Genomic DNA, 72,089 nt, shown 5'->3' with positions numbered 1-72,089 from the left:
AGGATTATAATTATAAATTGGCATTACTATTAGAACACTGCTCGGTCGAACTCGTAAGCGTTGTTATCTCAAGCTTGTTTGTCAAGTTTAGTGATCAAAACTATAAGTCTTTATTTCTAGTCTACTTATAATAATGTCTCGTACTAGGACAGATTGTGTAGTTGAGCTTTAGACTTCACGGCGTTCATCGATTCAAGACGAAGAAATACTAAAGAGAGCTTGTGGAACTTCATCAACAAAAGGTATGTGGAAACTGAAACTCATCTATCACTCAGAAAGTTTATTTCTACTCTATCTCCCTTCTTGAGACAAAAGTGGTATTACTATATAGTATTTGATTATACACATTTGATATTTCGAGCTGAGTTTAATCGCTTACATATTTCTCGAAATATGTGTTGGTAAGCTTTTGCTTTAACCAAGTTCATCTTATATTCTTGACGAAAGTTAAAAGATGATCATATGAAAATCGCCTGGTAACATCTTACATGATTTGTGTGATACAATCATTTGATGTAGACTCAGAATATTTCGTGTTGATTATTTCAATATCTTGAAAATCACTTTGATGCTAATAGTTAGTGAAAACAACTACTGTCATCCTCTAAGAAAGTTTCAATGATTGAAATAGAGTTTAGAACACTTAACCATAAAGTTCCAAAATTTATACGATTACTTCGGTCATTGTTAGTAGATAAATCTAAGGACCTGACAAAGGAGTTTATTGAGATAAACGGAAGAGCCTTTTATCAAACTCATATCACGTTGTTTGAAAAGAGTTGTTACCGAACAAATTTGTTGTTCCTTTACTACGAGCCAAAGGAATTGTTCCAAGTGTGTGACTTATTGCAAGTTGGAGGCGCAGGGATACAGACGGAACTAGGTGAACTATAGGTTTAGTTGCTTGGTCTCAACTATACGAAGTTGGTTTTGATTTTGTATAGCGGCTTAATCCTGAGAGTATTCAATTTTGGACAAGGTCCCGGTTTTTTTTTTGCATTTGCGGTTTGCTCATTAACAAAATCTTGTTGTGTCATTTACTTTTATTTTCCGCAATTGTAATTGTTGTTATTATAATTTAAAGTAAATTACACAAACGTTAATTCCTATTTACTTGATAGAAATCCTATTGTGTTTGATTAAGTCCGAACCTTTTATCAAGTAAACATACTTTCTATGTTGTATTGTCTTGATCTTGTATGCATAGTCAATCACACAAGTTATCTTGCTGTCATATTTTCCCGTATCCATAGACAATCACTTTCGGAGAAAAGACTTATATGTGTAAAAGTTTTAGATTGAGGTATATTTGGGTACCCTCGTCTTTTCAACGGCGTTCATCGATTAAAGACGAAGAAATACTAAGGAGATCTTGTGGAACTTCATCAACAAAAGGTATGTGGAGACTGAAACTCATCTATAACTCAGAAAGTCTATTTCTACTATAACTCCCTTCTTAGGACAAAATTCGTATTACTATATAGTATTCTATTATACACATTTGATATTTCGAGATGAGTTTAACTCCCTTACATATTTACCGAAATATGTGTTGGTAATCTTTCGCTTTAACTAAGTTCATCTTATATTCTTGACGAAAGTCAAAAGATGATCATATGAAAATCTCCTGGTAACATCTTACATGATTTGTGTGATACGGACATTTGATGTAGACTCGGAATGTTTTGTATTGATTATTTCAATATCTTGAAAATCGCTTTGATGCTAATAATTAGTGAAAATAACTATTGTCATCCTTTAAGAAAGTTTCAATGATTGAAATAGAGTTTAGAACACTTCACCATAATTGGATTATAGACATAGTATGCGTACTTGCATATATGTTGATCCAAGACCGGTATAGTATGCATACTCGTATGCGTACTGGGAAGGTCAGGTAAAGTCCGGGAGCCTTGGTATGCGTACCCGTACGCGAACTGGAGAATTCAGTTGAAGTCCTGGAACTTTTGTATGCGTACCCGTACTCGTACTAATTCAACTGTTGTTTTGGATGTGTGATAGTATGCGTACCCATTCGTATACTGTCGGACACAGTCCAAGTCCGCTACTTAAGTATGCGTACCCGTTTGCATACTTGAGTGGGTTAAGTTCTAGAATCGGTTTGTTTATGAACGAATACATTTATACAATAAGGTATGCAATCTTTTGCAAACCATGGCTATAATGTTCATGACTAGATTCGAGCGAATCAAAATCGATTTTGCTTCAATTGTGTCTTGTATACTTCTACGAGAATATAAAAAATTGAACAACTTAATAACTACTTTAATTTGAGTCATTTGAACTAGTTTTGATTAAGATGAATAAGTTGATATGAAAGTGATCATATGTCTAACTTAGGTTAACTATTGTTGAGCCAAAAAGGTGCACATCTAAATGAAGTCACTTTTCATTTGTGTGTAATAATCCAAGTTCGATCTAACGGTTGAAAGATATTAGCTTGAATCTAATCAGGTTTTCATCTAACGGTGAATATTGAATGCTTTGTTACCAAGGTAGCATTGATTGCAAATCCTGATTTTGAAGACTATATAAAGGAGAACTCTAGTAACTGGGAAACCTAATCCTCACACCTCATATGTGATATTGGTTACGACTAGAGTCGATTCTCCTTTAACCTTAGGTTTTTCACGAAACCCTGTAGGTTAACGACTTGAATACTTCATTGGGATTGTGAAGCCAGACCCAACTATTTTCTCTGTAGTTGCGTGTTATGATCTTGACCTGTTATATCTTATTGAGTACTATCTTCTCTAATATTTGCTCGAGATTGATTCTCCGAAAGACAAGATAAAAATTAGTCACAAACATCTTCGTCTTATCGTTTGTGATTCCACAGTATCTTGTTTCGCTACCATACAATTAAGATTATTCTGAGGTGATTGATATTTCTAGGTTGTTCTTCAGGAATATAAGTCTGGTATATCAAGTGGTTCTTGTTCACCTTGATTTATCAAAAGATGAAAAAAAACTGATAGGTTTATCTATGGGAGACAGATTTATTTATTTTATAGACTTTTATATGTGAGACAGATTGGTTTATCAAGTCTTCGACTTTGGGTCTTAGCAACTCTTAGTTGTGGGTGAGATCAGCTAAGGGAATCAAGTGCGCAGAGTTCTGCTGGGATTCATAGGCGCAAGGAACGCGACTGTACCTTGATCAGTGTGAGATTGGTTAGGGCTCAACTACATTCCAGTCTGAAGTTAACTTGGAGTAGGCTAGTGTCTGTAGCGGCTTAATACAGTATGGTGTTCAAATCTGGACTAGGTCCCGGGGTTTTTCTGCATTTGCGGTTTCCTCGTTAACAAAACTTCTGGTGTCTGTGTTATTTCTTTTCCGCATTATATTTTGTTATATAATAGAAATATCACAGGTTGTGCGTTAAATTCAATCAGTTCTTAAACCGGCCTTTGGGTTGTACATTGAATTGATTGACACTTTTATATTGGTTTGTGATACCGTCCAAGTTATTTCTCTTATTCAACTGGGCTCGCAAATTCCTATTCGTTTGATTGCGGATTGAATTGAGAAATCGATATGCAAACTCTTGGATATATTTCCATTTATTGAGTCTAACTGTCTAGTTGATTCTCTTGGAATCATATTGGAGCTGTCCATACATATTTCTAAGAGAAATATTGGGTATAGTTTTTAGACGCCCGCTTTTTTCAATTGGTATTAGAGCACGCAAACACGTTTAAGACCTCATAAGTCTGTGTTTATGATAGGACTCGGCCACAAACGTGACCAAGGATGGATTATTAGAGTTAGCGCGCATTACCAGTCCATCTGCTTGGTTCATGTGTTTGGTTATTTGTTTTTATTTATTATCCTAGTCATGTAATAACTTTGTCCTGGAGTGTCTTGTAAAAAATTTATATACCCAGTTAGGGTATTGGTCTTGATATCGAATAGTTGAATCTGAGGTTTATCCTTTATTTTCTGGTATATCTGTCCCTTCCGGTAAGAACCCTGGCTAGGTTCTTATCAGTTTATAGCAATCTGACTCTATGGACAGTAGTGTTATCTCTGACAATTGGTTAAAAGTCTTGAGTCCGCTAAGAAATCTCTTATACCTTCTTCATTGACTGAAACTGTGTTCGACTGGGAAAAATGCCTGGATGCACATTTGGATGATCTTTCAGCTGAAAGTGATTCTAAATAGGGACAAGATCTTGATGAGGAATTCTCACAATATATCAAGCTTTTTGACTATCTCATAAAGGAAAATAAGTCAACAACTTGTTTGGCTGAATATATGTCTCCTCTCTGGCCGGAAAACATGAAATTGAGAAAATTCTTTAAGGAATATGATTGCGGTTACAAACTCTTACAATTTATTCTTAAAGATCGTGAAGAAGATGTGCGTTCAAAGAATTCTGAATGTGATAATCTTCGTTGAAATCTCTTTGTGTTGAAAGAAAGACTTGCAGAAACTGATGCAAGATATGACTCTCAACAAAAATGTTTCAACGACAAAGAAATCAGTCTTCTCGATAGAGAAAAAAATTGGAGACTGATCTTGCTGCTGCTCTTGATAAAGTCTGGAAGAGAATTTCAAAAGATTCAATACTAGGTCTACAAAATTATCCACTATGCCGGGAGCATGTAAAGAACATCGTGATACACGTCGTCTGGGATATAAAGGAATAGACGCTCCAAGCACTAGTAAGATCAATTTTGTCAGTGCTAATGAAAAATCCTAAGTGAAAAACTTCCTTCAGCAGCTAATGTTCCTATGAACAAAGATTGTCCACCTTTGAAGACAGCTCATATGAGAACAGTCAAAAAAATTCTCTACAACTGTTATTATTGCGGGAACAAAGGTCACCTTGAAAGGAGATGTTGTTTTCGACTGTATAATGAAAAACTTCATAACATTCTTTTATGGATGTCTAAAGAAACCTGCGTCTCATTTTTCTGAAGTAAAATGTCTTGTCCGCAATCAAGAAAAGTGTTATGATGAGCCAAATCTTAATTGTAAATATGACACTAAACCTGGTTACAATTTTAATGGTAAGAATGTCATATGGACAACTGACTCTTCAAATTACTCTGCAAAGAGAAAAAGCCATCGAACGAAGAAGAAAAGCTCAAACGCTCTTCCTTTCTCGAAAGAAAGTCTTGAATATGAAATAACTGCTCCAGATTACATTCATATCAATAATCATGTATCGGAGCTCAAGACAAGTATAAATAGACTCAAAAGCAGCATTCAGAAGGCAAGGAAGACGTCAATTTCAGGTACCTCTTGCCCTCCTCTTGTTAACTCTCCTTTGACTAACCCTTTTGTTTCTTCTGAAAACCTTCACGATAGTAAAAGGGAAAATTTCAATGTCCTTGATGAGCAGTATTCTCATCAAAATACATCTTGGCTACCAAAAAGGGAGCATCCTCGTTGAAACCTTGTGAGGATGCTCATAATTCTCAAGAAGGTCCTTGTCTTGAGAATGTGGTCTTTGTTGTATTTATGTTGTTATTTTTATATAAAATGATCATCTTACTGTTGACCCCTGCTCCAGTATATTATTACATAATGTAATATTGTTGATCAATAACTCTTGAGAATGTTCTCTTTATTGCCTACCTTGAAAACTCGTGTTGTCTTCCCTTTGACGGGTGAATTGTTGTTATCAACAATTATATTATGTTCTTTTGAGCTAATATTGTCTGCCAACATGTTTAGAAGATGTCTTTGACTTCTAAATTTGTTTCTATTACTCTATTGGTTTTGAACCTGGGTCACAACCGTGATAGTACGTGCGTCTGTCCCTTACCAAACGTGTATGAGTAACCCTAGGGTTTCCCTATGATGCACTCATATATATATGTGTCATGATTTTTCTTTCCAGATACATACACGTTCCGTAACGTCATAAGTTCTCTTGAATTTTTGTGGTGTGCACAATGGATAGATGAAAAATGGAAGGCAAAGTTGAAAAGGGCAAGACTATTGAGTTTCACGAGAACCATGTTTTCATATCTTGCTATCATGTTGTTGATCATGAAAACAAACTTCCAGTTCAGATATCATCTCAACTGGCAAGAAATCTTCTTCCATATTTAAGGTCGTACGTGAACAACTCGGTATTGCAACAAAGAATTTTGAATTTCTGAAAAACGAACTGAAGAAAGCAACTGATGAACTTGTCTTTGTTCAATCTCTGGTTGCTGGTCATATCTGACGGCTCTCGGGTTCGTTCTTCCTTGAAGTTATTTTTTGTCTAGGAAACTTTTATGAGAATTTATTCTTGTGTTTGGAATAGCCATTATTGTGAGTACACATAGTTATTTCCAGCGATTTTCATCTTGCATTGTTTTTAGATTTATTTATTTAAGTTCTAAAGTTTATTTGGAAGATGATTTTGCAGTATTAATTTTTATGGTTTCATATATTGCAACTTGTTATGGGATATGTGTGTTTGCGTCCGTGAACTATGATTGTCCCATACATGTCAAAAGTTAAGTCTTTCATATGTCATTATGAAAATATTGATAAAAAAGATTGAATGAACTTTTGACAAACAAAAGTTAAGCCTATTATGTCATTGTGCAAATATTGATGGAAGATAGGATGAACTTTTTTTTACAAAGATTAAGTCTATTATATGTCTCTATGCAAATATTGATGAAAAATAAAATGAATCTATGAATATTCAGCAGTATTGGTCTTTCCCTGATCCACATTTTTGTGTAAATAATGTGTGGCTCCGTAAGTCTTCTTATATGAGCATTTCCGATTAAATTAATCATGGGTTCTCTTGTGGTTAATTTAATTGATAATTTTGGATACAAATTCATGTTTCATGTAATTTGTTAATTACCAAAGAAATCCTTATTTTCTTGTGAAAGTAAGGTCGCTCTTGTTGTTCTTTCGGGAATGACATTTTATGGGGAGAGTTCTTAATTGAATTTGTGCTTAATTTCCAAATCTTTATGGGGAGTGCGGCTTTGTAATATTGTAGGAGTTATCTTGTATCTTTATAAACTCCTTGATGAATGCATTTAGTTTCGGCTATATGATTGCATATAAACAAAGTTGATATGTTGTTCTCTTTTGGTCATGAAGTATCTCTATGGAAATTTCATTAGGATCCCACTATTTTTCGTACCTTTGCCAATTTTATTGACAAAAAGGGGGAGAATTAATGTATAGTTCACACTACAAATACATATGGTTTACGGATCATTATGTAAGGGGGAGTGGTTTTCATGTGAGATGAAGTATTGACTAAGGGGGAGTGGTACATATCACCATAGTATTGTTTTCAAAGTTGTGATACAATTGGACTTTGATGCTGTGTAATAATACTATGACATTGTATATCAATGATTGAGAGCAATTGTTTTCTCATTGTTATAGCTACGGATTTTCAACAACTATGATGCTGAGTTGAACACCTTTAGAATCATGGAGTACTTGGAAGTGACGAAGATTTCGAGTAATGTTGAAGAACCAAGGAGATCAAGCATTTGGATGAGAAGTTACAAAGTCTATTTATTTTGTAATCCATATGTATTCACTACAAAAATAAGTCCTATTAGTGAGGGTTTTTTTTCTTGGGGCGTCACAAATAGTGATTATTTGTGAGGGTGTTTTGACCAACCGTAGGAAATAGTTGGGTTAGTCAAATAAGTTATTTTTTTTGGTCAGTTCTAGAATTCCGAATGAGTAAATGACTCTTCACCAAAAAAATTTAATAATTCTTTTTTTTTATTCACTTCTCAACCTTATCTTCTCTAAAAACAGATCTGGTTTTCATTTCTTTTTCACTTGCCTTCTGTTTTCCCCGCTGAAGAACTGAGAGGTTTGGTCTCGTCCCTCTTTTATATGTTATCCTCTTTTCTTTGAATCTTCTTCTTTCTTCTTCTTCTTCTTCTTCTTCTTCTTCTTCTTCTTCTTCTTCTCTTTCTTTCTGTTTCTTTTCTTCTTCTCATTCAATTCGTTTTGCGGATAATTTGTGAAACGAAGTTTTTTTTTGAATCTCTGAGAATTGATTGTTGGTGGTGTCGATGTTGATTGATTATAAGAAGAAGAAAAAGAGATGTCGAGGCTGTTGTGAATTGAAGTTAGGATTTTTGGAGTTAGGGTTTGTCTAGAATTGAGAGGTGATTTAGGTTGCTTCTTGATGAAGAATATAAGGGTTTTAATTGAATTGGATGTTTGAAGTTGATTCAGTGGTGATTCGTTGATGAGGTGTTATTAGGGTTTCAGTAGAGTTTCAGAAGAGAATTCGAAGATGAAATTGATACTCTAGAAGATCAATTGAAGATGGGTTTTATATGTTGAACTTAAAGGAGAAGATTTAATATCTTATTTTCGATTCAGAGAGAAGAATTGAAGAATTAGGGTTCATGTGTTCTTCCCCAAATTGAGAAGAATTCAGTGGAGATTGTGATGGGTTGCTCGAGTAGAATCATTTAGAGGTAATTGTTCACCTTAGTTAACTTTGTAATGTTATTTATATTATTGAATTTATGTTCATATGCAACTTCAAAACCAACCCGCACTTCGGATTCTCTCTGTTATTTTCATTTACAAATTTATTTTGAGAAAATTGTTGATATTATTTGATAGACTTTTTTCTTAATGATTGATATTCCTTTGATTCAGAAAAAAGTGTGTTGCATACCTCTCATTTCCTGTATTAATGCTTGGTTTTGTGAAATTTCAATTTGGTATTCTTTTCAAATAAATCAGAGTTCTTGAGAAATTGATGAGATGGGTTTGTAGTAAACATCATGAATTTCTTTTCTATGGGTTTGATTTGCATAAACTCAGTTCGTTCTGCTGATGTGCACGTTGTTCTCTTCTGAATGATCCTTGTTTGGTATTGCAGGTGTGGACAAGATCGTTGGTATGGATTTTAGTTATAGTCAGATGCACAGAACTGGTATTAATTATCAAAGACTTAAACTTGACATTCTTCAAGTACCTCAAAGTACAGGCTTTTTTCTCATAGGATGGGTTCTGAGCATCTAGGAAAGATGCTATCAAAGTTAAAATTTCTTCTTATTTTGGATTAGAAGGAATATAGTTATCACTTATTGTTCTTTTTATGTTGCTCGACTCTTATTAAAATTTTGGTTAGTCATTTATGAGCTTTGGTTATTTCGTACCAAAATTGATGCATAATGATTGCTTTTGCAACACTTAGAAACTGTATTCAAGTTTCGTATCCCAGGCTCAACTATGACTAGAAATCAAGCAGTTGAAGTACTATGGACCAACACCGCTCAGACTCAGGTAATTCACAAGAGTCCTTGTTATCATTTTAGGTGTTATTAGTTTCTCTAATTCTTACTATAAGTCGTTTTAAGTTTTAAAGTTATTATTTGACTTTCAGTGGGTCTGCGAAACATACAATAGAAGTAGTAGTGAAGTAGTAAGGTGCCGTAAGGTTTAATTTTTAAGTTAAAGGACTAACTGTGCAGAGAACAACCGTGATTGTTCACCACTCTTCTCGTATGCTAGTAACTTCGTATAATCTGTCTTTCTCCGGCGAGCTTTAGCTATCCCGATTTTACTATATTTTAATTTTTGTAATCGTCGTCTTATCTTCATCATGATATGGCGCCCAAATACTCCCAAATACTCATCATAGTTTTGTCTTTAACAAGTTAGCAGCGAGATACATCGCACATGAAGCCACGTCAGTAATTTAAAGTAATAGGTACCTGTAGGTTTGCTGTAAATCCATTGGTTCTTTTTCCTCTGTTTTGTTGGTGTTGGTGCATGGTGGTTTTCCTATAGACTGACTCACTATCATTTTTGTTTCCTTTTCAGGTGGTTCGGATTTGAAGCAAGTAGACAAAGTAACACGTCGGTCTTTGGTTTGTGAGGTGGCTTCATCGAAGAAAGATGAATTAAAAGCCAAGATATCTCGTCATGCAGAGAAAAGACAGGTATACAAATGCCTTGTTCTGTAGTCTATAAGGTTCATGCTTTTAAACCATTCACATAATTTCCCACCAATTGTTACTTTTTAAAAATCGGAACTGCATTGCATTTTGGTTATTGACTTATCTTACAGGTGCATTTTGTTTATTGACTTATCTCAAAGAAGTTAGCTTTGTTCACGAACTCTGCTTCACTTCCAAGCATCCTGCAAAACATACTTATATTTCTCTCCTTTCATAAAAGATAAAACTCCGCAAAATAACATGTGTGCGTGCATCCTTGGATTCGTATTGATAAACTTCTCTTTGTTCTTCTCTTTCATTAGATTTCAATGACATGAAGATAATTTAATAGGTGCTAACATGGTACTTTTTGCATTGCATCCTGGTATAACAAGTATCTGGACATGTCCTCGTAAGGAAGGGAGAAGCAGAGTCGCAGGATGATAAATGAATGTCATCTTGGAACTTGGACAAGAACCACTAGATGCACAGATGATCCATTTTTTGTTCTTATTTTTGTTTTCATGCCATCAGGTGTGTTCTTATCATGTGCCAAACTTTCACGGGCATTTTTGGATGTTTTGTCACTAAAATTGACAAAGGGGGAGATTGATAGAGCACTGCTCGGTCGAACGCGCAAGCGTTGCTATCTCAAGCTTGTTTGTCAAGTTTGGTGATCAAAACTATAAGTCTTGATTTCTAGTCTACTTATGGTAATGTCTCGTACTAGGATAGATTGTGTAGTTGAGCTTTAGACTTCACGATTGTTAGAGCATAGCTCAGCTGAACTCACCAAGCGTTGGTACGTCAAGTTTGGTTGTCATATTTTAGTGAACCAAAACCCATTTAAAGAGTCGCCTGATTATGTACTTGAGTCAACTTCGTATAGGTTAGCTTGAAAGTATTCGGATATGAGACATTACAAGTATGGCGAAGACTTGAAGAAGTGAAGAAGTAAGGAGCTACAATGACAACATCATCCTTCCACTTGAGGTTAGTGATAATTGACTTGAACTGTTTCATTCCCTAAAGTATCTTTAAAGTCGTGCATATTGAAAACATAACTGCGAAGCATGAATGATTACACTCTAGTTAGACGTAGTATTAAGGAATACAATATGAAGTATAATGCTTATATTTTGAACTTCGTATATAAGACATCGACATAATCGTTTGAATGCTATTATGATTATGTATGGGTATGAGGTGAAGATTTCATCCTAGGAAACAATGTTTTACATTAGTTTAAAGGAATTAAATTCATGAACTTGTTTCGTGAATCGAAAGAGAAATCACTAGGCTTATTGGTATTGTTATTCATTGCATATCTTTTGAACTACCAATATGTGTAATTAGTATAACCGATCATGACTTGTTTATGTTCTTGGTAAAACTATTCACAAGACCTGACTTTTGTATTGGTTTTATTAGTGAAACTGATCTTAAGTAATCACCTGAGATGGTATGATCGATTTAGTGTTATTGGTATGACCAACTCTATACAAAGGGGAACCGATCACAAAAGGGGAATCGATCCTTGTAAGAGGTGCAACAGGTTTTTAGTAGATGGGGGAACCGATCCTATGAACATGTGCAACAAGTTTTTAGTGAAAGGGGAACCGATCCTATGGACATGTGAAGAAAATACAAGTATTTACCATAAGTATGTGGGGAACCGATCCTAGTACCTAGTCAACCGAATTTTGCAATGCTAGTGTGACTATGCACAGTACTCACATGGAGGTAGAACCGAAACTTGTTTTGGTAGAACCATAAAACCCATGATTTGTGACTGAGTGTTCTTAATCAATCACATAGTTCTTTAAAGTCAGATGAACCAATTCTAAACTTGTTTAGAAGTGTGGCAAATCGGTTTCAAGATTGTAAGTATGAAAGAGGACTTAGAAAGTAAAGATGTCGACATACTTTGAACATGTGCAGTAGCGCCTATCTTTTATTGTTCAAAGATATTCCTTAATAGCTAAAGGAAAAAATCCCGGATCGAAAAATAAGTTGAGAATCCTTTAATTAAGGTTTTTAATTTTATTTTCGGAAATTGAAAACTGGTAATGTGCATTTACTAATTGGAGATTTTCTAAGAGATTTTAGGTCAATGTTTGGACAAAGCATTTCCAGGAATTATGGAAACCGAATATGGAATATATTGCATATCTTGAGAATATTTTTGGCTTTGGAAATTCCTTGGTGTCCAAACTACCTTGGTCTATATAAATCAAAGTTTGCATTTCTAGCAAACTAAAACTCAGAGCCAGCAAAACTACCTAGATGTGTTGTTACTGGTGAAGCCACCTATTCGGAGAGGAAAGTAACCTAATTAGGCGAAATCTCTTACGACCGCTCGGTTTAAAGACTTCTTTGGGATTGAGAAGCTCTATTAGTGACGTTGGTGGGAAACTAGATAATTGCAGTTCATTTATTAGTTTTCGATTGACTAACGGTTGTTGAACTTTGATTGCACCTGGTTTGTTTATGCTTGAGAATCTTCTCTTCTGATATAAGATTCACTCAAACTAGATTGAAGTTTTGACGGGGATCTTTTGACTGTTTGTAGTTCTAAAGACGTCTTGTGATAATCCATTGTTAACAGACTCCGTTCTATGCGTGATTGATCACAAGAGATTTAAGTTGACTGTGTGCAGGTGTTTATTGAAGATCTAAGAAGATTTGAGGACAAAAAAGACTTGGTTTCTGATTTGGGTTCATAATCTTTGGTGTGCACAATACTTGTTTCGGTTAAAGAGGATCCAACTATAATCATTTTATCCTTGTGGTAGATTGAATTGATTAGTTGAGTAGATTGGTATCAATACGTTTCTTTGTGATTCAAAGTATTGATTGCAAAATCTAGACGATTACTTTGGTAATTGTTAGTAGATAGATTTAAGGACCTGAAAAAGGAGTTTATTGAGATAAACGGAAGAGCCTTTTGTCGAACTCACATCACTTGGTTGAAAAGAATTGATACCAAACAGATTTGTTGTTTCTTTACTGTTTGGAAACGAACCAAAGGAATTGTTCCAAGTACGTGACTTATTACAAGTTGGAGGCGTGGGAATACAGACGGAACTAGGTGAACTATAGATTTAGTTTCTTGGTCTCAACTATACGAAGTTGGTTTGATTTTGTATAGCTGCTGAATCCTAAGAGTATTCAGTTCTGGACAAGGTCCCGAGGTTTTTCTGCATTTGCGGTTTCCTCGTTAACAAAATCTTGTTGTGTCTTTTACTTTTCTACTTCCGCAATTATAATTTTTTTATTATAATTAGAAGTAAAATACACAAACGTTAATTCATATTTACTTGATAGTAATCCTATTATGTTTAGTTAGGTCCGAACCTTTTATCAAGTAAACATACTTCGTTGTTGTATTGTCTCGATCTTGTATCCATAGACGATCATACGAAGTGTGAACCGATTAGTTGTATTGTCTCGACTCGGTCCATAGACAATCACTTTCGGAGAAAGGACTTATAGGTGGAAAAGTTTTAGATTGAAGTATATTTGGGTACCCTCGTCTTTGCAATTGGTATCAAAGCAGGCAAACACGAAAAGATCTAACAATCTGTGTTTGGTGCGATCCAACCTATAAGAAATTGAATCCAAGTCTGATTCAGTTAACGTTATGCATGAGTATGAATACTCAAAATTTGAATATGTTAATACTTCGTTAACTCATAATCCAGGAGTTGCGAAAACATCTGTGTCGTTCTCTGATGGAAAAGAAGATGCTGATGAAGAGTTGGTAAAACTTCTAAAGCCTATAAAATCTCTGTCTACTAAAGTGCTGATATTAAAGACAGAGTCAAATCTTCTTAAGAATGAGATAAGATATAAAGACATTCAACTGAATATTCTAGCCAAAGAGAATATGGATCTCACTGTCAAATTAGAAGCTCTCGGTAAATCTCTTACTCAAGATAAAGAGACACGTCCTATGAATCTGACTAATGATGATGTTGTGATTTCTTATGATGTTGAGGAAACTAAAATTCCTTGCAATACTTTTATATATTGTGATAAAGACGGTTTAGTCACATCTGAAACAGATCAAGATGATGGTAGTTTGCCTAACTACATCAAGTCAGAAGAGGATAAGAAACCATCTTTTATATCTACTGATGATCAGACGAAATCTTGTGTAAAGGAAACTTTAAACCGGTTCCATGAAAATTATATTAAGGAATACAACTTTCAGTCACTTGACAGGAAACTTATATTTCTTCAAAATACGGTGGTAAAAATATTGAAGGAAGTTTCTTGTCTTAAAAAACTGAAAGACCATTCCTAGGTAGAAAGACAGATTATGCCACTACCCGATAAGATCAACTCAAAAGAATCATAGAAAAGAGTTGATAATCGATTCTGGAAAAAGGTTCCACCTCACCCATATCGAAACAATTCTTGTTTTGATGAAGAACAACTCCAGAAGAAAGGGAAAGAGAGAATCTCTTCCAAAAGAAACAATCAGAAATTTTCGATAATTGTTTCAGATAATCATGCTGATGTGCACCATAAGGAAATCCTTAGAATGAGAAAATATTATAAACATATCATCTATAGAATTAAGAGAGATTTATCTATCTCTGAGAATTCTCACATCAGTACAGTTTCTCCACGTGATCATATCTCTAGAGTTAGAAAAGATCATCATCTTGGGAGAAAATATTTTGGGCATAATTTCCCTAAGAGAAACATGAACTATGTTTCTGATACTCACTGTAAGCTAGAAAAAGCTTACTCCGATGCAACCTAGTTGTATCAAAATTGTGCAATCTCATCCTGTTTTCGTGCTCTTATTCATGGACGGGGAAAGGCACAATAAAACTGGAGCACATTTATTTATGTAGTTGTTTATCAGAAAAGTTGTGACACTTTATGGATAGCTGGGAATCCATGGTTGTCTAAAAAATATTCATGATTAACATGATCTTCCAAAAATAGGTTTTATTTAGAATTTTCGAGTTTTAATAAACCTTCCGCTTGAGAAGTTCGGACAAAGGAAACAAAAGCTGATATTGCTGATATGAAGGTTCAAGTTGAAAATTTTGAGAAACAAGAAGTGGTTGCAGACAAGTCTCTTGAGACATGCTTCAAAAGTTTGAACACTGAAGAAACCTCAGTGAACAACAAGAGCACCACTAGAGATCAAGTTATCTGCTGTAATACTTAATCCAGGAAAATAGACATCAATTTTTGATTTCTTTCAATAATTGTATTAGGTCTATTATGAATAAAACTATCTTATTATGAATAAAACTATCTGGTTTATAATTTTTCTTGTGGTAGTTTTTGATTTACATAGCCTGCGCTTGAATGTTTTATCTTATTGCTATGTATGTGTATGGGTTATTTGATTTCGGTTTTCTAACCTTGAAATTCGATCTCGTATGTTGTGAACCCTTATGGTTTGGGTGACTTTTTGGTTTGGCAGGATTAAGTTCTAGCCCATGTTGGTAGGATTTATCAAGGATCATGAGGGGTTCTGATTGAAACAATATGTGAAAAAGTCACAATATGTTGAATCGTTTGGTTTAGCATAAGAGCATATGCGTTCCGTGGTTTCAACTTTTGCTTGCAATAGTTAAAACCGATTTTCAACCTTTCTCTGCTAAAGGTTGGTTGTTGTTATTCTTTTGTTTTGCATAAGGATGGAAACATAATGATATTTCGATATCAATTCTCCCTGGAAGAAGATGCAAACATATTGGAGAAGAGGATGCAAAATTTGAGGTAACGACTTTGTTAGGTAATCGTTTTCCTGTTTAAGAAAAGCCTGAGTTTATTGCGTATATTTATTGCTTTTGCTTAACAAAATTTCGGTACAATTGATGTTTTATTACATTATTTGTGTATGGATGTGTGTGTGATTCAATTTTTTCCTGTTAAGAAAAACTATTGTTATCTTGCTTTATTGTTTGGTGTCAATCATTCAGGCTTACAAAATTTCGGTGCAATTGCGGTGCTTTAATGTCTATGTTGTTTCAATTGCTTCCGGTTGAGGTAAATAGTTATGCAAGTTGATTTATTTGGTTTGTATGAATTTTTTATGGCTTAACAAAAGAAAAGGTTTACGGGATGAATTGTTTAGTCCAATTCAATTCCGGATAAGAGAAACTAAGTTAATTCTGATCTTAGTTAGATTTATCAAAGTGGAGGTTTCGGTTATTCAATTCTAATCAAATGCCTTAACAAGAAATGCTAGTTAACTAACCTAGTAATTGTCTTGTTTAAAAGTTAAAGGTCTAAGTTATATGGATTATTAGAACCTGATGAGAAAAATAGAGTTATCTTTATTTTGGTCTTATCGAACAAGCGATTGTATTTGTACAATCGGTTTAGCAAAGGAACTAAGGTGCTTAGTCGATTTTTGGTTTGCTAAACTATTAGGGAAAATTGCTTCGGGCAATTATTTCCTTGGTAACATATCAAAACTAATTTACTTTGTAGTTTCAGTTTTGATATTGGTTATCAAAAATGGTGTGTGGAACCCTCGTGCTTAACTCTTATGCGTTTGCAAATCTATTTTGAGATTTGTAATATCCTTTCGGTTTGTCCTTTATTTGCTCGTACCTTTGTCATCTTGTGACTAAAAGGGGGATAAATATATGGAGTAAACAAGTGATACTGGTATTGATTTATATTGATTGGTATAACTAAGGGAAAGGACATTTGTGCTTAAACGTTTATCCATCGAAAGAGTAAAGCATAGACTAGGGGGTAGAATATCATATGATACTTGTAGTTATATGGACTACAAAGGAATAAGAAAGACGTGCGTATTGATAAAATCTACTTATCTTACCTTTATGGGGAGTATTAGATTTGTTATTATAATGTCAACAACGGCATTTATGGATTGAATATATATACAGGTTATTGTGCTGTTGAGTTTGGGAATCAAGCGTATGTGTAATGAATTCTTGTAATTTGTTTATCCATATGATGTAAGAGTTTTGTCATTAAAATTGACAAAGGGGGAGATTGTTAGAGCATAGCTCGGTTGAACTAAACAAGCGTTGGTATGTCAAGTTAGGTTGTCATATTTTCGTGAACCAAAAATCATTTAAAGAGTCCCTTGATTATGTACTAGAGTCAACTTCGTATAGGTTAGCTTGAAAGTATTAGGATATGAGACATTACAAGTATTGCGAAGACTTGAAGAAGTGAAGATGTAAGGAGCTACAACGACAACATCATCCTTCCACTTGAGGTTAGTGATATTTGACTTGAATTGTTTCATTCCCTAACGTATCTTTCAAGTCGTGCATATTGAAAACATAACTGCGAAGCATGAATGATTACACTATAGTTAGACGTAGTATTAAGGAATACAATACAAAGTATAATGCTTATCTTTTGAAATTCGTATATAATCCATCGACATAATCGTTTAAATGCTATTGTGATTATGTATGGGTGTGAGGTTAAGATTTCATCCTAGGAAACAATGTTTGACATTAGTTAAAAGGAAGTACATTCATGAACTTGTTTCGTGAATCGAAAGGGAAATCGCGAGGCTTATTGGTATTGTTATTCATTGCATAACTTTTGAACTACCAATATGTGTCATTAGTATAACCACTCATGACTTGTTTATGTTCTTGGTAAAACTATTCACAAGGCCTCACTTTTGTATTGGTATGACCTTTATTAGTGAAACCGATCTTAAGTAATCACCTGAGATGGTATGATCGATTTAGTGTTATTGGTATGACCAACTCTAGACAAAGGGGAACCAATCCTATGAAGAGGTGCAACCGATCACAAAAGGGGAATTGATCCTTGTAAGAGGTGCAACACGTTTTTAATAGATGGGGGAACCGATCCTATGAACATGTGCAACAAGTTTTTAGTGAAAGGGGAACCGATCCTATGGACATGTGCAGCAAATACAAGTAGTTACCATAAGTATGTGGGGAACCGATCCTAGTACCTAGTCAACCAAATTTTTGGAAAGCTAGTGTGACTATGCACAGTACTCACATGGAGGTAGAACCGAAACTTGTTTTGGTAGAACCGTGAAACCTATGATTTGTGATTGAGTGTTTTTAATCAATCACATAGTTCTTGAAAGTCATATGAACCGATTCTAAACTCGTTTGAAAGTGTGGAAAATCGGTTTCAAGATTGTAAGTATGAAAGAGGACTAAGAAAGTAAAGATGTCGATATACTTTGAACATGTGCAGTAACGCCTATCTTTTATTGTTCAAAGATATTCCTTAATAGCTAAAGGAAAAAATCCCAGATCGAAAAATAAGTTGAGAATCTTTTAATTAAGGTTTTTAATTTTATTTTTGGAAAATGAAAATTGGTAATGTGCATTTACTAATTGGAGATTTCCTAAGAGATTTTCGGTCAATGTTTGGACAAAGCATTTCCAGGAATTATGGAAACCAAATATGGAATATATTGTATATCTCGAGAATATTTTCGGTTCTGGAAATTCCTTGGTGTCCAAACTTCCTTGGTCTATAAATATCAAAGTTTGCATTTCTAGCAAACTAATCCTTGTGTTGTTACTGGTGGAGCCGCCAATTCGGAGAGGAAAATAACCTAATTATGCGAAATATCTTACGACCACTCGGTTTAAAGACTTCTTTTGGATTGAGAAGCTCTATTAGTACCGTTGGTGAGAAACTAGATAATTTTGGTTTATTATTAGTTTTCGATTGATTTGATTGACTAACAGTTGTTGAACTTTGATTGCACCTAGTTTGTTTATGCTTGAGAATCTTCTCTTCTGATATAAGATTCACTCAAACAAGATTGAATTTTCGACGGGGATCTTTAGACAGTTTGTAGTTCTAAAGACGTCTTGTGATAATCCGTTGTTAACAGACTCCGTTCTGTGCGTGATTGATCACAAGAGATTCAAGTTGATTGTGTGCAGGTGTTTATTGAAGATCTAAGAAGATTTGAAGAAAAAGAAAACTTTGAAGATTTCTGATTTGGGTTCATAATCTTTGGTGTGCACAATACTTGTTTTAGTTAAAGAGGATCCAACTATAATCATTTTATCCTTGTGGTAGATTGGATTGATTAGTTGAGTAGATCGACATCAATACGTTTCTTTGTGATTCAAAGTATTTATTGCAAAATCTATACGATTACTTCGGTAATTGTTAGTAGATAGATCTAAGGACCTGACAAAGGAGTTTATTGAGATAAACGGAAGATCCTTTATCAAACTCATATCACGTTGTTTGAAAAGAGTTGTTACCGAACAAATTTGTTGTTCCTTTACTACGAACCAAAGGAATTGTTCCAAGTGTGTGACTTATTGCAAGTTGGAGGCGCAGGGATACAGACGGAACTAGGTGAACTATAAGATTAGTTGCTTGGTCTCAACTATACGAAGTTGGTTTTGATTTTTTATAGCGGCTTAGTCCTGAGAGTATTCAATTCTGGACAAGGTACCGGGTTTTTTTTCCATTTGCGGTTTTCTCATTAACAAAATCTTGTTGTGTCATTTACTTTTATTTTCCGCAATTGTAATTGTTGTTATTATAATTTAAAGTAAATTACACAAACGTTAATTCCTATTTACTTGATAGCAATCCTATTGTGTTTGATTAAGTCCGAACCTTTTATCAAGTAAACATACTTTCTATGGTGTATTGTCTTGATCTTGTATCCATAGTCAATCACACAAGTTATCTTGCTGTCATATTTTCCCGTATCCATAGACAACCACTTTCGGAGAAAAGACTTATATGTGTAAAAGTTTTAGATTGAGGTATATTTGGGTACCCTCGTCTTTTCAACGGCGTTCATCGATTGAAGACGAAGAAATACTAAGGAGAGCTTATGGAACTTCATCAACAAAAGGTATGTGGAGACTGAAACTCATCTATCACTCAGAAAGTTTATTTCTACTCTATCTCTCTTCTTAGGACAAAAGTCGTATTACTATATAGTATTTTATTATACACATTTGATATTTCGAGCTGAGTTTAACTCCCTTACATATTTATCGAAATATGTGTTGGTAATCTTTCGCTTTAACCAAGTTCATCTTATATTCTTGACGAAAGTCAAAAGACGATCATATGAAAATCGCCTGATAACATCTTACATGATTTGTGTGATACGGACATTTGATGTAGAATCAGAATGTTTTGTATTGATTATTTCAATATCTTGAAAATCGCTTTGATGCTAATAGTTAGTAAAAAAAACTATTGTCATCCTTTAAGAAAGTTTCAATGATTGAAATAGAGTTTAGAACACTTCACCATAATTGGATTATAGACATAGTATGCGTACTTGCATATATGTTGATCCAAGGCCGGTATAGTATACATACCCGTATGCGTACTTGGAAGGTCAGGTAAAGTCCGAGAGCCTTGGTATGCGTACCCGTACGCGTACTAATTCAACTGTTGTTTTGGATGTGTGATAGTATGCATACCCATTCGCATACTATCGGACACAGTCCAAGTCCGGCTACTTAAGTATGCGTACCCATTTTCATACTTGTTTAGGTTAAGGTCTAGAATCGGTTTGTTCATGAATTAATACATTTATATAATAACAAATGCAATCTTTTGAAAATCGTGTTCATGACTTGATTCGAGTGAATCAAAATCGATTTTGCTTCATTGTGTCTTGTATATTTCTATGAGAATATAAACAATTGAATAACTCTATAACTAGTTTCATTTGAGGCATTTTAAATAGTTGTGATTAAGATAAATAAGGTTGATATGAAAGTGATCATATGGATAACTTCAGTTAACTATTGTTGAGCCAACAAGGTGCACATGTTTAGGTACGGTTACTCATATATAAATGAAGTCACTTTTCATTTGTGTGTAATAAGCTAAGTTCCATATAACGGTTGAAATATATTAGCTTGAGTCTAATCAGGTTTTCATCTTATGGTGAATATTGAATGCTTTGTTACCAAGGTAGCATTGATTTCAAACCCTGATTTTGAAGACTATATAAAGGAGAACTCTAGCAACTTGGAAACCTAATCCCCACACCTCCTGTGTGATATTAGTTGCGACTAGAGTCGATTCTCCTTTAACCTTAGGTTTTTCATGAAACCATGTAGGTTAACGACTTGAATACTTCATTGGGATTGTGAATCCATACCAAACTATTTTCTATGTAGTTGCGTGTTATGATCTTGCCATGTTATATCGTATTAAGTACTATCTTCTCTAAGATTTTCTAGAGATTGATTCTCCAATAGGCAAGATAAAAAGTAGTCACAAACATCTTCGTCTCATCGTTTGTGATTCCACAATATCTTGTTTCGCTACCATATGGTTAAGATTATTGTGAGGTGATTGATATTTCTAGGCAGTTCTTCGGGAATATAAGTCAGGTATATCAATTGGTTCCTGCTCACCTTGATTTATCAAAAGACGGATCAAAACTCATAGGTTTATCTGTGGGAGACAGATTTATCTATTCTATAGACTTTTTTGTGTGAGACAGATTGGTTTATCAAGTCTTCGACTTCGGGTCGTAGAAACTCTTAGTTGTGGGTGAGATCAGCTAACGGAATCAAGTACGTAGAATCCGGCGTGGTTCTAGAGGCGTAAAGACCGCGATTGTACCTTGATCAGTGTGAGATTGATTAGGTCTCAACTACATTCCAGTACGAAGTTAACTTGGAGTAGGCTAGTGTTTATAGTGGGTTAATACAGTGTGGTGTTCAAATATGGACTAGGTCCCGGGGTTTTCTGCATTTGCGGTTTCCTCGTGAACAAAACTTCTGGTGTCTGTGTTATTTCTTTTCCGCATTATTTTTTGTTATATAATAGAAATATCACAGGTTGTGTGTTAAGTTCAATCAGTTCTTGAATCCGGCCTTTGGGTTCCAATATCCAAGTTATTTCTCTTATTCAAACGGACTTGTAAATTCCTATTTGTTTGATCGCGGATTGAATTGAGAAATCGAGATACAAAATCTTGGAGATATTTCCATTAATTGTGTCTGACTGTCTAGTTGATTCTCTTGGAATTATATTGGAGTTGTCCATACAGATTGCTAAGTGAAATATTGGGTGTGGTTTTTAGACCCATGATTTTTTTCAATTTCGACAATTGAAATTACTCTTCCGGGAAAATCATCTTCTAAGGGTCATCATAACCGATAACTATGACGCATTAATGAATGCAATATCCGACGTCTTCCCAGATACACAACATTTCCTATGTACATATCATATACGTCAAAATGTAATAAAATCTTGTCATGCCTTTTTTGAACCCACTAAGGCGGATATTAAAAATAAAATGATTGTTCAACTAGAGGAAGACGTTCGCAAGAAAAAACTATCACCCGAAGAAGAAGAGGAAGAGGAAAGAGGAAAGAGGAAAGATTAAAGAGCGAACGGACAAAGAATATGATTAAAAAAGGCATTTCTAAGAGATTGGTCTAAGATATTGGGAGAAAGTTTATTGATCTCTTACCAAGGATACGTAAGAAAATAAATTGAACATGTTTATTACCAATTGGAACGAAGTGTATCCAAGTGTCATCTCATATTGTCGGAAACCATGGTTGGATAAGTACAAGGAAAAATTTGTGCATGCATGGACAAGCCGGTATAGACACTACGGGAATGAAGCAACTAGTGTAGCGGAGTCCACTCTTGGGAGATTTAAATATATCCTCGAGTATAACCAAGGAAACGTGGTTATGGTCACCGAGGCAATGGAGCAATACTTCAAGAGTGATATCGATAGGATCAAGAAGGCTTTTGAGAAAAGCTCAATGGAAAGGATGACTCAGTATCTTCAATATGGTAAGTTTCTATGAGGAATAGAATTCAATGTGTCTCAGTGGGAAATAAAACATATGATGAGACAAATGATAAAGGAGATAAACTACGGCAACCAGGGTGATGTGTGTATTGGAGTTGGTACACAAGAGAAGAAAAAGATGAGACTTGAATGGTTTTGGTAGAGAAGAGAAGAGAAAAGGTAGAGAAGATAAAGAGAAGACAGGAGAATGAGGGATACGAAGAATGCGTTATAATTAGGTTTTAGGGTTTTTATACGTTTTCAAGGGGTGCGACGGTAATTCCAAAAGGTTTTATGGTGGTTTAAAGGAAACAAACCGCTGTGATTCTGGAATGGTTTTTTATTCCTATTCCACGCCAATAGTCTGACGATTCAACTAAAATTATGTATAGAATGTCGGCATTGGTTTTTGGTCAATGTACGAAGCCGTCACTGTTGGAAAATTATTTAATAGGCCGGCATTGGAACCGGTATCAGTTCAATTACAACTCTAACGCAACTAACCTAGACTGAGAATAATAGTATTAACTTTCATATGAAAAGGTTACAAGATTAAACACATAAAATGAAATAAATTAAGTTAATTGCAATTAACATCATTTCTTGGAACGAGATTCAATAAACAAAGAGGCTCTAAAAGGCTCTCCTCTCCACTTGGTATATGCATCCTGAGCTTGATACCTATTCCCTCTGTATTTCGCGAGAAACTCGTTGTATTTGTGACATAATTTTCTGAGAGAAGTTGTTCGATTCGAAACAAACTCATCCCCATAATCCATTTTGTGTTTCGTGAACTTACCGTCCACAAACTTCGGCATATAAGGACCACTACTAACAAGATTCCAAAAAAGGATTGAAGGGTGGTGTTCTTCCGGTAGATCCGACCATATGCAGAAAGTTTTAATCCATTCGGTTTCTTCCCTGAGGTCCTCTTCTATCTTCGCTTGTCTTACACGTTCGTATATTTCTTTAGTTTCTTTGCGATAGATCCAACACTATGTTTCTAAGGTGTTTGAATCACCCAAAATGCAAAGAGTTTCAATGGTTAAACAAAGTTGTTGCACTATCGGAATCAAGAGAAAAACACAAGGACCAATGCAAGCCTATTGATGGGTGTGATGGGTGTTACATGAAGGGAAAGGAATATGTTGAAAGAGAAGATGAACCAATGAGGATGGTCCTTGACACCGAGCTTCCAGACGATGTCTTCGAAGATATTCGTGAAAGGCTCAAAGGTAACCTAATTGTTGAAAAGGGATGGGACACTAAATAGGAGATCATCTTAAAACAAAAAAGTACTCCATTCCCATGTTTTTTAGTATGTTTTAATTTAAAGTTTCAAATCTAATATAATAGATTATCTAGGAATGAAATAAAAATAGCATGTAACTTATTTATAATCAATCCTGGCATTGTATTTTTATCCAAACCAATGTCGGAATTCTGAAAGCCTAAATTTTTGAAGGGTGCGCAGAATGACGGCATGGAAAAATATCTTATTTACTATGCCGATTTTCTGAAAAAATCTCCAAGTTTAAGAAAAATCATATTTCCAGCATGGATTCAATTAATATTTCCTTGCCGAAAGGGTCCAAATTCTATACAGAAATTTGGTGACTTTCATCCCTATTTGCCGGAATAGTTTTACAAAAAATTTGAATGCCGAAATTAGTTACTCCATGGAATTATAATTATTTAACAAGGCCGGAAGCACTGCCGTCATTGTTGTATATAAATATTTCAATGCTGACCCCAGTTGTGTAAAGAAAATTTCCAAACAAAAAAAAAATCTAGAAATCTAAACATGTTCAACATAAACCAAACAACTGAATTGTGTTTAAATGTTCTTAATCCATCTATCATAAACCAAAAGTAAATCAAACAACTAAAGAGTTCATCATGAGTTACAAACAAAAACAAGTTCCAAATTGTTCAAAATATAACAACCACCATCCAAATGAAGAAAAACAAATCTTATATCACTTGGTATTTTGTTTCTTGGAGACCACATTCTTCGTTTCCCCGAACAAAGATTTTGCATTAGGGTCTTCCATTTTATCAAGCTTTTCCTCAACTTCCTCCATTTCTCCAGGGGATAGCACCCCTCCTTTCTCGTTCTTGCAACCAAACATCCTCCTCAACTTGCCAGCCGACGCTGCCAGTTTCATACATCCAACACATAATTCGTATATATATACTAATATAAGATTATGTATACATTAAACGACTAAGCAATTAAAAATACTTACTAGCAATCCAACGGTCTTCTCAAATACGGCCATTGTAGGTGGTGCCTCTGTAGGAGTTGGAACGGGAGGGATTTTCTGGGGTGGAACTTTGACGTTATATGGGCGCACAACAAAAGGATGTGACCATTGCAAGTAATACCACATGTAGTCGGGATGGGATTCATCACCATTTTCCGAAATCTCCCAATTACTAATATCTACCAAACGATGTGGTTCCCTATCCATCTAATGTGTTGGTTCTGGATTTGGCGTATACTCCATCCTCAACCGTAAGGAAGATGACATTTTCCGAGGATAGTCAACAGTGTACCTTTGAAACGCAAGTGTCTCACAACTAGCTTGTTGTTTATATCCAAGTTGTCGCATCACACGTCGGAGATCAGCCATAACGTATCCCTTTTGGTGGAACAACGGTCCATTATAAAATACAACGTTATTATACCGCAAAAAGTGGCGGTTTTCTCTATCCTCCTTGTAAGGGTTGAACACAACCTATTTCGTAGCCATCGCGTACAGAGTCAATCTCATATCTGTCAGTCGACAATTGTCACTGGGCTTCGGAGTATTGTTGAACTCGTATATCCGAGATCTATGCTCATTGGGTTCGGAACTTACTTTTATCGTCAAGGCTTTGAAGTTCGTGATCAATGTTGGGAAGTGTTCATAAGCCCACACCTGTGCCAATGTGGAATGGTACATATAAGAAGCAGTACATTTTTTTTTAATAATAAGGGTACATGTGAACAATATATAAAAGAACATAAGTTTAAAAACAAAATTACCTGGAGTAGAGTGAAATTCCCGGCAAATTGGTTGGTAAAAGCCTTAGAGGCCCTTCTCATCTCCGCCATCAAATGTGCCATTACCACGGTTCCCCAAGAATAGTTACAGACCTCTTCAACCTGATCCAAGTATTGTAGGTGGTTTTCACTCACCATGTTCCCCTTAGCATCAGGGAATACCTTAGGGCCCAAGATGAATAACAGGTACCCAGTGGCTGTATAATGATTTTGTGCGAGGTCCCATCCTTCCTCCTTCCGTCTCTCCTCAGTCCCTTCAAAGATCTCCTTAATCATCTTCAGCTTGATTGTCTTTGTCCTACTTTTCTTAGATACATGGAAGCTTTTGAAAGAAGTTTTGTAGTCCGAGCCAAACGTCTTGTCAGTCAGAGCGTGTAACTTAGACCACTCTAGGTCTGGATGCTTATCTCCTTCTGCAACTGATTTGTCGGTGACCCATAAGACTAGAATGTTCTGAGCATTATCAGGGATCAAGGTCATCTCCCCAAATGGGAAGTGCATGGTATCAGTTTCACCATAATACCTCTCGAAGAAGCAATTGACTGTCACAGAATCATACTTCACATAATTTTCAACCAAAGCGTATAGTCTGGAGTCATTTACTAATTGTCGGACCTCTTTACATTCTTGATCCAAATCCCAATGAGTCGCGGCTTGGTGTCGGCAAACACACACAGCTTTCTGAAGATCCTACAATTAGGAGACAATACAATTAGGACATTTTACATAAATACAAAACAATACATATGCACGGGATAAAAATTCTTACATAGGTTTGATAGATAATACGAGCCCACGTGTCCTTGTAGATAAATAGTGGTACCGAGTCGTCTGCTTCACCCTAATATTTTCCACCACCAAGGTCAGGTAACATGTCATTAGAATGAGGAATGTGCGAACCTTTACTTTGACTAATTTATTCTTCTCTTGATCTCCTTGTACCGGTTGTTCCCCTTCACCTTCTGTTAAGTGCATATTTTGCATACATTTAGTGTCGAATCCATGCTAGTAATTGCTATATATTCTTGCAAAATATTGTGTATTACTCTTGTTTTCTTTTATCTATGTTTTGCTAGGTGAATTATCCGAAAAGAAGTGAAAAGAGCTATAAAAGTGAAGTCTAACAAGTGGAGAAGGACCAAAGACCAAGTAGAACTTGATCAAAGTCAGGATTTCTTCCCATCATCTCGAAGAGGGCGAATACACGAAGCGAACGGCGAAAGAATGAGCTCATTCCGACATCATATGAGGAAGTTAGGAGAAAAATCAGGATTAGAGTTGTCAGTTCCTCAGAACTGACAGTTAAACAAGAGAAGCAGGAAACTGAACTGTCAGTTAGAAACCAGATTTGTTAAAGGCACCTGCTTATTTACTAAGGGATGTCACTATCATCTTCTCTATTTCCCGTTGCAACACCAGTTCTTATGGTTGAGTTCTGTGACGCTGTAGCCAATTGGTTTGATGAGGCTGTGATCGGTGGTTGAATGATGGAAGATAAGGCGCTGACAGTGATGGTGGCAATGAGAAAGATCAGGGAGATGCTGGCAGAGACGAGATGGCAGTGATCGATGTTGGGTTTTACCGTGGTTGGAATGGATGATCATTGAGATGGCAGTGACCGTGATAAAGAGGAGAGTTCTCTGCTGGTGGTTGATAAAATTGAGAAGAAGTTGTGGTTGATGCCATCGGTGATGGGAGTTCAGCCCGAGTTTAGCAGAGAATGGAGTTTGGCAGTGGCATGAAGAATATGGTGCTGTGGTTTTGGGTTGCTGCAATAATCTGCAGTTGAGAACGAAGGATGGTGATTATTTATAGTGGTATCGAAAATCAGAAATGGAGGAGGAAGAGGATTTTATTGATGAGAATAGCTCGAGAGAGGCGTCCAACCAAAACAGGAAAGCTAAAAATGGTACGTTGCTGCCATTGTTAATCGCTGCTGAGATGGTGGTTGAAAACAGAATCATGAAGATGGCAAGGAGATCGAAAGTTCAGGATAATGTTGATGGAGTTGCTGCTATTATCGGAAGTAGATAAGAAGGGGGTGTTGTTGACGAAAGAAGTTGATCTGTTGCTGTGGTTGATCGAGCTTGCCAGTGATCGAGATGAAGGAGAAACAATGGGTGCTGTAATGGGTTTTGGGAAAAGAAGGAAAGAAATACTGAAAAGATCCAGGAGAAGTTACGTATGGGAAGTCCTAGCCGTGATAGAAGCTAAGAATTGTGAAAAGTTATAGGAGAACTTGCGTCTAGAAAATCCTGGCCGTGATGGAAGAAGAAAACAATAGGTTGTCAGTTCCGGTGAACTGACAAGCAAAAGATTAAGTGGGTTGGGCTTTATGCAGGGCTTGTTTGGCACTTGACGTGGCCCATTGGTTGTGTGGGCGCTTTCTTACACGGGTTTGGAAGGATTTTGGTGGAATTTTGGCAAGTTTGACACCTTATTTCGACCGGGATTTGGCATGGCGCTTCTACAACTTGGAGACTATAAAAAAAACACTTCTTAACCTAAATAATATCATACATCTCATAATACATTTTATTTCTTCATTAAAATTTTAGGGTTTACCCCTTTAGGGGGAAACCGGGTAATTGTGTAATTATGAGAAGCTAAACCTTTGTTGATTAAGGATGAATTCAATGTTCTAGCGTGAAGCTCTATTATTATACAAGTTTGTTCGGAGTTTTAATCATCTTATCGTTTGTATTTACCATGTTTAATGTTTATGAGTGATTATTGGATTGATTTGGAGTGCACGCTAGATTGATTTATTAATTGTTTTATTGCTAGTATTGGGTTAGGAGATAAGTAATCGTCGGATAATTCATACACAAAGTAGAAATCGCAAGACCTGGCGGAGGGATTCTGTAGAGCAATTGTGAGTGAAGATAACACCAGCAAGTGAACCTTGAGCTATGAGTTTAACTACTGGGATCAACCTAATTCACAAAGCCTGAAACGTTCGATTGGATTACACCTTGAGCGAGCTACTACTTGGTGGTTTGGTTGGATAGAATCTGATATTGGAGAGCTTCTGTATCCATGGTTTAAGGAGTTTTGGGGATAGTACTGAGCTAGTTGTTATTCTACGGTTGGTGTTGAATGGTTCTAACGAAGATAGATAAGTATATTAATCCAGTTATCGCTTGGTAACGGCGAAGGATTACTTAATCATCTTTCTTTTATTTGTTATTCTTTTTATTTCACTTTAAAACAATTCTCCTTTGTGTTTTATCTTTATTTTGCTAACTAAATAACCTATCAATTACACAGCTCTCTGTGAGAACGATCCTTACTACCACTATATTATTTATTTAATTAGTGAGAAATATCTCGATTAATTTGTTGTGGTTACGACACGCATCAAATTTTGGCGTCGCTGTCGGGGAGCGGTTGTTAATTGATTTGTTATTTGTTTAGCTTGTTTTTGTTTTTAGATTTTTTCTTTTGTTCTTGTGAGTCGTCATGTTTTCTTACGGACATAACATGTACGTGACACAAGACCAATCATCATATTATAGTGGTAATCAATTTTGTTTTCAATCTCAATATTATGACAGCTACCAACCATTCCACGGGTATAATCAAAACCAATCTTTTGGTTGTGATCAATATCCTACGGAACCTTATGGTTATTCTCATGCATATCAACAACCTTATCACGGGTATGTAAGTGAAAAACCACAAGGATGGGGGGGATAGTTATGCTTCTAATCATGATTCTTCTAGTCTTACAGATCTAATGCACCGATTTATGGATAATATGGATCGGGAAAATCAAAAGTTGGACCAGCACATTCAAATGATGGATGAACGCGACCGGACTATGGAATGTTATGCTCCTAAAGATAGCTCTTCTACTCTCAAAGATCTAATGAACCAATTTTTGAATAGTTTGGATCGGGAAAACCAACAGCCGGATGAACACAACAAAAAGACTGAAGATACACTTCAAGAACTTCAAGAGGTTATTGACAATCTAAGAAGAGAAATGGATCAAATCAAGAAGGGAATAACTAAAGAAGTTTGGCCTCAAAGCCAAATCAGTTCTGACGTTCCTACGATCACTAATGGATATACGATTCATGAGTATCATGAAGATGAGCAACCTTTGGAAAGTCCTTGCAGTAATAGTAATGTTATTCCAACTCTGGATCATTATAATGATCACTCGCCTATTCAAAAGGAGAAGAATGGATATGACATAACCGTTGTTATAAATGGTGTAACGTACTCAAACAATGATTTTAGGATTTGCACCAATGAACTAGACTCTCTAGGAGATGATTCCGATTTCGATGACGAGGTTGTTGAAGAAATAGAGATTGAGAATGAAACCAATTTTATTGAAGTTGTGGAAGACCCAATTTAGCTAGCCAAGGATTATAATGTTACTGAGATTTTGATTGACGCAAAAACTGACGAAGAATGGATAAATAGTTTGATAGAGGGCCACGATACAAATGAGGTAAATAATTCATTGCAATTCTTTAAGAATGATGAGGATCCTGTAATACAAGATATTGTGGAAGGTTTGTCTAATCCTTTGCATATTTCTAAATCTTTTGATCCACATTACTTAGGATTGAGTATTTGTGCTTCAAAAATTCTTAAGGATTATTTTACTTCTAATAATCCACCACTTGATGTGTTTGATTCTAGCAAAATGCAGGTTCAACAACAGGAACCTATAGAAGTTCCCTTATTTTATGTTCTCTATCCACTTTCGAGTGTAGAAAGGACTAAGTGTGGAGGAAGCTTTCAAGATTTAACAATTTCATTATTGATATGTTATGCTAATAATTGTGTGAAGTTGTTACTAGAATTGCAGATTGTATTCTGGGCAGACTACCAGATTTTCAGATTGTTGGTATATGGACGATAACAAAAGAGTCGGGCTGACGACTTTAAACCAAGCGCTAAATGGGAGGAAACCCATAGGTTTTGTATCTTGAACCCTTTTATTTTTTGTTTTTATTGTTTTCATATCATATTTGCATCCACAGATTTAATTTCATTGAGTCCGGAATCTATTTTTTAAGAAAATTAAGACGAATACCTTTTCGTCCGAAAAATTCAGACTGCACGTAATTCAGTCCAGATACCATAACTGTCATACCGTTTATCGAAACACTGTTCCCTTTTGACAATTTGTAGAAGACACGTAGATTAACAACTTTTGTGAAATGGAGTTTTTCCAAATTCATTACCAATTTGCACAGTTTTTGCGTTTTATCTGTTGTTACGTCAGATTTCAGAATTTTCAGTTTTACACATTGAGGACAATGTGAAGTTTAAGTGTGTGGGAGTCTTTTGCATATAGAGTTTTTAGCCTTTTTGAGTCAAATTTTCAAAAAAAAATTTATACATTTGAATAAAACCTCCAACTTGTAGAGATTTTAGAGTCACTAGCATACTTCTAGGTATGTTTACATAGAGAATTCTGACCGACATAACTGAACTTGGAAGTGTTAGGGAACTACGTTGGATTTCTTGCTTGTTAGAGTGTTACATAATGGATTTAATCATGCCGGAGATGCAAATGAGGAGCATGGAGAAATGCATTATTAGAGTTGTTGATCAATCATTAGTGGAGACTACCTATTTTCATATCAATTGAGGCACCAAACCAGATTTCTTTGTATATGACTAAAGAGCTTTCTTTTGAGTGTGTGTCACCGTACGTTAATTCCGGGTAGAATGGTGAGCTACCAAACCTTCCACCAATAGAAGCACTACTCTTTGATCTCTTAAGTGTTAATTTTGTCAATCATGATGGTGATGTCTATAGATGAAAACCACTTTCTTATAGTTTGATTTGCAGTTAGCACCATTCTCTCTCTCTCTCGCCAACAACAGGTCCATAGAAACACCATCATCATCAACAAGGGAGCGACATCAAAATCCACAAGGAAAGTTGAAGACGTTTGAAGTTTACAAGCAACAATTCAAGGAAGAGCAAAATTTCACATCGAAGTAAAGCAACATACAATGAGCAGGTTTATATATACATGTTGAAGACTTAAAATACAATGATTGAGATTCTATATCCAAGTACGAAGACTTATTTAAAAGAGCGAAGAAACTCAAAAGATGAGAGTGATTGAAGTTTATGATACGAAGACAATACAAGTTGCGAAGATTCAATGGGTAAAGTACTTCTTTCATGGCCATGTTAATATTTTATTTTATTATTTTAGTTGCAATCTCTTTAAAAATAAGAATACAAAATATAAAAAAAATGAAAAAAAATACACAAACATTTGCATTTAGGTTGTTATTTGTTCAATAAGGCCATAAGTAAGAAAAATATATAAAGAAGTTCCAAGCAACAAGGAATTTGCGGAAAAGAGTAGCAAATTGTCAAAGTTTTACGAAGTTCAAGATTTTATCATCAACAGTTGAAGCCGAAGACGAAGACCAAGAAGATGAAGAAAACGAGTCGATCGAAGACTTTTCTATTGGATGCTATGAGAGTGGTGCTATCATTACTGCTGATTGGATGTGAAGGTGAGTAGTACTCCCATCCTTACTATAATGGTTGATTTCCTTTCTTAGAGATCATCAGAAAAAGTCTTTTACTTCTCACGATTTTGTGGGGTCTCCAAAAATAATTCGGAAGGTTTCCTTCCCACCATTCAACGTGTGTAGGATTATCTCTTCATTCTACCTGCACACATGTGAGATCCATAAAAAAGCCGTCTTATTGAGTGCAATTATCATACAATCCTTTTAAGTGAGGCAGAAGTGGAGGTGAAATGCTTATTGATCGCATTCAAACACGCGTTCTCTCATTATGGTGTGGTTATTTCTCACTCAACATTTAAGAATGAGAATATGTTCTTTGGTATTTCTAACTTCTTATTACTAGCATGCAGAAACTATATGTCCTCAAAGCTCTTTGGATGCTTGGGAAGTTGGAACGCTTTGAAGTTGGAGTAGGTTTTGTGGGTATATCTCTCGTAAGCCCTCACGAGACTATAACTCGTCCACTAGGGACACCTAGGGGTTTAAAGGCTTGTTGCACATGCTAAGTGCAACCGTTTCCTCAACGACATGGATTTGTTGTATTTAGATAGTTTGCTCGAGGACTAGCGAAAGCCAAGTGTGGGGGAATTTGTTAAGTGCATATTTTGCATATATTTAGTGTCGAATCCATGCTAGTAATTGTTATATTTTCTTGCGAATTATTGTATATTACTCTTGTTTTCTTTTATTTATGTTTTGCTAGGCGAATCATCCGAAAAGAAGTGAAAAGAGCTACAAAAGTGAAGTCTAACAAGTGGAGAAGGGCCAAAGACCAAGTAGAACTTGCTCAAAGTCAGGATTTCTTCCCATCATCTCGAAAAGGGCGAATACACGAAGCGAACGGCGAAAGAATGAGCTCATTCCGCCATCATATGAGGAAGTTCGGAGCAAAATAAGGATTAGAGTTATCAGTTCCTCAGAACTGACTGTTAAACAAGAGAAGCAGGAAACTGAACTGTCAGTCTTCCGTGGCTGACAGTTAGAAATCAGATTTGTTAAAGGCACCTGCTTATTTACTAAGGGCTGTCACTATCATCTTCTCTCTATGGTTGAGTTCTGTGACGCTGTAGCCAATTGGTTTGATGAGGCTCTGATCGGTGGTTGAATGATGGAAGATAAGGCGCTGACAGTGATGGTGGCAATGAGAAAGATCAGGGAGACGCTGGCAGAGACGAGATGGCAGTGATCGATGTTGGGTTTTACCGTGGTTGGAATGGATGATCATTGAGATGGCAGTGACCGTGATAGAGAGGAGAGTTCTCTGCTGGTGGTTGATAAAATTGAGAAGAAGTTGTGGTTGATGCCATCGGTGATGGGAGTTCAGCCCGAGTTTAGCAGAGAATGGAGTTTGGCAGTGGCATGAAGAATATGGTGCTGTGGTTTTGGGTTGCTGCAATAATCTGCAGTTGAGAACGAAGGATGGTGATTATTTATAGTGGTATCGAAAATCAGAAATGGAGGAGGAAGAGGATTTTATTGATGAGAATAGCTCGAGAGAGGCGTCCAACCAAAACAGGAAAGCTAAAAATGGTACGTTGCTGCCATTGTTAATCGCTGCTGAGATGGTGGTTGAAAACAGAATCATGAAGATGGCAAGGAGATCGAAAGTTCAGGATAATGTTGATGGAGTTGCTGCTATTATCGGAAGTAGATAAGAAGGGGGTGTTGTTGACGAAAGAAGTTGATCTGTTGCTGTGGTTGATCGAGCTTGCCAGTGATCGAGATGAAGGAGAAACAATGGGTGCTGTAATGGGTTTTGGTATTGGGGATATCCGAGAGTCGTATGGAACTGCCGGAAAAGAAGGAAAGAAATACTGAAAAGATCCAGGAGAAGTTACGTATGGGAAGTCCTAGCCGTGATAGAAGCTAAGAATTGTGAAAAGTTATAGGAGAACTTGCGTCTAGAAAATCCTGGCCGTGATGGAAGAAGAAAACAATAGGTTGTCAGTTCCGGCGAACTGACAAGCAAAAGATTAAGTGGGTTTGGCTTTATGCAGGGCTTGTTTGGCACTTGACGTGGCCCATTGGTTGTGTGCGCGCTTTCTTACACGGGTTTGGAAGGATTTTGGTGGAATTTTGGCAAGTTTGACACCTTATTTCGACCGGGATTTGGCATGGCGCTTCTACAACTTGGAGACTATAAAAAAAACACTTCTTAACCTAAATAATATCATACATCTCATAATACATTTTATTTCTTCATTAAAATTTTAGGGTTTACCCTTTTAGGGGGAAACCGGGTAATTGTGTAATTATGAGAAGCTAAACCTTTGTTGATTAAGGATGAATTCAATGTTCTAGCGTGAAGCTCTATTATTATACAAGTTTGTTCGGAGTTTTAATCATCTTATCGTTTGTATTTACCATGTTTAATGTTTATGAGTGATTATTGGATTGATTTGGAGTGCACGCTAGATTGATTTATTAATTGTTTTATTGCTAGTATTGGGTTAGGAGATAAGTAATCGCCGGATAATTCATACACAAGTAGAAATCGCAAGACCTTGCGGAGGGATTCTGTAGAGCAATTGCGAGTGAAGATAACACCAGCAAGTGAACCTTGAGCTATGAGTTTAACTACTTGGATCAACCTAATTCACAAAGCCTGAAACGTTTGATTGGATTACACCTTGAGAGAGCTACTACTTGGTGGTTTGGTTGGATAGAATCTGATATTGGAGAGCTTCTGTATCCATGATATAAGGAGTTTTGGGGATAGTACTGAGCTAGTTGTTATTCTACGGTTGGTGATGAATGGTTCTAACGAAGATAGATAGGTATATTAATCCAGTTATCGCTTGGTAACGACGAAGGATTACTTAATCATCTTTCTTTTATTTGTTATTCTTTTTATTTCACTTTAAAACAATTCTCCTTTGTGTTTTATCTTTATTTTTCTAACTAAATAACCTATCAATTACATAGCTCTCTGTGGGAACGATCCTTACTACCGTTATATTATTTATTTAATTAGTGAGAAATATCTCGACTAATTTGTTGTGGTTACGACACGCATCACCTTCACCTTGTGTCGATTGTTGACTTGGCCCACCGTCTTGCTCTAAAACTTCCCTTTGGATTGCTAATTGACTTGGATCAACCTCATCATCTTCCTCCTCGTTTTCCTTTTCATCATTCTCATCATCAACGGTTCCAGTACATTCACGGATTACGAGTTTTCTACGGTCCCCACCACTCTCCAAATTTTCACTCTTGTAGATCCATCCCCCAAACGCTTGTTGTGACCAAGTTCCTCCCCTCGAGGAAGCAGATAATCGGGAGTACCAAGAGCATTCTTCTTTATTTTCTTAATGCCTGCATCATTAACTTTTCCTTTCTTAGTTTTCTTGGATTTATCCCTATATCAAAAAACACACGAAATAAATATAAGACAACTTACAATCATATATAATGCCGGTATATGCTGAATAACGACATTGAATCATAGGTGTCGGCATTGTATCAAGAAAAACCGTCAATGCCGAGCCATAAAACAGCATTGTAATTCAAAAATAAACTACTGCGGGAATATAAGCCGGCATTGTCGATAAAATGCAGGCAATACCGGTAGTCATAGGTAATTCCTAGGCTTTTCTTGTATACCAGAAAAGCATTGTCGGCATACACGTAAAAAATAAAACAATGTCGTAACCATGTACCGGCATTGTATTCATCTTAATTTCAATGATGGGACTAAACATTCAGTTTGAGGTGATTTTTGTTTTGTAGCCGACATTGTATTCATATTAAATACAATGCCGAAACTAGTTACCGGCATGGTATTCATACGAAATTCAAAGCCGTAACTCAGTACCGGCATTGTATTCATACTAATTTCAACGCCGGCATTGACTGTAACTCAACTGTTTGTGTTAGGGTTCGCGATTCTAACCTAAACCCACTGCCTTAAATCGATTAAAACACTTATAGAACAGTTGAGAATCACTTACCTTCTAGAGTCATTTCTTCCTCGAGAGTTGGTTGTCCGAATTCTCTTCTTCTTCTTTAACCGTCCCCGACAGAAATTCAACCGTCAGCGTCTCAGTTAAGGCCGCCTGGTTTTGCTTTGAACGCGCAATTGGGGGATATAAATTACTATCCCATCCAATAGTGTCTGTTAAGGGGTGTTTCTTCGGTGCGGAAATACTAAAATACCCTTTGGTTAATTTAAAACATTATGAAAAGTCTATAATACCCTTCCCTCAAAATAAAAATCTAAAACTTAAAATTAAAAAACCAAATTCATATCCCCATTCATTCATCTATTCCGGCACACTCTAGGTTTAGGGTTTTGAATTTTTATTTTTTTAATCTTCATCGTTCTTCATCGTCGATTTAAGAATTTCTTCGTCGATTACCCTATTCTATAACCATGCCTCCATGAAAGAAACCCAATCCCAATCGGAAATCAAAATCAGTAGCTCAACAAAAATAAGAAGAAAGGATCAATCAGATTGCTTTTGAAGCAAGCCGCCAAGGGTTAATTTGCTATAGTAAAAAAAAATGGCTATATTTTTACCATTATAAATTAAATTCACTTTTAGACACTCAATTCCTACCAAAGTTCACTCTTTTTAAAAAAAAAATCTCTTAAGTTTTTATTCTAGTGTTCTAGTCAATTGAAATATCTCACAAAGCTATTACAGTTTTTTGTGAAGCCATACATGAAGTTGTTTAAAGTTTTAATTTCTAACACTCAAAATGTCCAATATCTTGAGGCAAGGTATAAACCTCAAGCAGGAAATACTATGTATCCGCTAGTTCTCTAATGATATGTGCTAATTTTAACATAATAATAATAATAATAAATGGAGAAGATCAGTGCAAGTTTAGAAGTTAATCCAGGAAAGTGTTTTGGTAAAAGGCAAAGAAGAGCTCAAGTTTTGAAAGTTAACAACAGAAGCTACAAAAACAAGGAGGAGACGTTTAAGAGCTCATTGAACGGAAAATACATCAAATGAAGATAACCAAGAGGCCAAAGATTGTCCAAGATTTTTGTTGAAGTTTTTATATAAGTTTTTATTGTCTAAAAGTTTACATCAATGTTAATTAAAAAAATTTAGAACTTATAAATTTGACTTTTAATTAATCGGTACTTACTATTAATCGTCGTTTTAACAACGCTCTAAAAAAAACACATCGAGACATATTTGATCACATTATAACAACCTATGGTTGTGACTCAAGATTAAAGTGTTTAAGTGTTATATGAAAATGCTTAATCTCAAGTCAAGATTTCATCTAACGGTGAATATTGATAGCTTGACTCCAAAATTATCCTAGCTAAAATCTAAAACGACATTGATCTTGAAATTCTATATAAGGAGAACCTCAAGCAACTGAGATCTTTGAATCCCAGAAACTATTCTTGTGTGTCCTAGTTGTAAACTACAGTCGTCCTCTCCTTTAAACCTTTTTAGTTTTAGCGAATAAAAAAACTTCGGTTAGGTATTCGTGAATCCAGGTAAGACTATCTTTATCTTGATAGTTCGTGTATCCTGATCTTGCTACTGATTGTTGAGTCTCACTCCGATCAGACGAAATAGATAGAAATCACAAATTTTCTTCGTCCCTATAACGATTATTTGTTGAAATTGGAATAGGTATTACTTGTAAGGTGAATAATAATCTAGGCTGCTCTTCGGGAATCGTAAGTACCGGATTTTTAGGTTTGCTAGACTTTGTCTATTACAAACGATTGCCTATCTCAACTTGATCTTTGATCAAAATGGAAATCACATATAGGCTTATCTATCGGAGGCATATTGGTTTAAAGTCTTCAATTGAGTTGAAGCAACTCTTAGGATATAAAGGACGTCAGCTAAGAGAATCAATTGCCAGGTCTTGCGAGATTCAAGAGACGTAAGGAGCGTGACTGTAACTGGCGGTGGATTCGGTCACACTTATATTCCAGCCCGAAGTTTTGATAGTAGGCTAGAGTCTATAGCAGCTTAATACAGTTTTGTGCTCAAATCTGGACTAGGTCACGGGGCTTTTCTGCATTTGTGGTTTCCTCGATAACAAAAAATTTGGTGTCTGTGTTTTTTTACCACATTATATTGTTTATCTTTATAATTGAAATATCACAGGTTATACATAAATCAATCAAAGTAGATACGTCCATCATTATTATTAGATACGACTTGATTGATCTTAGATAATGATCTTTGGAATTGTCCAAGAACTCTCACAGTATAATCAGGTTCACGGACTTGTCTCCGTTTATATATTGATTGTGAGAGAAATAGACATAAACTCTTCATGTAATTCCTGATTGAGATTCATTAAGTTGTAACTCTCGCAATTGTATTTGAGTTTAGTCCATACAGGTTGCCTAAGAAAAAGTTGGTGGTATATTTTGGTACCCCCGCATTTTCAAAGACATTTACTTCATGTTATTTATGAGTTCAGCAGGTGTTCAAGTCAGATGATCAACTTTTCTAAATATTCTGTCTATTTCAGTAATAATGTAATAAGTCCTTTGACTTGTCAAGGTTTTGCTAGTATTCTACAGGTGTCAATAATGTCACCTAAAGAAAAATACTTGGGGCTATGTTTATTCATTAATATAAACAAGAAGATTTTTTTCTCTATTCTAATAAATAAAATAGAATTTATGCTATCAAAGTGGAGGTCCTCTAATCTGTCTGAAGCGGGAAGAACGATTCTGATTTAACATGTCTTTAATGCTCTTCCGGTGCACCATAAATATCCTCTAAATTTCCTAAAGAAACTATTCAAAATCTAAATTCTGCGTAAAGTAAATTTTGGAGAGGAAACGATACTAATAATGGTGCAATAAAATCTTTTCAAAATCTCTGTAAAGATAAAGAAGATAGTGGTCTTGGTTTTCGTATTCTTGAATGTTTGAATAGAGCGATCTCCTAGCTAAATCAGCATGGAAATTATGTTCGAAAAATGGTGATCTCTGATCAAAAGCTATGGCTGCCAAATGTTTCCAAGTGGTGATGTCTTCAATAATACTATCAAAGATGACTCATCTTTCGCATGAAAAAGCATTAGTTCGGAAATTCAGTTTATCAAGGATGATATAAATGGATTTGGTAGGGGCGACATTATTAGGATCTAGCAGCATAACTAGATTCGAGAACTCAATAACCCTCCAGAACCAAAAATCAATGTAGGTAACCCCTCCAGCTATATTCTAGTGTAACATTTGTTTAATACTTCTCAACCCAACTGGAACTTACAACTTTTACATTCTAGTGCACCTTAGATAGTAACTTTGATATCTGGTTTTAGTATACATACAGAGTTAACGGACACCATAATCTGGAGTCTTGAGAAAAATGGCCAATTCTCAGTCAAATCTTCCTACAAAAAGATATATGATGATAAACACCAATCTGCACCCTTTGATGCTAATATGAAGAAACCTTTTAAACCAGATATGGTATTTGCCGGTCCTTCCCAGGGTTCAACATTTTCTCTGGAAGAGTGTTTTAAATATTCTTACAGCTCGATAAAGACTGTTAAGCTATAATTCATCTATGAATGTATCATGTCCTTTATGCGAAGCTACTACTGAAAGTTCATTCCACCTTCTTCTCTATTGTAACTTCTCAAGAGCGATTTGGTTTGGTCTGCTTGGTATTCAAATTGATAATCAGGAAACTATCATTCAGTTTATTTCTTAGTGGTTGTCCCAAATGCAACAAGGTGCTAACTCGATTGAAAAAATCAGTAAAAAAGTTATCATAGATCGGGTAATCTAGAAGGAAATATGCGCTAACTTAGGAATCTGATGCTCTAGATATCTAATATCCTCTATGATCAACCGTTAGTTAAACCTATATCATCTGTCAGACTGGTTTCTACAGAAGCTAGGCTTGCTGTCAAATGGTATTCACTGTTATTACTTTGATTTTAGATGGTTCTTATGATGACATTATCAAAAATGCTAGCACTGATCTAATCCTTCGTGATTTTACAGGTACATCAAAATGAGCAAAATGTGGATTCTTTCCCGGAGCACCAACTCCTGAGCATGTGGAAGGATTGGCAATCCGGGAGACAATTAAGTGGGCGCAACAGCTAAAACTTGAGGCAGTCAACTTTGAAAGATTCGAAAATCATAGTGAAAGCTATTTCTAAAGGCCAATTCAACTTAAACTAGCAATTTCATCATTTCATTAAAGATATTATTATTAGTTTTCAAAAATGTAAACTTTGAGAATGTTATTATGTTCCAAAAGAACAAAATAAGTTGGCAAATGTTCTCTCTAAAGTTGTTAGAAGGGAAAAACTTATGAGAGAGCGGTTTGGTGAACCACCTAATTGATTAGGTTTCTTGTCGTGTCAGACATGGAAGGTTTATCTTCTTAGTAGATTAATGAATTAAAAAAAAAGTGTAAAAGGCTTCTATCATAATTAGGGTTAGATGCGGCCACCGACATCATCGTTGTTGTCCACTTTAAAAAATGATCTCGGTCTTCCTTTGTCCCAGGCAAACAGCCTACACAAGTATGTGGAGTGTTGTTTGTGGACAGTTTGTCGCCATAAAGATTTACATCCAAATATGAAGACCTGCATTAGAAAAACTCCTATTGTATGGATGTTAAAATATCCACAACTCAAGAAAAATTCTTATAAATAGGGAGGATCAGAGCTTTGTGGTTGTGGATATCCATGCCTTTATGAAAATCTAAATAAACATCCATTAATAGGGACCCAGTATGACTTTTTATATTTTTAATATATTAAAAAATAATAAAAAATTTCATTAGATCACTAAGTGAATCCAAAAATAGAAACCCATGTATTCATTTATAATATGTTGAAAAAATGTTTAAATTTGCCATAAGGTCACTATGGGATGAGAATAAACATAAAAAAAGAAAAGAAATACATAAGGTCACTAAGTGATTGGATGAGAAACAAAAGACAATTTTTTCTTATCATATCCGGTCATCCAATGACCTTATGGATACTCCATACGGAACCCCCAAATTTATGGAAAAACATCTGGATTTCACAAAGATGTGGATAATATATCTAGCCATAGTGCCATATTTTGGTCCATAAAATGTGGACCATCACAAAAATATGGATGCTTTTTTGCTCCACTGGAGTTGCCCTTATCACGCCCAAACCGGAGTATCATATCATTTCCGGTATCATATCAAAGATTAAAAACATACGTCTCACACACGCATGTATATAATAGGCATTAATCTGATGTGCAGTGTTCAGTTTATTGTCCTATTTTTGAGCATAAACATTTACAACCGCAATATATCTTCACCGCAAAAATAAGGGATTCTGCAGAACTTATACACAAAAAAGCGAAGAGGCCCTATCACCTGACAGAGTTCCTTTTACATATGGATAATAATGAAGAAAGAAACGTTTACAATCACTCGTAGTTGTTAATTAACTGATGATAGTGGTTGGTACATCGACATACTATAATTGTGGCGGATAATTCCGTACACTGAAGGCCATTGGGACATCCTGTAAGGAGAAAGAACCAGGGTCAAGAACCCTCTCAAGATGGAAGATGGATAACCAATTACTACAAGAATGGATGCTTGAAGGATGAATGGTTAAACTAACAGTATCAACACCTCAGACTGACCATCATTTTCGTTAACCTCTGTAAGTTTGAATACCGAAGTAGAGTGTATCAACTCTGTCTGAGAACAATTCTAGCCTCAAATGCTGGATAGTAATGCTTTAAATCGTATTCTCGTCTTGTGTTTGCTATGCAATCTACATAATCAGCAACCAGCAGCTTTTAGAAAGTTATCGTAGGGACTTGCTGCTGGTAGCCTGAAAATGTCAGGGTGATGCTGATATTCTGTTGCACAACGCTTAGGTCCTGCGTTAACAGATGTTTTGCTCTGCTTCATGCTGAAGTTTTCCTCGTCAAACGGGTTCCCACGCTGCAGTTTCAAGTGCTTTCAAAATGAGATGGATTAACAGAAGAAGAGTATACATGAAAACAGGAGTTGTAAAAGTAAAGATCATCACCTTCGGAGGTAGATAAGTTGGTATTCTATTCACATCACAGTTTTCATCTGGTGACGAGACGTGGAGGCAGTTTCCCTGCTTTTGCTGAACGGTCATGAAACTGGACATCTTTTGCTGTTTTCCCATCAGAAGTGCCTCACAATGACCAGCCATCTCCATGTAAGGAACATCAGGCGTAGTCGACACTGACACTCGTCCAACATGGCGTGTCGTCTCCGAAACCTGCACAATTAGAGCTACATGGTATAACTTTCTGATAGTAAAACCTTCCATCATGCTGACCAAGATTGATCAACGTGTTACCACTGTCCACCGCACATGCATGCAATTTGCGGGTACCACTACTAATTTTAATGTTTAAGAATCATTTGAACAAATTGATATATTAATTTTGTTGGTATCTTAGTAAACAAGGCTAGAAACTGAAAAAAGACCATGCTCTCCGTATTTTATTATGGTCCAGCTTGGGGACCTTCTGACATAGACACAATCCATTTTAAAGTGTATGCAATAAACAAGTAAAGAGCTGACATACCGAATCTAAGAGTTGATTGACGCTCAAAAGGTCAGGAGTTTGCACAACAATGTCTGGTTTACAATCTGTTTGAATTGCTTCAGGAGCAACTTCGTCCTCTAAAAATAAAAGTGGAGGCATGGCCTGCATGAAAAACAATGCTTAATACATTAGTCATACAATTTTTAACATAAAGTATAGGAAAGGGGAGGAAAAAAAAAACAATTACCTCATCAACAGATTCAATTTCATTTGAAGCAAACTGAGATACTTCTTTTGGATTCTCCAAGTATAATGGAGCTCCCAATGGACATATATCATCAGGCATAAAGTCACTTAACAACTGTTGTTTCATAGTGGATGACTCTGACTGCACAGATGCATTAAAACTTAATCATTTTCCAGTAAAAATGAATTTTATTAAAGCTATAAATTCCATAAAAAAAAAAACTCGAATTGCATTAAAAGGCAATTTAAAGACGTTACATCCAACATATTTCCCAAGCTCTTTATAATCACACAAGTCATTGATTCTTGCGATTGATTCTCAGTTAACTTTATTGTTGATAGAGAATTGGTTGCAGCAACATCATCTTCTTTGGATCCATATGGATAATCAGAACCAGTGGTAGTGGCCTGCAGTTTGCAATTATCAACCAAGCGTAGATAGGGATCTACCTGGACGAAAGCAAAAAATGTGGAAGCGAATGAGATAAAAATGAAATATAGATATTCAGTTGCAGATACAGCGAAAAACAAGAATATATTTACTTGCATGTCCACATTTAGTTGTCTTTTTTTTAACCGGTTTTAGTTATCAATGTTAGTCACTATTCACAGCAATCGAGCCAATATAGGTAAAAACATGAATGATTACCGCCTCATCTGTAAGTGATGCTTTGGCTAATGCAACAAGAGGTATGATGTTGTAAGCTTTAGATGCAAAGATAATCATTGAAGTTGCCATCGTAAAGAGAGATCGACAACGTGACGGCTGAAGTGAACCTGCAAAAGAACTGTCAGAGTGCTTCCAGATGATATTCACCCATCCATTCGGCTAAATGTAGGTCTGGGTAATGAAGAAAGCAAGTTCCACAATTAAAACTGACAATGGAACCAAATTTCATTAATCAAAATCCTGCTCCGTTACCATGATATTTAAGTGGTAACACTAAAATATACATGAACTCTTCAGTACTCCCAATCTATTATCATGTTCCTTTATCGCTCTAAGATTTTGAACAGTAGGATGTATAATATTTGCACCACAGTATATCACTTATTATGCATATACCTAACAAAGGTTGAACCTCATTCATCTCGCAATGAACAGTAAACTTTCTCGCAGTGCAAGTGGTGATAACTACAGACTACCTTCAGAAAGAGTCAAACAAAAAAAAACAAAAAAACATCTTGAAGGATGCTTATATGTAGACATCATGTGAAACATTAACTTTAACATGGAATGTATCTCCTCGGGGCCTATAAGATTCTTATAGGGAGAAGGATCATTCTGTCATTCCTACTCTGGTTTTTCAGGCTAGTGTTCTAGGGATCTAAAGATGAGAGGTGTGAATTAAGAAAGGCAGTTTAGACAAATTCCAATCAGCTTCTTCCTCTGGTACATATACAAACTTTATGACCCCTCTTGTGGCACTGTGGATTGTGTCATTTTCACATTTGTCAATTCTAGTTTAAATTAAATTACTAGGGTGTTTTCTTTTTCTTTTTTGGTAAAACATCAAGATTTCCTGGTCTATGTGATGCATCTTCTGTTGTCGCTTCCCCGGATAATTCTAGGGTACAGCATGGAAATCAATATACACTGTTATCCACCAGATACACCTTGATAGAACCAAGTTGCCGAACAAAAAAGGGCCAATCTCTTGAAGCACTCAGATCACACATGTCAACACAAGAATAACTCCAACTTATGAGTTTATCTTGAGAAAAAAAATAAGAAGCAGATAGCTCAAATATAATTTTAAGACATTCGAACTGATATAAACTAAATTTCTGTGATAGTACTACAAAAGTTGGATCCTACCTCCACCTTGAAGGGAAATCTTCCTTAGTGAAAACGCGAGCTGCAAACTTCGAACCAGAGTCTCATTACTGGAATTCTGTGAATCACAATATGAAACATGAGATCCCCAGATATAGTAAGAAAGTAACCGAACATATGCACAAAATTGGAATGTAAGATGTAAGGTAATTGATTGCAACAGGTAGCCAAAAAAGAACGAGAAAGAACACCCACTTCATAAATCATATGAATATGATATGCTCAATCAAGGGGATCATTATTCAGCTTAAGGCAGTCGATGGGGTTATATGCCTCCTTATAGGCATTTTTCAGAACAGATTACAGAGCACTTACTCATAAACCTAGATCCAATCAGAACTTTGTAGTTGAAAACAATAATTCATTTTAGAGGGATGAGTGGAACTTAGCATCATTCAACTCTCTCTCAAAGGTATTTTAGAACTTAGTTTCAGACTCAAGTCTTAGAAAAAAAAAATTATCTTGAACCTCATTCAGTTCTTTTAGTCATACATGTTTTATCGATGTAGAAGGTGATCAAAAATATAGAATATGAAGATCAAGATTTCTTACTGTTATATGAAAACAACAGTAATGCTAGTGTAACAAATTCCATACCTTGTTTCGAGCAAACAACACCAGCAAGCTGTATGTATGGACAATAGCCTCAAAGCTTTCAGGCACATTGAGAGGAGAGAGAGACTGAGCCCAAATAGAAGAAAGCAAGAGAGTAATCTGACGACTGCTCAACCTAAGGGAAATTGGATCCTGAGGTTTAGTGAATAGGAGGATGTTATGCCCGGATGCAGTGAAGCCAAGATTTAAGATTTCCTGATGAATAACAAACAACTCCAACACGATAAATTTCAAGAGAGGAAAGTGGATAGTTCTTACATACCACTTCTTTGTTTGAAGATACCATAGGCTTTTCACCGAGAACTGAAGGTACAGAAGCACGTCTCATGCTATAAACTCGACTATAGGACGATTTTAATCTGTTCAGCATCCCAGTATTGTTGCCTCCTTGCAGCCTGTCATCAATAGGTTTCTCGGTGTTCTGTTCAGAAGCATTTTCTGACAAGAGTGGTTTATCCTTTTTAAGCTTCTCAAACAGAGCAGCTGAAGAAGAAAACACAGACACATTTCTTGAGAGAGTTCGGTTAAAACCGTTTTCCTTTAGTGCATCAGAATTAACTATGGAAGCCTTTGGACAAACAGAAGATGGCACAAGAACAACAGAGAATATGCTGTGAGCTCCCACCCGTGTTTCATGATCTGGATATACCATAGCCATAAGCAATTGATGAAATAACGCCTCCGGAAAAGCCTACAGCATTTTTTGAAAAAAAGAATTACGACGCAGAGCAGCATAGAGAAATAAAAACAAGGTCAGATCAAACTAATATACTAAAAACAAGGTCAGATCAACTCACCTTGTTTTGATATGATAAATTTGGTAGAGAGGCTAATATTTGAGCAGTACGATACACAGCACGGATGGTAGTTCTGGCTATTACTGCAACATGTGGTATGTTCTCCAACATCACGGCCATTCTATCAAGCATAGGTCCTGCATCTCCTACCTGCCAAATTTATGCCAAGCATTATAAAATCACTTCATAAATACAGAAAATCAAACACTTCACTCTCAATGCCAACTCAATACAATCCACACTTTAGCAAGGACATAAAAGGGCTCAAACAACATTCCAGAGAAAGTCCACACTTAAGGATCTTGGTGATGACTTTATCTTGGGAATTATGGGACTTCAAGAAAAAACCCACCACTAAACACGGGCCGGTTTGCGGGCAGTTGCGATCTCACCAAATTAAGAATAAAGAGGTCCTCGGCTCTGATACTGGTTGTAACACCCTTCTCTCAATGCCTAAACAATACTGTTCCCGCTCTAGACACAATTCATGGTACGGGTGTGTCATCAGGCCTCTACGATACTGTACCCGCTCTAGACACCACTCGCGGTATGGGCGTATCATCCAAAAGGCCTCACACATGACATTAAAGAAAAAATCTACAAATTAAGGCTTCCCCACAACTCTACCTTAGGCAAGATTGTAACAACAACCAAACCGAACCTTCTCTTGTCCCCATTCACGGGCCTCGATTTGAGGGCTGTTAAACAAAACCCCTTGAAGCTCATGCTGCTAGAACCTATTAACTACTAATTCTCATGTTAAGAAAATATTAAAGAGGCCAAATACCTTATGCGATATCTGCACAAGGCACTCATCTACAGCTTCTAAAAATTTCTTATTCCAATTGATAACATTAGCCCCCAGGTTGGATTCATCAAGGGAGCAGTGTATCCCTTTCCGTAAATGTCTCATCAGATCACTTGCTGCACCAGTTATTGCCACAGAGTGCTTAACCTTTGAATTTCTAGTGACGGCAGTAGTAACTCGAACAATATCCAGCTGCATGTCAGGTTCTCTGATAACATTCTTGTGATCAAGATGTTTGACTAGGATAGACAACAAAAGGTGGGTGTTCTGTCCTGCAATTCCAGTTAAACAAAAAGTGACAAAAATTTAGGAGAAGAAGTATAGTAAAAATATTATATGGAAAAATAAAATAATTACCTGACTTCTCCATCAATGACTGAATATCCAACAAAACAGGAAGAGCAAGCCCATGCTCAGGAGACCATAAATTGCCACTGTCAAAATGGCGAAATAGAGAGTCCAATACACGTCGTAGAGTTGTGGCCTCCTTGGCGAGCTTTGCCATATTGTACAGGCAAACCCTGGACCAAAAGTTAGCGTGCTTCGCATCTTCCCTCCTAAAAGATACAAATCATGAAAATTAGTTATTTCAATATGGTTAAAGCAATTTAAAAGATTTTAGGGAATAAAGAACTACATGGAGATGTTTATTTCGCCTTTTTCATTTACAATCTCCCTCCAAGAAGGGACACTTATGGTTACAACTTCAGAAGGAGCCACTTGGCCATCTTGCGTGTCTCCATCTATATTCTCCATCTTCTGATTAGGTGCTCGATAATTTTCCAGGACCACTGAAACAACCTGTGGGCATCAAAGAATTCTGAAAGCATAAGTTCTTAAGTAGAATGATAAAACTGAGGACAATCCCACAGCCAGAATCAATCAAGGGAGAAGAGCCTACTTAACAAAAACTAAAAGAAAATAAATAATGCTTCAAGAAAGCATCAAGGAGAAAACCACCTCATTCACACCTTACAAGCTCACAGTATTTTGAAAGTTAGAAATTATCAAGCTTACTTATAAATTAGAAAAGTCATGGCTACCGACTAAAAGCCTTTAATATTCAGGAACACTTCCATGATGAGATAATGAACAGAGACAACAATCATTCTTGAGATTTTACCAAAAGGGCCTATAGGCTCATGTATAAAAAGCATGTCTCAACCCCGACATATATATATAAAACAAGGAAATTCTGATTTTTTTTTATGACCAGAGTTAAGATGTCTCCATTATAGACTGAAACCAAAAAAATAAGATATGATAAACTAGCCAAAACAACCAAGTATCTGGGAATAAGTGTTCAGATCTATCATTGAATTACATTTGCAAGTCATGGAGAAATAATAATGACAATCTCAGCAGGAATGAGGTAAAAATCATATATATAGAGAGCTACCACTTGAAATAACTGGAATGACTTACATTATCAAATTCTGTTGAAATATGCGAGTATTCCCCCATGAACCAGATCTATAAGTCAAAAGGAAAGAAAGTCTGAGTGAAACGGAAGTTTGATGTCCATACTCTTTATAGCAAGTAGAATGTGGAAATAAAACATTATGACTACTTAAATTTGGAAACTGAGAACAAATTCACTGTTAACCATTAGCTACTTCTTTCAGGTAAACAGAAACAGAAAGAATGTTAATACTTTTATGTTCTGCCGATACATCAAATATTAGGGTAAACTCACAAATGAAAAAGGGGAAACAAACAGGAAGGTTCAAGTCATTCGAAATATTCCAGATGAAAAATATATATGACTGTAAAAGTAGTTTCAGATTAAAAAATTTGAATATCATGGAAAATCTTCAAGAAGAAAGAATCAACCCTTAAAGCCTACTGTATGAACGCATTGTATATGCTTCAACAAGCTTTCAAAATCTTTGCTGACATCAAACAGCGGATGCCTCAGAAATAAGCAGTTCCTAATGCATGAAGTTGCATAGTGTAAACCTAGATACTATTTCAGCTCCGTAAGAGGCCTAAAGAACTGTCAACTTATTTGAACTTCTCAAGAACTCAAGTCCAAACAGAAACGCTGGGATTAACACCTGCTAAGGATAATGATGTCCATCTCAAAGAAAAGTTTTGACTGGGTGGTATAAGCCTAAGATATAAGGAACTATATCCAAAATCTAACCATCAGCAAAAATTCAATAATATATTTTTCCAACTTAAAAGGTTGAAATAATATACTATGAGATGTGAGACAGGAAAAACATTAGAATTACACCAACAAGAAGAATAATATACCATTGAAGATAGAGTTTGCATCGCAGATGAACGTAAACATTGCGTCTTCTCATCCTCACCCATTTCTTGGGTTATCAGACAGAGTTTGGGAATGAAGGCTTCTATGTTGAACATGTAAGTACCATCAGTCTGCCGCAAGTCAGAAACATGTTATTGATCACTCTAAACTCTACCCTAGGATTAAACTCAGGAGCTAACCTTCCAATCACTTTGATGAAAACGAGTAAAAATCTTTGTATTACCTGAGTGTTTACGAAGTCAAAAAGAGTCTGGCATCCTATAATCCTCATTTCAACTTGACGTACTTGATCTAGCAAAGTGTGTATGATTCCTAGTAGGCTACTTGCAAGCAACGACCTACAAGGACACGTCAAAACGAAGAAAATTTGGGTAATTTCTATAAGTTGATGATAAGATTCTTCTTCAACTCTACAAATCATTAGCGGTTAATCCGAAGAAAGATATGCAACTCTGTTTTGGATAATCATAAAAAAATAGTATTAGACTCATTCATTTAATAGACCCCTCAAAGTAATTTTGGACCAAAGCTAGAGATTCTACTTCACAATTCATGGAAAACTTATACATGTGGAACTGAAGGAAACTTACATTTGCTCTTTGCAGGAGATCAACAGTTTTCTGTATATACACATCACTATATGTGCAAACTGAAAACGCTCATTTCTCAATTCCCTGTAACACCTCTGTTCAAGAGAAGCCGCGATCTGATAATTAAGACCAGAAATTCCATTAATAGGAAAGTTGTGAAGGCAGTAGCAGCAACTCAACAGGTAATTTTTCTATGCAAGAATGCAATACTTGGCTATGATAATCAGTAATTATGTAAAAGAGGATATATATGACCAATCACGATTGGATGCTTTGGATATCCCATGTGATCAGCAAGAATCCCCTATGTAAATAACGCAGTATTGCACTGATATTTAGTTTCTTGTAAGTGTCCAACAGTTGAGTTGGTAGACACTTGTTGGCTGTACCAAGAGGTCTGAGGTTGGAAAGAATACAGATGGACAGACAAAAAGCAAAATTAACCACAAAAACACAAGACTTGACCACAATAAAAAGTCTCCAACAAATCTATCACCGACCGAGTAAGAAGCATACACCATGGGGTTAAAGAATTCACTTTCGAACCCATATGATTATACCTTTGGGATACGCAAGGGATTTCTTGAAGCATATTCACACAATTTGCTTATTTTCCGTTCATTTGGCCCTTCTTCCTACAAAAGTAGCACCCATCAGATATCATGAAAAGATCCACAGGGAAGCTAAGATGTTGAGATTTTTTTCATGCAGGATATATGCCTTTTAACCTATTATTTCTAATAACCATTCCAACAGAAACAAGGGCAAGTTGAAATGTAAAATGTACAATAAAAACTATAAAATCCTTCGATTCTAAGCCAGAATGTTGCTGGCGGTGCCATTTAATTGGTATATTCTAAGCCAGAATCTACCAAGAGAGATTCAACGTCAGTCTCATTTAGTGAGCCCAATCGCATACACTGCAACGTCTATACAGTTAGTAAAAGCGGCTGTGGTATTATCCTGGAAAAGGCATACAAAAAGTAATCTTTACACAAATCTCGATATCTTGTGAAGTCCATGGACTGTATTCCTCCAGTAGATTATAACATGCAATACTTTATAAGTAGGCTGTAACTATCATCTGTTGTTCTGCAATGGTGTTAGGTTAGAATTTCGATCTAACACATGGTGCGCGGACGAGAAATTTGTTTCTATGTGTTGGAATGGATAATTTAGAGGAGGGGACCAAGACCTCCAAAAATAAAACCAAAAAGTTACGCAATCTAAATTCCCCACTGCGAAATGTAGACAATTGGGCGGTTCATACCACCATTTAGCTTCGGAGGCTAAAGCCCATATGCTGTATGAGCAAACAAGAAAGAGAGAAATTTAAAAGCTCTCTCATGTTTCTGAACATTTTTTTGGCACAAATTAGAATCAATTAAAAAGCAAATAAAAAAATGTAGTAGAACAAGAGTATGAAAAATTCAATGATGATAGTAATAATGATCTAACCGGATTACGAGGGAAAATTTCGGAAATAATCTTCTTGTATCGCTTGACTGGTTGTCTAGATCTTGCTCTCATCTCAGGGAAGAAAAAGCAAAGGCTCCCGCAAGCTGGCAAAACCTTCCTCGATATCACACCCATCTCTACCCGCTAAAACTTTTCAAAAAATCCAAGTTTTTCTTCTTCCTTTTTCCTTTCTTTCTTTATTTCTCAATTGGTAAACACAACAATCACTTGATTCCTTAAATGTTTCTCTTTCTTCTACCTTTTAACTAAGACAATCGAACAAATCCTCTAATGGATGCCGAATGAGGGTGAGAATAAGAATTCTTCTCCAAACAATCGGCTAGAGGTTTAAATTTTTTGGACCAGCCTACAATATTCGTCATACAGATACCGAACAAAGAAAACAATTAGCAAATGCAATACAGAAACAAGGTTTTTCTTGATAACCAAATTTTTAAAAAATAAATCAAAATGATTACCTCGGATCGTTGCCTACAAGAGAGCAGATCGGAGGCTGGAAACCCTATTAAGTTATGCAGGAAAGATCAAGCTATGAAACATCCTACACCGCAGAATTAACGAACTCCCCTCTCCCTCTCTCTCTTCTCCAGCAGAAGAAGGGTAAAATTTTATTAAGAGAACCGAATATGATTATGAACGAGGAACAGGCCGTTGCAACCGTTATTTAGCCTTTTCCTTCTTTCTTTTTGTTTCTGTCAACAATTTTTATTTATTTATTTTCGTCGGCTATATATTTTTATTTTTTTTCTCGGTAAGCAACCATTTTTAGCTATAGTGAAACCGATGCTTACCATTTTTAGCTGTAGTGAAACCGATTTTCCAGCACTCTTGTAACACTCATTTATCTCTTGTGATGCTTGGAGTCTTTTCAATAGTGTCGGTGCTACCATTTTTCAGCCAAAGCTGAATTCCGTGTGTTATTCTACGTGATACAGTTTTAGGACCTAAAAACCTGCTAGTTCTGAGTTTTCAAGGATTTTCCCATGGTGCCAAAATCCAACAGCAGTTTGGAAAAGAAAAAAGAAAATCACCACTGTTATGCACGGGAGTGCGATAGATAGAGTAGCTGAACCACTAGGAGCTCACTAGGAGCTCTTCACGGAGGAGTAAGGCACAATAAAATTATAAACATGTAAATGCCATCCATCTTCTATACCATCCATCTTCTAAATACCCCAAAAAATTACGGTTCTTCTGTTCTTCAGATACACGTAGTCTGTGCATTTTACTATTTCAGCCATCCATCCTAACAATATCATTAGTAGTACCACCATAAATGATTATCTTTAAAGTTCCGGATAATCAATGAGATGATTCTAAATCAAATTAACATGGCAATTATCATTTTCTCATTTTGATTCTCAGAAATTGTAAATGGTTGGTGAAACAACCACGCCATTCATACTCTGTTTCCGAAGAAGATTTTGCAAAACAAAGCAGTGATTCAAGTTTCTTACATTCATCATGTCATGTTTCCAAGGACTCCGTGAATAATCCATGGTAAACACAGAAGAACAGAACTATTTAATGATAGTGATATTTATACAGTAACAATACTCTATTGAACTATCCACGTCAACTTCAGTTATAAACCCAAATTTACCCAACAAAATAACAAGGCGGCACTCTTGAGCCTTGACTTCAAACTATAACCACATGTGCCAAATTAAAGTACTGCTGAAAAGGAAATATCTACCAGACCCAACTCCCAAGCAAATCCTTTTCCAGTTAGAGACTATGCAATAAGGAAAGGCAGAACAGTTAACATAAAAGCCTCGTAAGTAAAAGTTGCTGACCCAGTATACGATTTATCCTTCTCCTTAAATTTATCCGTGAGTCCCTGCAAAAAAAATTAAAACAATTAGAAATTCAAATAACCTTTTGATTGTTTCGCTAAACTAAAAGTTACTAAAACACAACAGAAGAATTGAAACAGTGAATACCTTGACAGTCAAACAGCACCTGTGTTACCACAGAACAAATAAATCAAAAGAAGATGTGAATTAGAATTGTCTTGAACTTGTACTGGTGAAATTTTTAAATATAATCCTTTCAAAAAAAAAGACACATCTTAAATAAATTCAAAAGATTTCAAACTAACAATGAGCATACTATGGTACATAAATTCAAGATTGGTAATGATTAAAATTGGTGACGTACTCAATGAAATTATCATATTCAATTGCCCTGCTTTTGCCACCAGTTTTATCAAACTTTGAGATGAGCAGATCCAACACCCCCGGAGGAACAGCAAACCCAAGGCTTAGAAGTGCCTGTCGCAACTCTAATGTATCAATTTTTCCACTTCGATCACCATCAAATCTGTCAAATATTGCCTGAAAAACCAAATGTTATATAGTGAAAAGCGCAGCATGTTACATGTACAAATTTTTTATGGGGGTTTTTGCAAAGAGATCTAAACACGCTGCAAAAGTTTTGATATGTCTACAACAGGGACGTCGCAGTTTTTTTACAAACTACACACCTGCAATGCACTATGACATTAACAAAGCTGAAGATCATTTTTCCATCCGTTACAAAACTAGAAAGTCTGATCAACTGGATCAAAACTTCGGGTGCTACAGCCAATCTTGACAAGTATGTCCGAGAACTATGATTCAAACGTGAAAATTTCATTCAGCTCAATTTCTTCTGGTTCTAATTGTAAATAACTAAAGAATTGGCGACGAATTGTATAACTAACTTTCAGCGTATAAATAGGACAACTTCTTTTGCTTAAAAGATTGGTATGTAACTGTAATATAGTCTAAGCAGATAACGGTGTGCTTGATCAGGTAATGTGTGAACTGCACTTTTTCATTGTATATGTGGACATTTCTATTCACTCCTAGCTTCTTTCCTATTTGTTATTGTCTAATTTCATCTTTCTATAGAAAACAAAGTGTTCACTTTTTTCCGACTAACTGATACTTGCCAAATTTTTAAGGCTCAATCATTTAGCAAATATGCATACTTGAATCCATCTATTCTTCATTTAGTTTGGTTCCAGATATGTTTACTTGTTGCTTTGCCCTTACAATATGTTCCTCTCATAGCAATATACACGTACCATATTCCATAGTTGGGGATGGTCAATGTTTTATAGAGCATTGCACTTATCTTTGAGAGGCGAGGCGGAACATGCCTCAACAGCATGTACTAGTAAGACAAAATAAAAATCTAAAACAGGCACACAAGCAATTACACCTATTATCCTATTATGTTCAAGGACAACTCAGAAACATGAAGAAAAAAAATCAAGCCGGCAAAATAGGTTTTGCCATGGAGGATCAAAAAAAAATGGTGGTTTTGTAACACTAAAGAAAGAATAAGAGGATAATTTTGAAAGACACCTAAAAAGGTTATTTCATTTTTTCCACCAAAAAAGTGCCTATGGGGGGCCCTTCCGTAGAAATTTTAGGTAAAAGGCACATGGTTTTAGAAGCATACAAAGAAAGGCGTGGCTGACCCACCTTGCCTTAAGGCACACAGCTCGACCACTTTTTAAAACTATCAAGATGGGGAGGTCTTTTCATAACTGTTGCTGAAATTTAATGCTGGACAAGATTTTCTATTGCCAAGTCACACAAACCTAATATATGTTTACAATGAATATCTACCACACAAAAAAGGACAATAGATAGACATACTCACCATCTGTGCAACTCAAACCCAATTTTTCATTTCCCTCCTTGCAAAACTTTCTGAACTATGTTTGCAAGATATTTATTTTTTTCTGATTTCCGATTCTCTCACATAACTTTTTCTAGGATTTCTTCTATCTCAACTATTCTTTCTTCTCTTATAGTACACAATGGAGAACGCTAGACGAATAACTAAGGCTGTGATGCCAGCAGTATCAAACATAGAATATATAGAACCTCTGACCGTGAGATCTGAAATTTAGTGACTGACAAGATTTTCTTTAGGCGAGCCACACGGATCTGAATCTATGTTTACAATGAATATCTACCACCCAAAAAAGGACAAGACAGACATATATAGATCAGAACCTGCATGACTCGATAAAATCAAATTGTGGCCGTTAATAAATTCAGATTGCATGGCTCCTGTTTACATTTTTTCAGTATAACAATGAAGACCACTATGAAGTTCTTTTATGTAACAATGAACATCCCAGAAATTGCAAACATTTACCTGGCACCTGTACCACCGCCATTCTCCCTAAGTTAATTTATTTTCCAAGTTACTGGTTTAATCTCACTGCACCTGCAGACGCCAATATTGAACACAATGCAGAGAGTTCTATTTTTTCTCCTGCTACAACTAATTAGTAGGAATACATCTGAACACCAACTAGAGGACTGGAATGAAAATGAAACTAGGATCCTTAGTTCTTATCTGGTGTGGCTTATGTAATCAAATCAACTACCCTAAACTGCAAATTTTACAGCATAAATATAGTGATCGAACTCAAAAAGTCAAAGCATGCCAAGACCTACTTCAGATAATAATAATAATAATATAAAGGCACTATGCAAAAGTTAAAAGGAAACAGTTTTTGAACATACCCTCCAGCTTTGAAGACTGTGGTACACTGCAATGAACTCTTTAGGTCCTGGAAAGTTATGAAACGGATAAGTAAATTAGAAAGCAAAAAAATAAAACATAAAAATGATAAAATTTAGAAATCCTTAACTGACCAAGGAGAACCACGCCGTAAATTATCAACTATGTCATTTATTACCCAGGAAGATACACTTATTAGCATTCAACTACAAGAGACTTCACAGAAATCACTAATAAGCATGTTCTGATGCAATAACCCCTTTCACGAATGAGTGAGCAGAAGTGAAGAACCATCCGTAGTCTAGGAAATGTAGTATGTTAGCAAATCCTTATATGATTACAATTTTGCTCAGTTAACTAATCAACTTGCGCATTATTAAACTACATTGCAGGTACACCTAATTCTACAATTTTGTTCATTATAAAATAAATTAGATGCCCAAAGAACCACCCATAAATCTACATGGACAGGCAACCTGGCAACTTGCAGAGACAAAGACTCTGAAAAAGGGTATATAAATAAAGGTTAAGAAAATTTTATTCTATTGGATGTCCCCAAAGTGACCCCTAACGGTCCACAGGAGGTAAGAATAGTTGCAAAGAATTTACTAAGGTGACTGGTTCTAATGACTGAAACACCCTATACCCCCTATTTGGACTAAATAATCCAATATTTGCAGGACCACTGAAAATTGTTCTGAACCCAATTGTTTTGTGACACAGTGTTTTGTTGTTTGACCATGTCTGTTCAGAATTCCATCTCTTCACCTCTCTCTCACAGCATCAGAGAAAACAAGAAGACGATCAAAATTGACCTAGTTATATACATGGTGAAGAACACAAGAATTTACTCAAAATTTAGTTGGAACAAGAGAACAGAAGAATTTACTCAAAATTAAGTTGGAACAACATAAAACCTAAATAATTAATTTAATTTGAGAGAGAGAGAGACTCACCGATCTTATGAGTGTTGGAATTGGTGAAGAGATACATAAGAAGATGAACAGTTCTCAGACTAAATCCATTCTGATGATAAGCAGCGAGAATTCTCTGCAATTCTTTATCATCAATCAATCCACTACCATCTTGATCAGCCATCTGAAAGTAAGCAACTATATTCGGATCAGTCCCTGGTGGAAACGCTGAAGGTGCCAAAGGAGCAAATGGGCTGGCTCCGTAATGTTGTTGCTGTGGTGGTGCTGATGCTGCTGTGTGATAACCACCGCTACTTCCATGATAGTGTCCATCAGGACCACCAACACTTCCAGAATCGTAACTATTTTTAGGAGGTTTTAGGGGATCTGATTGAGGAGCACATGGTGCGTAAGGTGCATAGGCTGATGAACCGTACGATCCTGATGATGTTGGTGGTGGTGGTTGAGAACCGTATGATCCTGCTGATCCATATGGTTGAGGTTGATGATGACCTGATGATGGGGGTGAACCACCGTAACCATATGGTTGTGGTTGAGGTGGTGGTGGTTGCGAAGAACCGTAAGGCGGTGCTGATCCGTAAGGTTGAGAAGATGGTGGTTGTGATGCACCATAGCCATATGGTTGTGGTTGAGGTGGTGGTCCACCGTAGCCGTAAATTCCTGGTGGTGGTTGTGAAGATCCATGTGGGTATCCTGACATTGTTTCAAGCTTGTCTTTGTCCGTTTGAGAAGAATTATGGAGAAGAATTATGGAGGGTGAAGAAGAAGAAGAAGAAGAAGAAGAAGAAGAAGAAGAAGAGAATAAAGTAAACGCGTCAAGTAACGCGCTTCCTACCCCAAATTTTCACCGCGTGTCGACGTTTTTGCAGTACACGGTATTTTTTTTTAGTATAACTTTTTATATTGTATGTTGTAGTACACAGTATATTATTTTTATTTTTAACTTTTTATAATAAGTGTAATTAATGTGGTGAGTTATTCTTCATTTATTGCAATTTGCAAACATCATTTCTCCTGCTCAAATGTGCCCATGTTTGCCGTAGATACTTGGGACATTATCATCATGACTCATGAAATGATTCACAAAAGAAAAAGGCAAAACTTCCTATAATGACTCATGATATGATTCACAAAAGAAAAAGGGAAAACTTCCTATAATGAACTCAAACTAGATATGTTCAAGGTATTTGACAAATTAGCCCTGTGTTTTTAGGGGCCACTCAAAAGGAATTAGGGGTCATTTTTTTATTCCCATCCATTGAAGGAGGTTAAGGGATGTCTTAAAAATAAAAATTGTCTATATTGTCCTTCACCTTTATACTAAATCTAAACCTATATCCTTTATTTTAAAACTTAACAAAAGTTTCAAAATTTTCTACTTTCACAATCGGTAGTTAATGGTGTTCATTATCTATTGATTGTGCGTAACTTTTTGTACAGAGAAATTTAATTTTTTAGAATCAAGAATAATCGGTAGATATCGATCAATTTACCTATCGATTATGGTTGATGTTCTTAAGAAACGAAGAACATCAACCATAATCGGTAGGTAAAGTAGATTATTATCTACCGATTATGTTTCTGCTAGTGTAAATCCAAGAACATCAACCATAATCGGTAGGTAAAATAGATAGTTATCTACCGATTATGTTTCTGCTACTGTAAATCCAAGAAAATTTTCGGATCAAATTTTTGATTTCAAGTAATCAAATCCTAATTTTGAATCACAACTACTATCATCTATTCGTTTTGTTTGTTGAACTCCTTTTTTTTTATGTTCTAAGTTTCAACTTTAAGGTTAATGAATTTTGGGTTTTAATTTTAAACAATCAATCATAACATTTGTTTGATCGATGATCTTTGTTTTCAATCAAAATTAAAATGATGGAAAAAAATTTCAATGGGTGGAAAAGAGAAGAAGAAGTGGAATGATATGATTATGAAAATAAAGGATATAGGTTTAGATTTAGTATAAAGGTGAATGACAATATAGACAATTTTTTAATTTTAAGACATCCCTTAACCTCCTTCAATGGATGGGAATAAAAAGGTGGCCCTAATTCCTTTTGAGTGGCCCCTAAAAACGCAGGGATATTTTGGGGCCAATATACATTCGGAAGTCAAATTTACTACCGATTATGGTAGTACTAATATTCGAAAATTGAATATATTCGGAGGTTAAAGTAACACACTTTACTACCGATTATGGTAGTACCAAAATTCGAAAATTTTAAGATTTTGCAAAATCACATTTTGGGGCCAATATACATTCGGAATCAAATTTACTACCGATTATGGTAGTGCTAAAAGTTCGAAAATTGAGTATATTCGGAGGTTAAAGTAACACACTTTACTACCGATTATGGTAGTACCAAAGTTCGAAAATTTTAGGATTTTGGCAAAATCTCATTTTGGGGCCAATATACGTTCGGAAGTTAAATTTACTACCGATTATGGTAGTGCTAAAATTCGAAAATTTAGTATATTCGGAGGTTAAAGTAACACACTTTACTACCGATTATGGTAGTACCAAAGTTCGAAAATTTTAGGATTTTGGCAAAATCTCATTTTGGGGACAATATACATTCGGAAGTTAAATTTACTACCGATTATGGTAGTACTAAGATTCAAAAAATGAATATATTCGGAGGCTAAAGTAACACAATTTACTACCGATTATGGTTGTACCAAAGTTCGAAAATTTAAGGATTTTGGAAAAATATTATTTTGGGACAAATATACATTCGGAAGTTAAAGTAACACACTTTACTACCGATTATGGTTGTACCAAAGTCGAAAATTAAAGGATTTTGGAAAAATCTCATTTTGGGACCAATATACATTCGGAAGTTAAAGTAACACACTTTACTACCGATTATGGTTGTACCAAAGTTCGAAAAAGCAAAAAAAAGAAAAAAAATCCCTCAATTTTTTTTATCACCCGAATCCTGCTCAAACTACCGAATATCGAAGGGTAATTTTGTCATTACGAAATATGGGAGATAAGGGGTGAGCACAAATTAGGATTGGGTGACCTTTCTTGTTTTATCGTTGGCCCCTAATTCCTTTTGAGTGGCCCCTAAAAACGCTAGGCAAATTAGAATGATCTTTTTTATTTGACATTTTTCTTCTAACTTGTTTTTTTCATCTCATCAGGACCGGGTTCAACTGATTCAACAGTGTGCCATGATAATTAGAATTTTCTTACTGATCAGTGGTGATCCTACTGCTTCTTTTACTTCTATTCGAGGGATCCGCCAACGTGATCACCTTCTCTCTTTCTTGTTATGGGAGATTTTTTGAATTAATCAAACTCAAATTCTACGGAGTAAACTGAAACTGATTAGAAGTGCGAAAAACAGTCCTCATGTGAATCACTTATTTTTGGATGACGATTTTTTATTTCTCTTAGAAACCACTCCTGCCCATCTTAGAAGCTTTCCCAATATTCTTAAACAGTTTAGTGATGCTTTTGGTCAAGTTGTTAACCAGTAGGAATTTATAATTTTTTCACTAAAAATGTTTTTTCAGCTCTCAAAGTTAATAATTAGCTCTTTATAATGGAAATGATCGATTTTATGAAACGGACGAGCTCCCCATATCTCCGCAACATCAACAAGGAAAAACTTTGGAAAAACAGAGTGAGTCACGTGTTCAACACATTGCCCTTAAGACATTAGCGTCCGGCTACACTCAAGAGTGATGTTATAGCCGTCACAGGACGGATATCTCCAGGATTAAAACACCCTACTACACCGATTACTAGCATATGTAGTAGATGCTCAACTTGAGTTTGGAAACTCCGAAAAAACCATAAAGGAAAATCTCGAACACTTAAGAAAACAATATAAAAAGTTTTTCCCTTAGGGGTCCCTCTAAATATAGAGCAACCCATTTCCCATAGATTTTACAAAAGTAGTGAATTTGTTTATATAATTGACAAATACAACTTAAGAAGAAAAACTCCCCGATGTGGGACTAAAAGGTTTATATAGTTTCTTAAAACTATTAAAAATTGGAAACTCCACAACGTGGGACTAATAAGTTTCATTCACAAAAGAAAACAATAAATTATAATTTTTATTAAAACTTTAAAAAATTATTTTTTATTAATCGTTTTCCAACAATCCCCCACATGAATGAAAACTCAATAAAACATGAAAACACAGATAGATCTTGGTAAATCAACATCCCAATCTCACGATCCAAACAGACCGATCGCGCAAGTGTTGAAATCATACTCGTCATTTCGACGTCCTCTCCCTCACACAAAAGTGTGTTGACCCCAAGGTCATACTATGGATTGCACAAATCATAATAGTATTGAGAGATTTCATCTTTAGTTCTCACATGGTGAGACTATAGGTATCTTTCACCATAGTGAAAAAGCATGAACTAGTGAACCCTTAGTGAACTTTAGGTCCTAAGTTCCAGTAATACCAAAACCATCAAAACGGAAATCACATAAAAAGCGCAGGAAATACCATTTTAGACAGAGGTGTCCATGAGGTCTTGAACCTTTGCTTAGTGAGATATTAACGGAATTACTTGCTAGAGACAGTGAACTATGTCTTGAACTGCTAGTATTCCATGTAATTCGCGATAACAACCACAGGTGATATCTCCAAGGTTGCTGCAAGCTCGTGCCGTTTTGTCCAATTTGGCCCTGGACATATCCTGTTTCTCAGAATGCTCCAGAGAATCAAAGCTCATATTCTCATAGGAAGCGGACCCACTTCCTCATTCAGATAGGTGATTTTCCATAACGAGTGTTACTGCTACACCCCACTTCAATCTTAAATTGAAACTATAGAACTCATTAAGACTTTTTAAAAGTCATCATTCACATGCAGTCACACTATCACGTCTACACCATAGGGAAGGGACAGAGAATAAAATTCTCTGATAGTGTTTACCTTTACCCACCACAAATTAGTTGTCTCATTCGAAACCTTGATCTTGGGATCTCCAGTCAGCAAGGTTGAGTATCCTTCATGGCAAGTTTAATTTATGAGCTTAAGCCCCTTCCCCCTCGATGCATTTCTAACTATCTCTTGGGATAAACTTTTCGTCAAAGGTTGCGCGATATTCTCCTTGGACTTTATCCAATCAATGGAAATAACGCCGATTGAGATTAGTTATTTTCAGCTTTAGCTATTATAGCTTGGCTAACACAATGTATAGATATAGCTGGCACAGGCCTATGCCAGAGAGGAATGTCTTCTAAAAAGCATCTTAGGCACTCGGCCCCCTCTCGTGCTTTATCTAACTCAATACTCTCAGATTCCATAATGAATTGAGCAATATATGTTTGTTTGTAAATCTTCCAAAACAAACCCTCATGCTAGAGTGAAACATATCCACTCGTAGACTTAGACTCCTCTGAGTCAACTATCCAGTTTACATCACAAAGTCCCTCAAGGACAGCAAGATACCTTTCATAAATCAAAAAAGGTAATAGAGTATTTTAGGTACCATAATACTCTACTCAGTGCATCTGAATGCTATTGCTCTGGACTACAATTATATCTACTTAACTTACTCACAATATAGGCAATGTCTGGACTCTTACAGTTCATTAAATTCATCAGACATCCTATAACTCTTGAGTATTCAAGTTAAGATACTCCATTACCCTTTTTTCTTGAGTCTACAAGAATAATCGTACGGAGTACAAGCAGGCTTACAATCACACTGATTGTATCTCTTAAGCACAAATTCAAATAATGAGAATGACTAAGACTACATATGTTAGATTATTTTCTAATCCTCATCCCTAAGATTACATCAACAGGGCCTAAGTCTTTCAAGTCAACGTTCTCATTCAGCGCATGTTTTTAGTGGAATTAATCACATCTATGTTTGTATCAAGTATAAGCATATCATCAACATACAAGCATACAATCACACAGGCATCCTTAACAAGTTACTTGTAAATATACTTGTCAGATTCATTAACTTAAATCCACTACACATTATCACATGATCAAATTTTCCATGTCACTGTTTACGTGCTTATTTTATAAACCATACAAAATTTTGTTCAACTTACAAACTTTGTCATCATAACCTTTCACTACAAAGTCCTCAGGTTGGTCTATGTAAATTTCTTTATCTAATTCACGATTTTAGAAAATGTCTTAACATCCATCTGATGTATCTCTAATTTGTTTATGACAGCAATAACAATTAGCATCTCAACGGAAGTAAATCTCGTCACATGTGAATAAGAATCAAGGAAATATACACCTTCTTTTAGTTTATAGCCTTTAGCTACCAACTTAGCCTAATATTTTTCACAGTTCCATATACCTAATGTTTCCTCTTAAAGACTCATTTACATCTCATGGTCTTACTCTCTGGAGGTAAACTAGAAACCTCCCAAGTCAGGTTCCGATGGACTGAGTTCATTTCACTAAATGAAGCTTCTTACCAGAATGGGGTTACAGCAGATATCAAAGCTTTTTTACAAGTCCAGGGCTTAGACTAAGCTAGGCATGTTATGAAGTCGGCTTCATAAGAAGTCTCAAGTCTAATTGTTTTACTTCTCTTAGGCTCAACCTTAACTTCATCTTCCTTTAAGATCAGTTCTGACTATTTGAAAATAAATTTAGGGGATCAACAACACATCTCTAATGAGGTACAAGTTTAAGAATAAACATGTTCAAGGAACTCAGCATCCTTAGATTATGTAATAGTATTCACAACAAAGTCAGAAAAATCACACCAAAGTATGAAAAATCAGAACACATCCAAAAATCTATATGTAGAGTATACTCAGCATACCCTATATGAAGAAACAATCAACATTTTTGGTTTCTATCTAGTTCTTTTAGGAAGAGGAGTGACAATCTTAGTCAAACACCCTCACACTTTGACGCATTCATAAGAAGGTCATCTACCTTTCCATAAATCATATGGAGTTTCATCTGATCCTTAAGGGTACTATATTCAGGATATACTAGTTAAGAGGACTGCCTCCCCCCACAAGCCCGCAGGTAATCCTGAACTAATCAACATGGCAATTATCATCTTCTTAAGGATACAGTTGTTATGTTCAAGGCTTCTAATTGGTTTTGAACTTCAAGTTTATACATCTTAAGGCTTCTAAGGCATCATCCTTATCCCTAAGAAAGTATACAAGATAGTACCTCGTACAATCATCCACGAAAGTTATAAACCATCTATTACCATAGTGGTTTTGGGTTGAACTCATGTCAACTAGGCCTAACTGAATTCATTCTAAGGGCTTAGAATTACTCTGAAAATTTGTGTTAAAAGATTTTATAGCATATTCATTTCACTTTTGTATTCAAGATCCTAACTAAATTTGGGTACGTAGCCTATGCTAGGCAGTTTATACATTGACTTATAATTTTATGGTTCCAAGTTTACCATGCAAAACATTCAAAGACACACAAAAGAAAGCACAAGAATCAATTATGTTCACTTCATCAGATTTTCCTTTAAACTTATATAGACCCTAAGTCCTATAACTGTTGCCTAAAAAATCAATGCCCTTAGTTATAACAAGTTTTCCACATTTAATTAATATCTCCAATCTTTTACCATCTTCAAGAGAACAAGATACAAGATTCTTTCATATGCTCAGAACATGAAAACTTCATTCAGTGTGAGAATATTACAGATATGAGCTTATGCTCGACCTTTCCCTTTTATGCAACCTCTGTCGCAGCTGAGTTACTCATAGAGTTTCTCGACATCCCTTATCCTCTGATAAGAGGTGAACATGTCTATGTTTCAACAAACATACTTAGTGGCTCCAGAGTCCGGCCACCAGTCTCTCACATTGGTTATTGAAATAACTTCCGACATCATGTCAATGAACTCGTTCTAATTTGTTTCAACTAAATTAGCATTAACTTTCTACTTATTAAGGTTTTATGTTGTCTACACTTTACTGCCATATGACCAGGAATTTTACAAACATAATTATCACCCTTAATTAAAGAAATGTCGGATTCAGTTTTTCGAAACATACCTTTCTTATGAAGACTACGCTTAGATTTGTGTTTGATGTTCTCGCCTTTGTCAGCTTTGGAAGACTTGTGTTCATCCACATGCGCCTGGTAGCCATGTTCCTTTTCAATTTCATGTCACAAACTTCGTTTATACTCTGACCACGAACACGGTAATTTCCCAATCACCTAATACACCACATCTCAAAAACCTTAGTTCAGATAAAATATGAGTTTTGAAGATAAAATCTAGATTTATAAACTTCGTTTGAACCACCATATCAAAAAACTCATGGTTACCCCATAAAAACTACTTTAGTTAACAACAAAATTATGCCCGTCAGAATTTTTCAGGAACGTTTCTATGTTTTGTAAAATATCAAAAAAATACTTTTACAACTCCAAAAATTCTTAAATTTTATGTAGGTAACTATAAGGATGTCTACTACGTTTTGTCAAAAGGGTTCATCTAAGTTCCTTCTAGGTTAAGAGATAAACTCGAAATTCTACAACTGACCAAAAATTCGTTTTTGTTTTTCACTCCACAATTAACATCCATGATTCACAAACCAACCAACCATTTTTTATTATTACAATTTCTAATGTCTTAAGATTGTTGGGTGCAATAATCAAAAACAAGGAAAAATCAAATAAGCAAAAGCTATTGATACTTAGCTCCTTTATAATGGAAGTGGTCGATTTTATGAAACGGACGAGCTCCCCATATCTCCGCAACAACAACAAGGCAAAACTTTGGAAAAACAGAGTGAGTCACGTGTTCAACACGTTTCCCTTAAGATATTAGCGCCCGGATACACTCAAGAGTGATGTTATAGCCCTCACAGGACGGATATCTCCAGGATAAAACACCCTACTACACCTACTACTAGCATATGTAGTAGATGCTCAACTTGAGCTTGGAAACTCCGAAAAAACCATAAAGGAAAATCTCGAACACTTCGAAAACAATAAAAAAGCTTTTTCCCTTAGGGGTCCCTCTAAATATAGAGCAACCCCTTTCCCATAGATGTTACAAGAGTAGTGAATTTGTTTATATAATTGACAAATACAACTTAAAAAGAAAAACTCCCCGATGTGGGACTAAAAGGTTTATATAGTTTCTTAAAACTACTAAAAATTGGAAACTCCACAATGTGGGACTGATAAGTTTCATTCACAAAAGAATACAATAAATTATAATTTTTTTTAAAACTTTAAAAATTTATTTTTTATTAATCGTTTTCCAACAGGAAGTAGGCAAAAAATATCTGAGTATTCCTCTTCTTATGCACGGGTCAACCACTAAGAATTCCCAACCCGTTACGGATCATATGACTGCAAAACTTCAATGTTGGAATAGCAAGATTATTAACCAGTTTGGTAAAACTACTCAATTTAATTTAGTTTTGAGTGCTACAAGTCTTTATCATACGCAAGTTCTAAAAATTCCAGATACAACTATTCGGCTCGTGAGTAAGTTGTAGATAAGCTATTGATGGAATAGTTCTCCTAATCATAACAAAAGACATTTTATTTCTTGGAATAAAATTTTTATGCCTAAAATTCTTGGAGGTTTATGTTTAAAATAACTAACCCATTACAACTCGGTTGTGTTAGCGAAACTTGCTTTGAATTTGATTATTTAAAATGGTTTTGAACCTTGGATGACGTTAGTTAAGTCCAAAATTTTTCTTTTTCTTATCATGATTTAAAACATGAACCTCCTCCGGTTAACAAGAATTCTAGTTGGATTTGGCACATTTTAACTTATGGTATACAAATGACTCAAAATTATGGCAAGTGGCAGGTGGGAAATGGATCTTCTATCAACATTTAGACTCACAATTGGATTTAAGTGAGAACATGGCTTTATACAGGGAATATTAATTAAATACCCCCACTATTGAAGGTCTTCACAAATACCCATTCCCTTTTTATACCCCTGGCTTTTAGAAGTTAGGGATTGCAGAATAATATATTACAAAATTGCCGCTCCTGTAAATTATCTCATAAACTGTATTGTCAGCTACTCAATTATTCATTCACTGGAACGTTCAAAATGGTTTCTTCTCTCTCTCCAACACGATCCTTGAAGACACTGAAGAAAAAAAAAACAAAAAAAAAAACAGATCGGTCGAGAAACTAAAGCTTGAATAAGCAAAATTGAAGTTAGTGATAACCTTTAAAGATCAAAATCAAGACGAAAATCATCAAAAACAGATCCAGCAAAAAATCAGGTTACATAAACTGTGTTCTTCAACAGATTAAAATCGAAGATCAAATGAAAAATAATATATGATTTATTGATGATTTTGTTTTTAAAAATAAGTTTGTAACATGTTTGTTTTTGATTTGTTAGGGTTTGATTTTGAAATAAGTTCTTCATTTCAGAAAAACTTGATGCATGTTTAGTTTCTTATGATTTTCTGTCGAATTAGGGTTTGATTTTGTATCATATTAGTTCGATTCATTGTTTTTCATTTTGTTGTCAAATTGATTTTTAAAACGTTGTTTCCAGATATTGTTCCCTACTTCCATTGATCAAATCCATAATTTTGTTATGATTTACAATTACACGTGATCGAAATGAAAAAATAGATATTCTGTAATTGTTAAATCACTTATTGCTCATCATAGTAGTAGTAAGCATATTCTATTTACTTTGTTTCTCATTCAGTATACATTTCAGTACATATTCACAAAATTTAAATGATGTGAAAACATGTTACAGTAAAATTTCAATATGATACTTTGTCGATTGTTAATATACTATGTCTAATTGGGAATGCTAACAATTTTTTGTTTGAAAACATATTCAAAAATGAAGAAACAAAAATAAAAATGAATGAGGAGACAACGAAAGAAGAAGAGAAACAGGCGAAGGTTCCAAAAGGTAAAACATATTGATATTTGAAATTACGAGAGTAACAAGTACACCACAATTTTTTTCGATTCTAATGGCCTTCAAGCATAAAAGTAGGGATATACTTTTATAATTTAAAAACTTTTCATGTGGAATTAGTAAAAGCACACAGACACAACGGTTTTGTTAACGAGGAAACCACAAATGTAGAAAAAATCCCAGAACCTATTCCAGTTTTGAAATACTCTCAAAATTAAGCCGCTATATAAAGACACTACCAACTTTGTATAGTCGAGACCAAGTAAAATACCCCTAGTTACCTAGTTTCCCCAGTATCCATGCGCCTACAACCAATCTGGCCAATACACACGATTTCTAAGATAGAGTCCACTATCTTAAGTTGCTTCAGTCTCTCTGAAGACTATAAGCACTCAATGTTTCCGATCGTTTTCAAAACACTAAAGGACTAATCTGTTCGGTAACCACTCTCCTATCTTAGGAAATCAATCAGAGATATGTTTGTTGAGTGTGACAAAGGATTTTTTGTTAAAAATCAATTAAACTCATTTTGTCGGGTTTTAGATCTTCCAATATATGTATTAAATAAGTTAAACAGATCGAGTCAAAAATAACTACCAGATTCAGACACGGAAGTGTACCACCAAATGTTAGTTTGTCGATCTAAATACGACCAGTCAATAAGAAGTCTATCAAAAAATAAAATAGATCTAGTCGGATCCCAGCCGATCAAGTTTGTCCACGAAGCAAATCACGAAGATACAAAACCAATAAGAAAAATCTTCTTGTCTTCAATCTTTAATAGTCTTATGTACTTGCACAATAACAAACTTGATTCCTGACTTATGATTGATTAGCACAGAGCAAAGTCTGTTAACAACGGACAATCACAAGTAAATGTTAATCCTTTGATCTAGTTTGAGTGACCTTATGTCAGAAGGGTAAACTCACAAGATTAATCAAACTAGGTGCAGTCAAGAGCTAACAACCGTTAGTCGATCAAATCAATAATCGAAAACTAAAATAACAATGCAAATCTAGTTTCCCACCAACAGTACTAGTAGATGCTTCTTGATCCCAAAGAAGTCTTTAAACTAGTGGACGTAAGAGATTTCGCTTATTAGGTTACTCTCCTTTCCAACATAGTATTACAAGAGTGCTAATAGTCGGCTACACCAGAAACAACAAAGATGAAGTTTGCCTGGCTCAGATAAGTTTGTAAGAAGAATAAACTTCATTATTTATAGACCAAGGTAATTTGGACACCAAGGATTTTCCATAAACGAAGTTATTCTTGAAATATGCAATTAAGCACCTAAATTTGGTTTAATACATTCCAACCAATATCCAATTGTATAACTAAAATCTTCATGGACAACTCAATATTAACTAGCACTTAACAAAAATATCTTTCCAGAGATATATATCGATTGCTGGTAAAATAAAACATATTAATTTCGAAAATCTCAAAAAGATTCTCTACTTATTTTGGTTTGCGATCTCAACTTGAGTATGAAGGAATATGTTTGAACAATTAAGAAATAAGATTTCAGCACGTATTCGAATTACTCACTATGTCGACATCTTGAACTTTCCTATTTTGCAAACCCAATTTCTAAACCACACGAAACCTAAATTGTAGTGACTTATAGAAATCGATTTTTCCTATTGGGACCATTTATACCATGACTCCTACAACAAGTTAGGATCGGGTCTACCTTGACTCCCAATATAGGTAGGATTTAGTTTTACCTTGACTCCCAATATAGGAAGGATTCAGTTCTACCTTGACTCCCAACATAATCTAGGATCGGTTCTACCTTGATTCCGTATATAGGTTAAGATATGTTCAACCTTATGATCTTCAATGAAAATCGGACCATCAATCCTTTTAATTTCCTTTCAACTACGAAACAAGTTCGTACGTCTACTTCCTTAAACTCATGTGATTAAACATAGTTTTCTAGGTGTGAAATCAAACATATGTTCACTACATAATCTAGTAACGAGTTACAAATGTTATGTCGATGTTGCAATTATGAAGTTCAAAAGATAAACATTTACTTTGTAATTCAATATATGAGTATAAAGCTGAAATGACGAGGGTACCAAGTTCACCGCATCTTTCCGATATCAACCTATAAGTCTGATACCTTGTGTGATGGTCTGTGGATAAAGAAGTCAAGAAAATACAACAACAAGTTAATCACTTGATAATAGTAACGTTATAGACCGATTTAACTATATGATCAATATCAAGTGTCTGGTTAACGTACAAGTGTAATTTACTTTATTATAACTAAAACATACTTATAATGCGGAAGTAAAGTAAATGACACATCAAGATTTTGTTAACGAGGAAACCAAAAATGCAGAAAAACTTCAGGACCTAGTCCAGTTTTGAATGCTCTCATAATTAAGCTGCTATACAAAGACACTACCAACTTCGTATAGTTGAGACCAAGTAAACTACCACTAGTTACCTAGTAATCCTCAGTATCTCTGCACCTACAACCAATATCGCTAACACACGTGAATCCTAAGATAGAGTCCACTATCTTAAGTTGATCCAATCTCTCTTAATACTTTAAGCAATCAACCCTTTCGATCGTTTTCCAAAAAGTAAAGGACTAATCTGTTGGTAACTACTCTCATATATCAGGAAATCAATCAGAGATATGTATGCTGAGTGTGACAATGTCTTTTCTGTTTAAAATCTATTAAACTCCTTTGTCGGGTTTTAGATCTTCCAGGATCCTTATTAAACAAGTTAACCAGATCGAGTCAAACAGAATTACCCAATTCGGATACTGGAGAGTACCACCAAATGATAGCTTGTAGATCTAAATACGACTAGTCAATAATAATTATATCAAGAGATCAACTAGATCTAGTCGGATCCCATCCGAACAATTTTGTGCACGAAGTAGATCACGAAGATACAAAACCAATAAGAAAAATATTCTTGTTTTCAATCTTCAATAGTCTTCTGTACCTGCGCGGTAACAAACTTGATTCCTGACTTATGATCGATTACGCATATAATGGAGTCTGTTAACTATGGATAATCACAATTCAATGTTAATCCCTTGATCTAGTTTGAGTGACCTTATGTCAAAAGACAAGGCTCTCAAGAATAATCAAACTAGGTGCAATCAAGAGTTAACGACCGTTAGCCAATCAAATCAATATTAAAAAACTAAAATAACAATGAATATCTAATTTCCCACCAACTGTACTAATAGACGCTTCTTGATCCTAGAAAAATATTTAAACTAGCAGAAGTAAGAGATTTCGCCTAATTAGGTTACTCTCCTCTCCAAGATAGTATTACGAGAATACTATTAGTCGGCTACACCAGAAACAATAAAGATGAAGTTTTCCTAGCTCAGGATAAGTTTGTAAGAAAAAACTACATTATTTATAGACCAAGGTAGTTTGGACACCAAAGAATTTTCATAACCGAATATGCAATAAAGCACCTAAATTTGGTTATATGAATTCCAACCAATATCTAACTGTATAACCGAAATCCTCATGGACAACTCAATATTAGCTAGCACTTAACTAATATATCTTTCCATTGATATGTTTTGATTGCTGGTAAAACAATACATACTAATTTCGAAAATCTCAAAAAGATTACGTACTTATTTCGATTTGGGATCTGACCTTGAGTATCAAGGAATATCTTTGAACAATTAAGAAACAAGAATTTAGCACATATTCAAATTATTCACTAACGTCGATATATTGAACTTTCGTATTTTGCAAACCCAATTTCCAAATGACACAAATAGTAAAGTGTACGCGATTTAGAGAAATCAGTTTTGCCTATTGGGACCGGTTCTACCATGGTTCCTAATGCAAGTTAGGACTGGTTCTACCTTGACTCCAAATATAGTAGGGACCGGTTCTACCTTGACTGCCAATATAATCTAGGATAGGTTTTACCTTAATTCCGTATATAGGTTAGGATCAGTCCAACCTTAAGATCTTCGATAAAAAACAGACCATCAATCTAGGTATGAAATCAAACCTATGTTCACTACACAATCTACTAACGAGTTAAAAAGAGTATGTTGACGTCACAATTACAAAGTTCAAAAGATAAGCATTATACTTTGAAATTCAATATACCAATAGAAAACACTTATCACTATTGATATATTGTTCCTAGACACTTTTATCACAATATGATGATCAAGTCTATTATACTAGAGTTTCACATATATAACTTTGCATGTTATATATTCAATCAGAAACGACTTGAAAGCTTACGATATATAAATGGAAACAAGTCAAGTCATGTATTACTAACTCAAGTGGAAGGATGATGTCA

General features: G+C 35.5%; 2 protein-coding genes across 4 annotated transcripts; both read right to left on the bottom strand.

Moving 5' to 3' along the window:
* Window positions 1-41,432: 41,432 nt before the first annotated feature.
* LOC113325418 lies at window positions 41,433-52,113 on the bottom strand. 3 transcript variants are annotated; one of them, XR_003348028.1, is made up of 21 exons: window positions 51,881-52,113; window positions 51,402-51,768; window positions 50,504-50,578; window positions 49,944-50,059; window positions 49,577-49,691; window positions 49,335-49,463; window positions 48,501-48,548; window positions 47,713-47,876; window positions 47,433-47,632; window positions 47,055-47,347; window positions 46,268-46,417; window positions 45,733-46,161; window positions 45,453-45,602; window positions 44,838-44,913; window positions 43,668-43,795; window positions 43,277-43,468; window positions 43,020-43,160; window positions 42,812-42,934; window positions 42,277-42,498; window positions 41,882-42,188; window positions 41,433-41,757 (listed from the first exon to the last, which is right to left on the bottom strand). XR_003348028.1 is itself a non-coding variant. In XM_026573623.1 (20 exons), the coding sequence occupies exons 2-20, from the start codon at window positions 51,534-51,536 to the stop codon at window positions 42,024-42,026; spliced, it is 3,051 nt and encodes a 1,016-aa protein (XP_026429408.1). In that variant the 5' UTR covers window positions 51,537-51,768; window positions 51,881-52,113; the 3' UTR covers window positions 41,433-42,023. The 3 variants fall into 3 exon arrangements, 2 of the variants coding, with proteins under 2 accessions (XP_026429408.1, XP_026429409.1); XM_026573623.1 differs by having other exon boundaries at window positions 41,433-42,188; XM_026573624.1 differs by lacking the exon at window positions 41,433-41,757 and having other exon boundaries at window positions 41,925-42,188; window positions 44,844-44,913.
* Window positions 52,114-52,790: 677 nt separating this feature from the next.
* LOC113325419 (probable calcium-binding protein CML49) lies at window positions 52,791-57,729 on the bottom strand. The gene is made up of 5 exons (XM_026573625.1): window positions 56,909-57,729; window positions 55,955-56,001; window positions 53,583-53,758; window positions 53,366-53,384; window positions 52,791-53,262 (listed from the first exon to the last, which is right to left on the bottom strand). Exons 1-5 carry the CDS (start codon window positions 57,585-57,587, stop codon window positions 53,158-53,160), a joined length of 1,026 nt encoding a protein of 341 aa, XP_026429410.1. The 5' UTR covers window positions 57,588-57,729; the 3' UTR covers window positions 52,791-53,157.
* Window positions 57,730-72,089: the final 14,360 nt, after the last annotated feature.

Source organism: Papaver somniferum, chromosome 11 (assembly GCF_003573695.1).
Source record: "Papaver somniferum cultivar HN1 chromosome 11, ASM357369v1, whole genome shotgun sequence".
In the NCBI taxonomy this organism is placed as follows: domain Eukaryota; kingdom Viridiplantae; phylum Streptophyta; class Magnoliopsida; order Ranunculales; family Papaveraceae; genus Papaver; species Papaver somniferum.
The sequence above is the reverse complement of the archived record's forward strand: the minus strand, read 5'-3'. Positions and strand labels throughout refer to the sequence as shown.

What these genes read in the sequence shown, in the direction of transcription:
- LOC113325419 (XM_026573625.1), bottom strand. Translation starts at nt 57,587, where the DNA reads ATGTCAGGATACCCACATGGATCTTCACAACCACCACCAGGAATTTAC. An exon ending in TTCCAACACTCATAAGATCG is followed by an intron (nt 56,002 to 56,908) that starts GTGAGTCTCTCT and finishes ATAACTTTCCAG; the next exon opens with GACCTAAAGAGTTCATTGCA. An exon ending in ACAGTCTTCAAAGCTGGAGG is followed by an intron (nt 53,759 to 55,954) that starts GTATGTTCAAAA and finishes TTGGTTTTTCAG; the next exon opens with GCAATATTTGACAGATTTGA.
- LOC113325418 (XM_026573623.1), bottom strand. Translation starts at nt 51,536, where the DNA reads ATGGGTGTGATATCGAGGAAGGTTTTGCCAGCTTGCGGGAGCCTTTGC. An exon ending in TGCAAACTCTATCTTCAATG is followed by an intron (nt 48,549 to 49,334) that starts GTATATTATTCT and finishes TTTGACTTATAG; the next exon opens with ATCTGGTTCATGGGGGAATA. An exon ending in TTGTGCAGATATCGCATAAG is followed by an intron (nt 46,418 to 47,054) that starts GTATTTGGCCTC and finishes TAAATTTGGCAG; the next exon opens with GTAGGAGATGCAGGACCTAT.